Source organism: Metopolophium dirhodum, chromosome 4, assembly GCF_019925205.1.
Source record: "Metopolophium dirhodum isolate CAU chromosome 4, ASM1992520v1, whole genome shotgun sequence".
Lineage (NCBI taxonomy): Eukaryota > Metazoa > Arthropoda > Insecta > Hemiptera > Aphididae > Metopolophium > Metopolophium dirhodum.
The window spans coordinates 36607866-36678235 of NC_083563.1; the positions used below are offsets into that span (position 1 = coordinate 36607866).

General features: G+C 27.9%; 3 protein-coding genes, 1 long non-coding RNA gene and 2 pseudogenes across 4 annotated transcripts; 4 read left to right on the top strand and 2 right to left on the bottom strand.

Annotated features, from left to right (window-relative positions):
* Positions 1-7766: 7766 nt before the first annotated feature.
* LOC132943746 (RNA polymerase II subunit A C-terminal domain phosphatase SSU72-like) lies at positions 7767-18511 on the top strand (annotated as a pseudogene).
* Positions 18512-20512: 2001 nt separating this feature from the next.
* On the top strand, positions 20513-29875 carry LOC132943084 (E3 SUMO-protein ligase PIAS3-like). Its single transcript, XM_061011884.1, has 2 exons — positions 20513-20938; positions 27594-29875. Exons 1-2 carry the CDS (start codon positions 20912-20914, stop codon positions 29205-29207), a joined length of 1641 nt encoding a protein of 546 aa, XP_060867867.1. The 5' UTR covers positions 20513-20911; the 3' UTR covers positions 29208-29875.
* A 3162-nt stretch (positions 29876-33037) lies between these two features.
* Positions 33038-34098, top strand: LOC132943630 (uncharacterized; annotated as a pseudogene).
* An 867-nt stretch (positions 34099-34965) lies between these two features.
* LOC132943718 (serine palmitoyltransferase 2-like) lies at positions 34966-38163 on the bottom strand. The gene is made up of 9 exons (XM_061012778.1): positions 38104-38163; positions 37622-37783; positions 37386-37540; positions 36949-37313; positions 36531-36694; positions 36282-36443; positions 35930-36192; positions 35737-35866; positions 34966-35064 (listed from the first exon to the last, which is right to left on the bottom strand). Exons 1-9 carry the CDS (start codon positions 38161-38163, stop codon positions 34966-34968), a joined length of 1560 nt encoding a protein of 519 aa, XP_060868761.1.
* A 10646-nt stretch (positions 38164-48809) lies between these two features.
* LOC132943786 (uncharacterized) lies at positions 48810-52927 on the top strand. The gene is made up of 5 exons (XR_009664369.1): positions 48810-49371; positions 49529-49788; positions 50058-50171; positions 50912-51047; positions 52530-52927. It is a non-coding gene; the product is annotated as an uncharacterized LOC132943786 (long non-coding RNA).
* Positions 52928-65941: 13014 nt separating this feature from the next.
* Positions 65942-67608, bottom strand: LOC132942671 (serine/threonine-protein phosphatase 2A activator-like). The gene is made up of 2 exons (XM_061011266.1): positions 66947-67608; positions 65942-66653 (listed from the first exon to the last, which is right to left on the bottom strand). The coding sequence occupies exons 1-2, from the start codon at positions 67606-67608 to the stop codon at positions 65942-65944; spliced, it is 1374 nt and encodes a 457-aa protein (XP_060867249.1).
* Positions 67609-70370: the final 2762 nt, after the last annotated feature.

Below are 70370 nucleotides of genomic sequence, written 5' to 3' on the forward strand. Positions count from 1 at the left end.
GTGGCCGATGCGTATATTTTATCAGCACATACGTACAACAGTCATATCACTTGTATAATATTTTTATTTTACCGTCATACACACACAGGCATATAACACCACCGCCATATATTATTGTATAAGTTATAATATCGGAAAATTAAGAACTATTAACAATATCTCTCATTTCAGCAGATACTTTATGCGGTTTATTACCTAAATTTAGAAATATACAATAATTAACGGCACATCTGTAGTACCTATCTTACCAACATCTTTATCAATTTAACAATTAAAAATTTTCATATTATTAGTCATTTTCCATACAGGCTCATGCTACAATGTGCATACATGTGGGAACATACATACATTCCTGTTATTGTATGTTTATATACACAATACTATCAGGCTAACCTATCCTGAATAATATTACAGATACTTATATTTTTAATCAATCATACATACATTGAAATATTGTATGAGATTACATTAGACTAAAATCATAGCTTATATATACATACATGGATTATAGGTATATACGAGAAAAAATAAATCTCTTTAACTGTTATTATTGTTATTATTATTCGTCATGTGTAGTGAGAATTATAATATATATATATATATATATATATATATAACAATAAGTAAAAAAAAAAATAATACTAAAAACTATTATCAACCCATCACTTAGTTCTATAGTTACCTACATGGATACGCGATACCTAGTATGATATTATGAAAACCCACATTAAATCATATATACATATTCGATATTACAAACGCCTAAACATATTTTATAGTTAACATAACTATATATACATATAAACATTCATATATATATATAGGTACACATCAATAAGTCATCTACATAATATAGGCATACACATATATTACTTACATAGTATGCACACACTTGTATACCTATATCCTTACATATTTGATATTCTTATATATTTAAACAGTATTCATACATACATACATACATACATAGACTCGATTATTTCAAATAATAATTCACATAAAATATTTTCGGTATATAATTTATTCAATACCTGGATTCTTTAACATATATTAATTATTATATATTTACATTAGATAGGTACATGAAATATATCACAACGTCGCCGTGGATACTGATGTAACGATATCCAATATACAACAATTAAATGCAATATAGTACCTGATCATATATTATAATTTACTCATTTTTTCGTTAAATACGTAGGTAGAATTTATGCAGAAACCTAAAAATATACTCAACAATGTGAATACACATTAAAATGTACTGATTTTGATAAAAAAAAAAAAAAAAAAAAAAAAACATTGCTGTCTGTGTGTAAATACAGAAATCTTGCTAAAATAAGTAAAAATATCAAAATTTCAATAAAGCATATTATGGAAACATCACAATATTTTAGTAAAAAATGGGCAAAAATATCATAATTTCATTAAATAATATGTAATATTATAAAAAATATCATACCCATGTCTAGTTTATTACCATCAAAGGCATATATACAGTTTAGTTATTAAATGTATCTAAATGCATGACCATCACTATAACGAGTCATTATTACAAGTCTCAACATCCGAAACATATCGTTGCACTATAATATAATAGTTAATACATACATACATGCACACACATACACACGTACATACATTTGCATACATATTTACTTAAACAGCATTCGTGCATACATATAGACGCGATTGATTATTTCAAATAATAATTTATATAAAATACTTTCGATATATACCTATTTTATTTAATACCTGAATTCTTAAACATATATATTAATTATTATATATTTACAGTAGATACATGAAATATATCACAACGTCGCTGTGCATACTAATACTACAATTAAATGTAATATAATACCTACAAAATCATATTTAAATTCCATGGTATTCGATAATGAGAAAGATAATATTATATTATAGTTATTTTCATCACATATTAGCAAAAACAAAATAAAATGTACCTACGTCAAGCTGTGATAATCTTTCACTTATGATATCATATAGTAAACCATATATATTTCAATTATTTTTAACGCATATCTTACACAGATGGCCCAGCAAAATAATAGGAGTTAATTATTATTTATACAGTTATATCTATACTACATGGATGCTTATCACTGATACTTTTCATGTATTAGGTATTCTATATGCTTACTTTGTAAAATAATCATGGAATCGCTTGTATATTACCTTCACAAGCTTGGAAATATATATATATATATATTTTTTTCTAGTGAAAATTGATAAAAATACCTTAATTTCTCCCAAATTATTATATTAGGTATATTAATGTCGATAAAATCTTATACAAATATAATTTCTATGTCAAGGACATGTCTAAAATATCGAAAATCTCAATAATTACATATAACTATAGTCTGCAAATCATTCCATCAATCATATCGCATTAGATATATTTCAAGTTTTATGACTCATTCATTATATTATGTTAAAACATGTAAACATTTCATAAATTCAATAAAAATGTGTTCAATTATCATAATCTCACTGTAAAAATAGGTATATATAACTAATACATTACCTTTAAAAACCGGTATTTTCATAGATACTTTTGCTAAAAGTTATTATTTTTATTTAAACATCATAAAAACTGTATTCATAGAGCCTCACTCGTCAGCTATATAATATAATATACCTATACTCTCATTACAATCTTCACTGATTTTCATCATTATACCTGTCTTGAAATACACAAATCTATAACACGTCGATCAAGACCACTATATTTTTATGATTTTCCATCAATGTAACATAGAAATCATATATTTGTCTCCAATTATCGCTAAATACATGAGGGTATTTATGCTGAAACCATACCCGTTCATCTATTTACTTCACAAATAATGTAAAACACACGTATATTACCATCACAAGTTAGGATATATCTTGCCATCTCTAGTAGATATTAAATAATTAGTCATAGTTTGGTTTTATATAGGTATAAAATAATAATAATATAATATTATATTTTTATATTCGATCGTACGTATACATACTGATCATAAATATAAACATATTTATACTCCAACACATATAGACACTATTCAGATCTTGATAAAACTATCTGAATAAGACGATACGTATATATTAAAAATCTCGCAAAAATGTATAATTTCAACAGTCTACAATGCTGATATAAATATAGTTTTTATTGTATTTGACTTTACTCTAAATAATTGATAGGTACACATATTTGTATAATAATATCATATTTTCAATGAAAATATATACAAACTTCATATTCGTATTAAAAAATCATATTAGATGCATCCACATGAGAAATATTATATTTCTGTAGTTCTCATAAACATCAGCATATTTATACCTCAAATATAAACTATTTTCATACTAAATCCATATACAAATATCGTAATTTTATTAAAAACACATATTATAATTATTATCATTATCATCATAAACCGTTATACATAATATGATGATTTCATACGTTAACTGTTTAACTCAAGATACATTAAAGATCATCCAATTCATAATTAACATTCGTACGGTTCGAATTCAGAAATCACAATCACTCGCATACGTGCACGACTATATTTCCCCCTCCACCCCTCCACTAGGTTAGGTTAGTTTCCTGTAGGTTAGACTAAAAAAAAAAAAACAAAAAAAATACAAAAATTAAATTAAAGGTCATGATCCATTATGACTCTTTACTTCATCCTACACTCTGTGAAGGATGAAGTAATCTTTAATCGTATTAAAGGTCAAGATCCATTATGACTCATTACTTCATCGTTCACAGAGTGTAGATGAAGTAATCTTTAATTTAATTTTTGTATTTTTTTTTGTTTTTTTTTTTTTAGTCTAACCTACAGGAAACTAACCTAACCTAGTGGAGGGGTGGAGGGGGAAATATAGTCGTGCACGTATGCGAGTGATTGTGATTTCTGAATTCGAACCGTACGAATGTTAATTATGAATTGGATGATCTTTAATGTATCTTGAGTTAAACAGTTAACGTATGAAATCATCATATTATGTATAACGGTTTATGATGATAATGATAATAATTATAATATGTGTTTTTAATAAAATTACGATATTTGTATATGGATTTAGTATGAAAATAGTTTATATTTGAGGTATAAATATGCTGATGTTTATGAGAACTACAGAAATATAATATTTCTCATGTGGATGCATCTAATATGATTTTTTAATACGAATATGAAGTTTGTATATATTTTCATTGAAAATATGATATTATTATACAAATATGTGTACCTATCAATTATTTAGAGTAAAGTCAAATACAATAAAAACTATATTTATATCAGCATTGTAGACTGTTGAAATTATACATTTTTGCGAGATTTTTAATATATACGTATCGTCTTATTCAGATAGTTTTATCAAGATCTGAATAGTGTCTATATGTGTTGGAGTATAAATATGTTTATATTTATGATCAGTATGTATACGTACGATCGAATATAAAAATATAATATTATATTATTATTATTTTATACCTATATAAAACCAAACTATGACTAATTATTTAATATCTACTAGAGATGGCAAGATATATCCTAACTTGTGATGGTAATATACGTGTGTTTTACATTATTTGTGAAGTAAATAGATGAACGGGTATGGTTTCAGCATAAATACCCTCATGTATTTAGCGATAATTGGAGACAAATATATGATTTCTATGTTACATTGATGGAAAATCATAAAAATATAGTGGTCTTGATCGACGTGTTATAGATTTGTGTATTTCAAGACAGGTATAATGATGAAAATCAGTGAAGATTGTAATGAGAGTATAGGTATATTATATTATATAGCTGACGAGTGAGGCTCTATGAATACAGTTTTTATGATGTTTAAATAAAAATAATAACTTTTAGCAAAAGTATCTATGAAAATACCGGTTTTTAAAGGTAATGTATTAGTTATATATACCTATTTTTACAGTGAGATTATGATAATTGAACACATTTTTATTGAATTTATGAAATGTTTACATGTTTTAACATAATATAATGAATGAGTCATAAAACTTGAAATATATCTAATGCGATATGATTGATGGAATGATTTGCAGACTATAGTTATATGTAATTATTGAGATTTTCGATATTTTAGACATGTCCTTGACATAGAAATTATATTTGTATAAGATTTTATCGACATTAATATACCTAATATAATAATTTGGGAGAAATTAAGGTATTTTTATCAATTTTCACTAGAAAAAAATATATATATATATATTTCCAAGCTTGTGAAGGTAATATACAAGCGATTCCATGATTATTTTACAAAGTAAGCATATAGAATACCTAATACATGAAAAGTATCAGTGATAAGCATCCATGTAGTATAGATATAACTGTATAAATAATAATTAACTCCTATTATTTTGCTGGGCCATCTGTGTAAGATATGCGTTAAAAATAATTGAAATATATATGGTTTACTATATGATATCATAAGTGAAAGATTATCACAGCTTGACGTAGGTACATTTTATTTTGTTTTTGCTAATATGTGATGAAAATAACTATAATATAATATTATCTTTCTCATTATCGAATACCATGGAATTTAAATATGATTTTGCAGGTATTATATTACATTTAATTGTAGTATTAGTATGCACAGCGACGTTGTGATATATTTCATGTATCTACTGTAAATATATAATAATTAATATATGTTTAAGAATTCAGGTATTAAATAAAATAGGTATATATCGAAAGTATTTTATATAAATTATTATTTGAAATAATCAATCGCGTCTATATGTATGCACGAATGCTGTTTAAGTAAATATGTATGCAAATGTATGTACGTGTGTATGTGTGTGCATGTATGTATGTATTAACTATTATATTATAGTGCAACGATATGTTTCGGATGTTGAGACTTGTAATAATGACTCGTTATAGTGATGGTCATGCATTTAGATACATTTAATAACTAAACTGTATATATGCCTTTGATGGTAATAAACTAGACATGGGTATGATATTTTTTATAATATTACATATTATTTAATGAAATTATGATATTTTTGCCCATTTTTTACTAAAATAATGTGATGTTTCCATAATATGCTTTATTGAAATTTTGATATTTTTACTTATTTTAGCAAGATTTCTGTATTTACACACAGACAGCAATGTTTTTTTTTTTTTTTTTTTTATCAAAATCAGTACATTTTAATGTGTATTCACATTGTTGAGTATATTTTTAGGTTTCTGCATAAATTCTACCTACGTATTTAACGAAAAAATGAGTAAATTATAATATATGATCAGGTACTATATTGCATTTAATTGTTGTATATTGGATATCGTTACATCAGTATCCACGGCGACGTTGTGATATATTTCATGTACCTATCTAATGTAAATATATAATAATTAATATATGTTAAAGAATCCAGGTATTGAATAAATTATATACCGAAAATATTTTATGTGAATTATTATTTGAAATAATCGAGTCTATGTATGTATGTATGTATGTATGAATACTGTTTAAATATATAAGAATATCAAATATGTAAGGATATAGGTATACAAGTGTGTGCATACTATGTAAGTAATATATGTGTATGCCTATATTATGTAGATGACTTATTGATGTGTACCTATATATATGAATGTTTATATATATATATAGTTATGTTAACTATAAAATATGTTTAGGCGTTTGTAATATCGAATATGTATATATGATTTAATGTGGGTTTTCATAATATCATACTAGGTATCGCGTATCCATGTAGGTAACTATAGAACTAAGTGATGGGTTGATAATAGTTTTTAGTATTATTTTTATTTTTACTTATTGTTATATATATATATATTATAATTCTCACTACACATGACGAATAATAATAACAATAATAACAGTTAAAGAGATTTATTTTTTCTCGTATATACCTATAATCCATGTATGTATATATAAGCTATGATTTTAGTCTAATGTAATCTCATACAATATTTCAATGTATGTATGATTGATTAAAAATATAAGTATCTGTAATATTATTCAGGATAGGTTAGCCTGATAGTATTGTGTATATAAACATACAATAACAAGAATGTATGTATGTTCCCACATGTATGCACATTGTAGCATGAGCCTGTATGGAAAATGACTAATAATATGAAAATTTTTAATTGTTAAATTGATAAAGATGTTGGTAAGATAGGTACTACAGATGTGCCGTTAATTATTGTATATTTCTAAATTTAGGTAATAAACCGCATAAAGTATCTGCTGAAATGAGAGATATTGTTAATAGTTCTTAATTTTCCGATATTATAACTTATACAATAATATATGGCGGTGGTGTTATATGCCTGTGTGTATGACGGTAAAATAAAAATATTATACAAGTGATATGACTGTTGTACGTATGTGCTGATAAAATATACGCATCGGCCACTTGAGTGATATGTAAGTTGTTGATGTGCAAGCACACATGCGTTTTCTCATATGTAAGCGTGAAAAAATATGTTTTTGAGAGTGTTTCGTTGGTGGTGACTGTGACTGGTAATGTTGTGTGTTTTTCCCGTGTACATGCATGAATTAATATATATATATATATATGTCGGTCAGGTTATTGATAATATGTAAGTTGTTGTATGCGCGTTCGTGTATGTGTTTTCTCATGCACAGGTATGAAAAATATAGAACACGAGATCAGAGGATCAAGGGATCAAGAATACTGAATAAGTGATAGGTAATGATTAAGGATTAGTGATCAAGAGGGGTATATATTGTGTAATAATAATATGGTAGGTGTGATACATAATGTAAAAAATAAATATTACACAAGTGATAATGGCTTTTACATGTATGTTTTTCTCATTCGTTCTTAAAATATATCAATATTGTTGATTAACAATAGTTAAGGTTTTATTAGCAAACAAACATGTAGATGCATGACTAGTCTTGATGAATGTTGTTTTTCTCAGATGTATTACATAACAATTGATCAAGACGTTGTTTGATACATAATGTATCCGTTGGTTCGAAAGTATAAAGGAGATATGAAAATTAATATACCGTTGGATATATAATATGGATGAGGCATCATATACGTTTTTATATATTATTACCTAGAAGATGACGAAATACCGAGAAATATATGTTACTCAGATAATGATACAATTTTATAATCCATTTAATGGATAAGTAAGAACCTTGTAAATATTTATTGTAAACCTTAATATTATTTTAATAATTGAAAATACTTTTTATATATCGTGTCTTTTTGTTTCATATAAACTATTTAATTTCCTATAAATATTAGAATAATCTACGTCTCACATTGCGTAGGTGCTGGTGCAGGGTGTTTGGCGAATGTTGATTGAGACGGCTGTGGTGTAACCTTATGTAGCATTATTACCAATAAATAAAAAAACTTTGTATCATGATCGGGGGGACGAGCAGTTAAATATAATATATTCAGGGAGAATCGTAGGATCCTATAGATATAAATAGGTTAGGGGCAGATATGTAAATATCAGAATCTTAAATAATATATTTAAATTACTAGGATTCCATTTCAGTTATAATTATGGTTTATTGTCTACTAAGCACTGACAAATAATAATAATACTCGCAAATATAATATTCCTAAGCTATATTCTATTATAATATGTGACTGTATCGTAGTCATACATAGTCGTAGTGTGTATTGAGATATGAGGTGTATAGTGAACTGCTTTACTAATCCATGGTGTGTGTTGGTCATAGCCCTTGCAATTATGTGTGTGTGTTTTAATATTAATGTATCGATCAGCAGTTAATCGTACATAAGGTAGAGTTCGTATTATATACATAAGTGTTATGAAACATATAAATATGTTATATTATTATATTTATAATTGTTACAACTTGTTTTTAAATATCACGGTTGTTTTTATTTTACACAAAAATTAAAATATTAAAATGAAAAGTAAGTATAAGCATATTTGTGTTTAATTCAAATATATTAGATTAAATGTTGTATTATTTCAAACATTAAAATAAATGTAGTAGGTATATAAACGGTGAAGTCGAAATAGGATACTATAATTTTTGCATTTAGTGACCAAACTATATACTCAAAGACGACGTCCAAGACCCTCAGAGTCGATATCGTCTATTCTCCTTAGTCAGTATACCTACTAGTTACACAAATTCATAATATTGTGTGTCATAAATATATAATTTTGTGTATGTTGTCGAGTAATCCTTTGAGCTGTATAAAATAGTTAGATCTATGTATTTTAATAGGAATTACAATTTTGTAGTCGTAATTGACGAGGGATGGCGGGGGTGAAAATACTTTCTAGGGTGGATGGATTGGAATGTTTAAATGCATCTACGTAATTGCGACTATGTTTTTTGTAAGTATGACTTTTGTGTCTTAATATATTGATATGTACCTAAGCTGTATAATATGTTTGGTTGTGTGTGTGTTTGTGATGTTGTATGTGTGAATATATGTACATAAAACTAAATATAAATGAATACTGCATATACATATATATTATAATATGTTTGGGTGTTTGTGATACCTGATGAATGTGTGTATGTATGTATATAATATGCGACTATGTAAGTATCTAAATATGTATGAACTATCCTATGGGTATATGAGTGTAAGTGTGTTGTGCTAGAGAAATGTGTGAATGAAACTCATCATCATCTGTAAACGATTAAACGATTGACCATATATACATATATATATATATTATAATTAATATTTCCGTATGTTGTCGGGGAGAGGAATGTGTGAATGCAAGCGAATGTACCTATATTCCGACGTGTATATTTTGAAAATAAATATTTTTACAAGTTTATGTCTGTGTGTGTTTGAGATTTATTCTCATGTATAACGAAGGACTGGGTGGCTTGTTTGTATACTATATGGAATACTGGAATCGTGTGTGTGTGTGTGTGTATGTGATGTGATGTGATATGAATGTATGTATCTATGCATGCATGCGTGTACCTATGTATGATAAGGTATATAATATATATGTTGAGCTTGTGTGTGTTGTAAATATTATTATATAAGTTCAGAATGAAAACTGATGAGTACTGTATAGTGTGTAATACCATATTATAGTTTGTATGTGTATGGTTATATCATATTTATATGAATAAATATACCTATGCGTTTTATTGATATGTAAGTAATAAGTATATAATATTATGGTATAATATTTGTATATAGGTATGTGTGATGTTGTAGGTACCTTATATTATATTATGAGCATAACGTATGTTCGTATATATGTATGTATGTATGTATGTATGTATGTGTATGTGGGTATGTATGTATGTATGTATGTATGTATGTATGTATGTATGTATGTATGTATGTATGTAAGTGTGTATGTATGCATGTATGTGTATGTGTGTTTGTATGTATGTATATATAAGTTCAGAATGAAAACTGAAGAGTACTGTATAATGTTTAATAGTATATTATAGTTTGTATGTGTATGGTTATATCATATTTATATGATGCGTTTTATTGATATGTAAGTAATAAGTGTATAAATTGTATAATAATATGTTCAGGGGTTTGTGATAATGATGTGTGTATAATTGTTTAGATATATGTAAATACCTATGTATATTATATGTAGACTATATTATAATATATTTGAATGTGTGTTTGTTTGAGAGGTATAACGTGTGTGTATGTATGTATGTATATATGTATGTATGTATGTATGTAAGTAGGTATTTATAGATGTGATAACTGATAACATAGGTATGATAACGCGGTGGCGGGCTCGCGCGCGTTCGCGGCGGCCCTTTGTAAGGTATAGTGGCTGTGGTGGTGGTGGGGGAAATTATACATCTCGTACGTATGCGAACGATTGTCGTAAACACCAGTTAAATGAGATAGAATATACCTTCTAATCATAAGCGAGTAAGTTGCGCAGTGGTGTGGTTGTGGTATGGGAAGCGACCTGTTCGAGTTCGAATCCCGGTTCGGTAAAAAAATTTTTAAATTATTTTCCGCGGCTAATTGATAGGGAAGAGTGGCGGGGGGAATATCGTATAAGTGCGTGATTGATGGTGGGGGGTATATGAAGAGCGGGGTAGCGGGGGGAATGTCGTGTACGTATGTGATATGGGTTGAGCAGAGGTGTATAATAGATGTATGTGGGATGTGCAAACGGGTTTCGCGGGATGTGCATCAGGTATAGGGCTGAGCCAGCAGGATGCGGTTCCAGAAATCTCTTTTTTATCCTACTATTAACGTCACATCTGTAGTACCTATTATACCAACATCTTTATCAATTTAACAATTAAAAATGTTCATATTATTAGTCATTTTCCATACAGGCTCATGCTACAATGCGCATATATGTGGGAACATACATACATTCTTGTTATTGTATGTTTATATACACAATACTATCAGGCTAACCTATCCTGAATAATATTACAGATACTTATATTTTTAAACAATCATACATACATTGAAATATTGTATGAGATTACATTAGGCTAAAATCATAGCTTATATATACATACATTGATTATAGGTATATACGAGAAAAAATAAATCTCTTTAACTGTTATTATTGTTAATATTATTCGTTCTAGTGTAGTGAGAGTTATTACATATATATATATATAACAATAAGTAAAAAAAAATAATACTAAGAACTATTATCGACCCATCACTTAGTTCTATAGTTACCTACATGAATACGCGATACCTAGTATGATATAATGAAAACCCACATTAAATCATATATACATATTCGATATTACAAACACCTAAATATATTTTATGGTTAACATAACTATATATACATATAAACATATATATAGGTACACATCAATAAGTCATCTACATATAGGCATACACATATATTACTCACATAGTAAGCACACACTTGTATACCTATATCCTTACATATTTTATATTCTTATATATTTAAACAGTATTCATGCACGCATACATATAGACTCGATTATTTCAAATAATAATTCACATAAAATATTTTCGGTATATAATTTATTCAATACCTGGATTCTTTAACATATATTAATTATTATATATTTACATTAGATAGGTACATGAAATATATCACAACGTCGCCGTGCATACTGATACAACGATATCCAATATACAACAATTAAATGCAATATAGTACCTGATCATATATTATAATTTACTCATTTTTTCGTTAAATACGTAGGTAGAGATTATGCAGGAACCTAAAAATATACTCAACAATGTGAATATACATTAAAATGTACTGATTTTGATAAAAAAAAAAAAAAAAACATAGCTGTCTGTGTGTAAATACAGAAATCTTGCTAAAATAAGTAAAAATATCAAAATTGGAATAAAGCATATTATGGAAACATCCCAATATTTTAGTAAAAAATGGGCAAAAATATCATAATTTCATTAAATAATATGTAATATTATAAAAAATATCATACCCATGTTTAATTACCATCAAAGGCATATACAGTTTGGTTATTAAATGTATCTAAATGCATGACCATCATTATTACAAGTCTAAACATCCGAAACATATCGTTGCACTATAATATAATAGTTAATACATACATACATACATACATACATACATATGCATACATTTGCATACATATAGACTCGATTGATTATTTCAAATAATAATTTATATAAAATACTTTCGATATATACCTATTTTATTTAATACCTGAATTCTTAAACATATATTAATTATTATATATTTACAGTAGATACATGAAATATATCACAACGTCGCTGTGCATACTAATACTACAATTAAATGCAATATAATACCTACAAAATCATATTTAAATTCCATGGTATTCGATAATAAGAAAGATAATATTATATAGTTATTTTCATCACATATTAGCAAAAACAAAATAAAATGTACCTACTCGCATACGTGCACGACTATATTCCCCCCTCCACCCCTCCACTAGGTTAGGTTAGTTTCCTGTAGGTTAGACTAAAAAAAAAAAAACAAAAAAAAAAAAAACATCCATTATGACTCTTTACTTCATCCTTCACAGAGTGTAGATGAAGTAATCTTTAATCGTATTAAAGGTCATGATCCATTATGACTCATTACTTTATCGTTCACAGAGTGTAGATGAAGTAATCTTTAATTTTATTTTTGTATTTTTTTTTGTTTTTTTTTTTTTTCGTTTTTTTTTTTTAGTCTAACCTACAGGAAACTAACCTAACCTAGTGGAGGGGTGGAGGGGGAAATATAGTCGTGAACGTATGCAAGTGATTGTGATTTCTGAATTCGAAACGTACGGATGTTAATTATGAATTGGATGATCTTTAATGTATCTTGAGTTAAACAGTTAACGTATGAAATCATCATGTGTAAGCATTTCGTGAGGGCGCTCGAGGGTGTAGCCTTGTTAAATTAAAGGTCATGATCCATTATGTTTTGATTATATGAATGATTACATAAGTTATGCCTTCAATAGTGGGTGATATTGAGTAGGTAAATTGAAGTATGAAATAAAGTTTGCGCACGCCTATGGTAATAATAATATTAATTTATATTATGTAGCTTTCAAATAATATAGATAATATACTACTGTCTACTGCAATAATACCGAAACAAATCATTCGTATTCATTTATATTTAATATAATATAACTTACCTATATCAATGCTATGGTACAATTTAAAATATATGGCAATTAATTAAATATTAATATGTTGCACATGACGAATCTAACCAGAAATCAGAATATTCCTGGATGAAATTTACAAACCAATGTTTTAAAAGTACATTGGCCGCAATTTACATAAAATATGACTGTGACTTTTTGTTAGGTACTTAGTTTACTGGTTACATATAATATATGACCGTGACTTTTTTTGGGGGACACAATTTACCAACTCCAGCTGTATAAAATTCGAAAACGATAAATTATTGATAAGATTATCGAACGTTTTTGCAATAATAGCCACTAAATCAAATATGTGAAAAAAAGCGTCTTTTACGTTGAACTTTTTTTCCTTTGATTTTCATAAGTTCATGCATAACAAGGAATGCTGCACTTGCAAATTGTAAACGATAACTCATAATTCACAAATAAAATAAATATAAAATAATAACTAAATTTGTAATATTTACGGAGAAAAAAACTATAAGAATTGAAAACTGACAATGTCCGTAAACAGCTCAAAAAGATTCAAATTATTTTCAAAATTGTATTGTTGAATATAAAATGATAAAGGTAAATAAACTTATGAATAATCTTGTATTACATTTTCAAATCTTAGAATTAAAAAGAAAAATTTTTATGAGTACTCATCTCAAAAATGTTTGCTAAATATCGTGATTTGAACTTTGAATGCTTATAAAAATAAAAACTGTGACTAAGGATTTTTAAGAATTTTCAAATGTCATTGTAACATTATAGTATGAGCTTTGTATTAAATTTTCAAGTTTTTAACTCAACAAATAAAGTTTTATTGACACTCTTAGAAAAAAAACTCTAATAAAATTGAAAACTGAAATATTCCTAAACACTTTAAAACAAATCAAAACATTTTGAAAATGTTATTGAGTATAGAAAATTCATATATAAACAACCATTGAAAATATCATGTATATACATTTATTTGTTTTAAAGTTATTTTTTTTTTTATTTAATTAATTTAAGCATATTTACAATCTATACAATTTGTACAATAAGTAAATTTGATAACATAGGTAATATTAATGACTTAACTTTTTGTATTGACGAGTTGCTATTTCGTTGACTGTTGGGATTTGGAGATCTTTATGTAATGCGTCGTTAGGTCATATACCATGGGGCTCCAGTTATTTGTCTAAGACATGTAGACTGGAAAGCTTTTATGGGTCTTATATTGGATGGTCTGGCTTGGCCCCCGATTTGTATACCATATGACCAGAGGGGGGTAATTATCGTCTTGTATATTAATATTTTGTTTTTTAAATTCTTTGAAGAAGACAATAATGGACGGAGGAGATGTAGACGTGTGTTTGATTGTTTATAAATATAATATATAAAATGTACTAATGCTATCAATTAAATAAAAAGAAATGTACCTATTTAGGTTTAAAAGCACAGCCACTACATGTTTGCAACATTCAGATGCACCAGCAGGGCAAGAGCACGCAAAGTAGAACATATCTAATTTTTTTGTCAAACCATTAACACCATCGCATATTTTGAGTTGACCATTAACTTCATGTGGCATATCAGAAAGCTGCGATGTTTAAAGCACCAAGCATTTTATACATGCACTCTATGAATTACAATAGCAAAAAAGCAATGAAGCAGATTTTATAATTATATTTCAAAACTTAAGTTTTCTGTAATAATGTTTCCACATAGTATTATTTGATTACTATTAAGGACACATTCGCCTTCTACTAAATTCCTGGAGTTTACAGTACACTTCACAAATACGAATATGTCTTGTAAACTTAATAACATATTGAAAATGTTTAATACTTTAATAGTTTATATACATTTTATTTGATTGGCTTTTGCGATATATTAAATTCTAATAGTAAAGTTAATAATAATAATAATAATTTTATCAATATTTATTTTATATAATATTATATTTATCATGGTATGAAATGTTTTTAATTAATTTCTATTTATGATTATAGAAAAAAAAGGTTTCAACGTTCGATCATTTAGAACTGGTGACAAGGTGAAGTTACCTGGAACAGCGCCGGACAAATCAAATATATATGATTTTGGATGTTCTTGTGATGACATTTATAGAATAAAGACACAACATAGTATCCTTTAAAATAAACCAATTTAATAGTATTTTTATTTTTTTTACTTTGTATTACTTTATTTAATAATATAGTAATGTTTACTGAGCTATAACTTAAAGTATTGCAGACTAGGGCTTCAAAACATTATTTATAACGTTCTAACAAAAATAATGAAAAACAATAAACGAAAAACGAAATTAATCTAATATCATTAATCATAATTAATGATTAAAAATAAATAATAAACGTATAATATGTAACATAAAAAAAAATGCAAATAATGTTATTCAAAATAACTTTTGTGCTTTTTTATTGAAAAAAAAAACTTAACATTACGATTGTTTTTAAAGCTTATAGTCTATATAAATATGAATCTTTTAAGTTATAACTATGAACAATCTAATGTTGGCAAACCTATGTTAACAGTAATTGATATTTTTGAAATACTGTATCCCTGTTTGATTTATAAAATATTAGTTTAATTCTGTAATTCAAATTTCAATAAGATACAGAACTGTGAGCATGTGGTTTGGTGTACCTACCTACTAAATATTTATATAACCTTAACATTATTATGCCATTTCAAGTTGTATTATTGTTATAAATATTATTTTTTTAATAATATCTATTATTTCATCTTTCATTTATGTCATGATATTTAAGCAATATTTGACACCTAAACTAACACTAACTTGCCATTTATAGCTACTTACTAAAAGACCCTAGGATGATTGAAAATAACCTATCCTGGACAACAAACTCTACTAATTTGATAGTTCTTCCATCAAAGTATGGTTATCTAATTACCTATATATACTGAAAATAACAATATAATTTAAAAACAAAAAAAATTATACATTAAACGTTCAACAAAAAACAAAAAATTAAAAAAATGTTTTAAAATATAATAATGATTAACGGAAAAAATCAAATAATGTTTGAAAGTACAATAACGATAAACATTAAAATTGTATAACATTTAAATATCCGAAAATGTAAAAACGATTTTAAATTTAAGCCATGGTGCAGACATTTTGATTTAGTTATTTATTTTATTTATTTGACATAGTGATTTTGATTCACAATAATTTGTAATAATTGAATTAATTTCCATAGACAATAATAAGTAATATTAGGAAAAAGTTTAACCAACATTTTGTAGAAATTCAAACTTGACCCTGTGAAATAGTTAAACCTTAAAACTTGTTATTAAATAATCTCCTTTAAATAATATTTTTTATTTATTTTTGCTTTTAAATTATAAATACAGTTAATACTTTATATTATAGGCCAGTAGTTCCCAAACTATTTAACTTAGCGGCGCATTTAATCTTTAAAATACATTTTCACGGCACACAAAGAAATAAATACATATTATTTTTTGACGATACAAATAGGCAAATGGCAGTCAATACCTAGTCATTCAACGTAAATTCAAAACATAAATAATCATAAGCATATTTACTTTACATACATAACTTTTTAACTTAAATTCATATCACTTACACAAGCTACACTTAATAAAACATAAATTACAAGGCACACTTAAAGAATTTCACGGCACTGTGGTTGGGAATCCCTGCAGTATAGGCTATAGTATAAAATTTATAAATTTATGAACTTAAGAAAAAAATTGAAGAAGTTGCTCTGCTGTATAGTAGGTTTTGTTGTTTTATGTGAACCTAGTCATTTTTTAGGCAACTGTAATGTATTTGTTAAAATTTAAATTTGAATTAAATAATAAATCATTGCGTACTATAAACAAAAATTATTTTAATTCAAAATATTTATGATGTTGTTGAATGAAAATGTTTATTAACTGAACTGATTGTTCTTTCGTTGTCAATATTATGAAATAGATTTTTAATATTTATAATTTAAATACAATTAACTTTAAAAGTTTGAGCACAATTTAAAGTTCAAGCCATAAACTAGATTCTTTTAGAAATATACTTAATAAATTTTAAAAAAAATGTTTACTATTAATACCCATTGTACTTCAGTTTAAACTTTAAATCTTCATTTAATAATGTTTTTTTTATCGTAATACATATAAAAAATAATTATTTATAAATTATTTGAATTTACTTTTTAAAATAATATTATATATAATTTATATGTTTATCATTGTGATATATATAATTTATTAAATATATTATTATTTTGTCAACAAATTCCTAATTGTTCTTGTCATTATTTTCTTAACACAATTTTGTATTTAGTTATACCTAAAATGGTTTGTTAAATATTCTGGATAGAAATATAGCGAATTAAACAGCATCCAGAAATACTTCAACAATGCATTGAACAATTCACTGTAGTCATTACGTGTGAAGTGAGAGTACATGATCAAGTACTTGAGTGTATGTTAAAATTGGCAATTGTATCATTATTATAAAAATTAAAATCATATTTATATGTTTAGATTTTGAAACTATTCAAAGTTTTGGCAATAAGCTAGTTCATGTCATCAACATAAACATTCAAGACAATCATGAAGAAATAACGATTGGAGCATTTTTAATTTGCAAATTTGTTACTTTGGTAAGACTTTTTTTTTGATATAGTTTATATAATATCTATTGAATATTTATGTAAATTTATTTCCATTTTAGTTGTCCAGAAGTGAAGATCTTGACAATAATATTGATCAATTAGTTGTCAAATATGAAGAAAAATGTCAAAGTCCACTACTCACCTGTGTACTTTTCTATTAAATATTAGGTGATTAAATAAAATTTAAATTGTGAATATTATTTATAATTCTTTCCCTAAGTAATGGCAATAATAAGCAATATTTGAATCGATAGTAATATAGTATATTATGCCATATTGTGCAAATACGATTTATATCATAAATTATAATGTATACTGTACTTTCTTTTATCGAAAAAACAATTACCCCGATCCTATTGAACCGCATAATTTTATATTTTTTAAATAAATTTATATTTAAATAATTTTTATTGGTTTTATTTTTGAATGGAATGTTAAATGTTTTGGTCTTACAAATATGTCTGATTTTAGATTCTGAGCGGAGCGAGGGATCTTTTGGTTTTTCAATAGTGTTTTTACAAATTTCACTTTTACTTACCTATACAAAATAAGGTTAACATAATTAAAACAGATATATATTTATTTATAAATAAATAAAAGTAATAATTTGTAGCCTTTTTTATTAATATTAAATATAAATAATTATCATATGAAAATAAAAATGAACACACCATACATTGACCTGCTATTAGAAACTTTGAAAAAAATAGAACAGTAATATGCTAATAATATGTAGGTACTGTTCTCATTTCAAAAAATTCCTTTTTGTTGGCAAAATTATCTATTATATTTTCTATGTTAATAGTTTGTTTTCTTTCAATATTATTGTATAAAACTATACGTCTATCTTGTCTGTTTGTGTTACGTAAATATTTTTTTATAAGTTGAAGCTTTGAAAATTATTGCTCAGGTGAGGCATATATATTGTTAGTACCTACCGATAAATACATAGGGAAATATAGAATTCAACTCTTCCTTGACAATCTTGACAATAGTATATAGTATCAGCTATATCATGAATTGACATATTTTATAAACGGTTGGTTTGAAATTTGGAAGATAAATAGTTCTCGATTATAATAAGTTGACAAGTGAAGTCAGAACTGTAACCTCTTTATTATATTTAGTAATCGAGTCATAATTATGATGACCTAACAATCGACTCGTCAGCCGTTGATGTTAATATTTCAGGCGTTAATTTAATAATACATATCTAACTCTTAATTGTATTAGTGTCTACAATTATCATCAGTAACTGTTGTAGTAAGCCGGCGATCACTGTTTTCATATTTTTTTCTTTTATCTGCTCCGCTTAGAGTGGCATAATTTATTGTAGAGGGTGTCAGACGTCAGCCGTAGTAGCTCATCTAATATTATTTATTATTCCGGGCAACGGAGAAGTTGAGATAAATTTTTGAACACCACGCACCGAATATCAATCAATGAAAACTGTACAGTCATATAGAGACGTTGACGTTGAGTACATTTAACGGGCAACGGAGTGCGCGGGATCGGCTAGTCATTATAATACATTGTGAAGATCGCATTATATTGTTGTACCAACATAATATGCGTTTGTAGGTAATCTAAGTGGCGTGTGCTCGGGATCAAGTCGTATGCGTATACCCTATAAACAAAATATGGACGGTGCATTCCAGTCCGGCCTGCCGTCAATGCACGGGAATCGCGTATAAGAGAAAGGAAGGAGAAAGAACGAAGCGAGAAAAGAGAGAAAGAGAACACAGAGGGGTGCAGTCGTCGACGCGTGAAACTAATGCTACATTTCCCCCGCGTTCTCTCTTCTCTTACACACTACATCGTACCCCAGACCCCTGTCTCTCTAAGCGCCGTCCATTAGTTTATAGGTCTACTATGGTCTTATTACGCTTGGGTTTATGTTTGGGTTACGTCTGGGGCATGATTGCGTATAGGCCCACCCATTGTACACATTATTATCAATTGCTAACTTCACACTCGTAACACCGTCCAGCAGCAGCTGCAGCTGACGCAAAGTTTATAGAAATATTATTATTATTATTATTATTATTATTATTATATAAGTGTTGTTGTAGTTGGTGGCAGTAACCGTGCTATACAAACCTTGCATTTAGCGGTCTTCTTATCATGGTTCGTTCGGCGTCCAGTAGTACCAGTACAATATTATATTTTATTCTCGCGACAAAGTAAAATCGACGCCGCCCATCGTCTCGTCCAATCCATAATATTATATAATATATTACATTATTATCTTTAACCGTGATCCAGAGTGTACGATTACAAATTATTGACGGAACTCTGATCGTCCGATGCTCAGAATGTTGTCGTAGTGTAATATAATTTGGAAATTTTATATTTCGCGGCGCGCCATTACCGTTTGGTTTTATCGTGTGGATGGCAATACTATTATCACTGAGTACGGTTTCTATTGTGTACCGTCCGTTTTCGAATCGTTTACCTAACCTAAGTCGGGTTCGGACGAAAAACCACACGACGATTGTTTATTGAACCCGTTGTTTGAACGTGATATTTTCACTCAATTCAGGATCGTTGGCGAATCTAAAATGCCGAAATCGTGTTGCTATATGTTCGTAAGTATTACCCACCCGTATTATATTATTGCGATAACTAATAAGTAATAACGTCATGCTAAATCAACTGGGCATAGGTATTGGACTCAGTGGCGCTGAGGTTCATTACAAATCATGTGGCGGTATTATGCAAGTTTTATTTAGACGCCCACCACATAAATTTGTTTTGTAAACCCACATAATGTATACTATCTTCACCACATACTAATTGTATTTACTAATTATAGCTAGATTATAGACAAGCTAAAACTGTTGACCTCGGGGCTTGGTATTGCTTTTTTTAAAACATGTTTTGTTTTAGATTCGGGAGAGTTAAACCATTTATATAACTATATAAGTGTTACGTTCCAACTGACGTCGATATATACATCAACGTAGAAATGAATACTTTATGCACTTGGTTATGTTGTGTGTTTATTTTAACAAAGTACAAAATTACAATAATATAAACTATGGTGGAGAAGTGAGCGGTGTTACAACTCTAATGATATCTAAGACTATGAGTGGTGTTACGATCTGTCTCTAAGTGTCTTGGCTATCTCTAATCGTTAGCTAACCCATTCTGTAACCGTCTGATGAGCTCTTGCCACGGGCTCCTATATATATGATTGTGTCCTTTGGAGTGGGTAGTCGTAGTAGTGGCCAAAATTTTGTCATGAGACAGAGTTGGTTCTCGTACTTGGTATTCTAGTCAACTGGCCTCCTTCCTTACGAATATTGAGACTTTCCCGAGGAGAGACGTGTGACTACACTTTTATAGCTTAATTGTTTTATACTACGCTCTTGCAATGACCTCAGCACAAGCCTCAGCATGTTATAATATACTAATTGCCTTATTAATTATATCGCCAATACTACTAGAAACGTGTGCTACATTGTACATAGATAATAGGTACTTAACATAAGTGTAATGTATATATTTATCAATATTTATCCTTGAATCCAACAAATACCTTATTTGGACCATAAGCATAATACATATTTTAGATGTAATAATAAAATATAAATAAAAATTATTAAATTCTTATTAGAAATTAAATTAATGTTAAAGCTTTTGATAATAAAGTACTTTTTGTCAAAAATTATTGATAGCTCTTTCAGTGTTTGGTTCACAGTCTTCCTCACATGTAAATATCATTAAATTTCCCAACCCGTCTTCTGTCATTATACTCCTTAATTTGGTTTTAACAAGTTTCAACTTCGAGAACGATCGCTCGACACTGCAGCTAGACACCAGTATTGTAACAGCAATTTGTAGCAATGTATAAAGACTTGGAAATACACTTCTTAACTGAAGTACACAAAATAATGGAATTAATTTGTTCATACTTCCTGAGTTTACAATATAAGTTCCATCACTGGTAGATGCTTCATATTCATCGTCACTTTTATCTTGTTCAAAATCATCAAAAAACTCTTCAGATTCATCAGAACCCTGATTGGGAGTTTTATGAATATATTCTGGCAGTGTTACTGTATTTCCAAGTTCTAAATAGTTTTGACAAAAATCCATATTATAGTTTCTAATAAGTGCTTCACGTTCTAAAAATGCTTTAATTCTCCATACAACTCAATAACTTATTTAATAATAATAATAATAAGTTTATTTTGCCAATATAAATTTTCAGTGATAGTACAAAGTAAGAATAAATTATATTGACTCACTTTTAAAAAGTTAAAAGCGTGTGCTAAGAAATGAGTTTCTTATTACATTATAATATATAAACAAAATGACTTAAAAAAATTAATAGAAAATGAGAGAATAAAGTAAAAACAAAAAAAAAAAACTTACAAATCATAACTAAGTATAACATAATCAAACTGGTTAAGCTTAATATAAGATTTTAAAGAGTTAATATTATTGAAGTTAAAAAGATTTAAATTTAATTTCTGACACAACTAAGTACATTTGCAAATAGGACTCTGAGAGGTTACAGTCTTATAGTATTTAATAGAATTAAGATTAGAATAACATTTATTTCTAGTATTATAATTATGTTCTATGGTATTCAAACAATGTCTATATTTATAAACAAGTAAAAGCAAAGATTTATAATATAACATTGTTGAACATTAAAGTCAATGTATAACTGATTTGTTGGATATAGAAACGGCTTAGAGATAATAACTTTTATTAAGCTATTAATGGTTGTATTTAAAGGAGTTAAATAATAATTATAAGCACCAACCCAGAAAGGCAATCCATAATAAACTAAAGATTGAACTAAAGACATATAAATAATTCTCAATTGTTTAATATCTAAATTATATTTTAAACTTTTAAAGTTATAAAATAATGTCCTGATAGTATTTACAATTTATCTACATGATAATTCCATTTTAGTTTTTCATCAAATATTAACTATTATTCAACTATTAAATATTATTTATATCAACTATTAAATATTATTTAAAGTACTTAATAATACTAACAATTCATCAAAATGGCAATTAATACTACTTATATTCATAGCAAATATGGAAAATTGTTTATTGCCTAGATTTAAAGTATTTCAGTCACCAATATTTTGTGTTACAACTGAATTAACCTGATCAATATCAGATATACAAAATTGGATATCATTAATCATTAATTAATGTGGTTAAGTACAATATGACAATTATAATAGAAAAAAAAAACAGAATAAATTAATGTATTTTTGTGGCTATGTCACCTAGTTCTCTAATACGAATTACTTTAGATTGATCATCTTTACGTATTAAGATATCGCCATCATTTGTCCAAACATATTTATAATGATTTTATCTAGCAGCTTCTTTAGTTTTGTATAATAAATGTGTTCTAACCTTAGTTCCATGTTCATTTGTGTAAATTCGCACAGTGCTGGACCAATTAACATTTATTTGGTTGGCATAAAAAGAACGATTTCTTTTACATTTTGTGACGAGATTAGACTTCATATCTTTATTATTTAACCAAACAAGTATTTTTTAAAATTGATTATTTTTATTAGGAATTCTTACAGCTTTTTTTAACCTGAATATTGACATTAAGTTTGATGCCAATTTCCTCACTAATCTTACCACAATCTTCACCATTGGTAGTAGATATTCCAGATATTTCGACCATTTTTTCAAGCGATTTTTGTTCAATATCATCAATTTTTTGTTTTAATTGATTTACTTCGGTTGAGAAGATTTTATTAATATCAGATATTTTTTGGTTCCCTTCTCTTAATTCCTTCATTTCATTAAGTAATTTCGAAATGGTGATATTGAAGTCATCGAATTTATTACCCATAAAATTAATGGAATCAGCTAAACTTTGAAGTGTAATGTTATTCTTATTAGTTGGTATACCTGATTCACAATTCATTTTACAATCAGAGCAAACAAGTCTAGATTTGCTATTTTGCTGAAATGACAATTAATGATGCAGTTAAATGTGACTGATGTGAGAATACGTATAAAATCTATTAGCTCGTATCGAGTGTATTGTAATAATATAATATTATCACGATAATATTAGTTGTTTAATAATAAATTAAAAATAGATGTTTTTGTGTATTATGGTATATTTTATTATTTCTGTTGATAATAAAACTGGTTACACGCAAATCGATACAAACGAGTCTATATATTATTAAATTATATTGACACAATAATCGTAACAAGACCAAAATAAATCACACATATTCATAATTCTTCGGATACCTAATCTACGGATAAAAGTATAAAACTGGGGGGGGGAGCTACAATACCTTCAAAAATATTATTGTCTATGTTTTTTACAATGGGTCTATTTTTACTCTGTAAAGTCTAAGATTACCTCGAAGATTAATTAAAAATGCGTTTTGTCTATTTAGTTGGTTTAGCATGTTGCGCATGGGCCAGAGGGAGGAAACAATCCTAATGTTTAATAAATTAGACTGGTCTCTGTAGACTGTAGTAAGTGTACTCTCAAATGTGCTGTATATATCCCTGTGTGCACGTGTGCAACTTACTAGTTGTAACTTTTGAGTCTTAAGTATATTACACAGTATCCTTACTATTATATTTAAATACAAAATCGAAATTAAGCCTATAGGTACTACCACCCACTTAAAACATGTGTTGCAACCGCAACACATGGACATAGGATTCGGCACCACTAAGTATTGTACTTACATGGGCTACGGTAGATATTAAAGCAATTATCTTAAAAGTATTGTATAATAAACCCCTAGATATACCCCTAGATAATAAACTCTTTATTAATCATTGTTTAACTTGTATCCATAAATCTACCTATTACAATCAATTACACATCACAATATTCCATACCTTCATAAATAACATGTTATTTTTAAAATTGTAAATTCAATGTTAAGTTGTTAGGTACCTAAATAAATTAGTTATGAATAAAAGAATCATTATAACTAGGTGCCATGTTAAATGTTGATGCTGTTTTAATTATTATTATTATTAGTTTATTATGCAGTCACCTAGCAGAAATTTAAACATAGTTATACTGAACCTATAATAAAGCCAAATAATACATTATAGTAGAATCTCGTAATTCATACTTTGCTCGTCTGGACATGCTGTTAATCTGGATTGTAATTATTTATTTTGAATTGGTAATTATACTTATAATATAGATTACAAAATACATATGTATGCATTGTAAATAGATACATTTATATAATAACTAGCTGATCCCGTGCACTTTTTTGCCCGTTAAATGCATCAACTCTATATGACTCAAACTTTGTTCAATTCGTTATTTAGTATTCGGTGTATGGTGCTCAAAATTCATCTTAACTTTTCTGTTGCCCAGGATAAAAATTCTAATTCGCAGCAGTACATTATCAGGTAGGCAATCTACCTGCGGTAGATCGCGGACCCCGCCGTGCTGTTTGTACGTAAGTGTATAATTTAACTCTGAAGTATCAAAGTTATACCAAATTTGTCGCTTTTACTTAATTCCACCTTCGATGAATTAATATAATCAATTTATACAAAATCCTATCCTATCCTAACCATACTAAAATCCGATGAATAAAAAAAACAAATTTAACCCTTTGTAAATTAACCTATCTTCTTCCCAGAGGTCTAATCTACCCACAAACATTAATTTATATATATGTCTAACTATATAAATACAGAGACTATATACAGACTAAACTCTGGAACTACTTATCAGATCTTCTTGTATATTATATTATTCATATTATATTGACTTGTATATTGACAAAAAATAATAATACAAATCAACAAACATGCCCGATTAACCAATAGCAACCTAAAATTTTCTTTCATATACCTAAACCTTTTCTGTGAAATACTCTTTTATTTGAAAAAAAATCAAGAAGATCTGATAAGTAGTTCCAGAGTTCAGCCTGTACAGAGAATTTCATTTCACGTTTTTATAGTTTGATATTATATTATAATTTATATTTAAAAAGTAAAGCAAATGGTTTTTTTTTTTATTATTATTAAAAACCCATGGCAACCATTTATAAACAAAAATTTCCATCTGAAATCTCAAAATTCCCGTTTTAGCACTTCTCGGAGTTGATCCTCTCCTTTTTAAAATTAGCCTATCTTTTGAGTTCGGCCAAATTACACACATTGTAAAAATGTCATCAAGATCGGTCCAGGAGTTTCGGAGTTTATTCCGGACAAAGACGTGACACGGGATTTTTATATATAAGATAAATTTCTTCCTTGTCCTTAGTAAGGTGTTTATGAATAGCATAAGATATTCTGGTACTACTCTGTTATTGCCTCGCTGCAATCAACAAATAATAATTTTGGATGGCTAGAAATCGTACTATAATACTCAAGAAGTAGGTTATTATCATGGTCAAGTTAACCTTAAGTAAAACTTTTTGGACCCTACCTCTGGAGCTGACTCTCAAAACGTGGGGAAAATGTTAGATGTTTCCAAATGGAAGAAACAAACTACTTGGTGCTGCTAAAAATGTAGCAGCCAAAGCTTAATGAACAGGATACTTATTAGATCAAATTTTATCGGACATTTCAGAATTTTAGCCTACATGGTGATACCATAATAATTAATATACCGTAATCGTAAATTAAATAATTCAATTTTTTGATAGGTATTTAATTATAATTTTTTTTATAATTTTTTTGTAATTAATTAAAAACAAATATATTATAATATAAACGTTATATATTAGCGGTATTATGGCAGGGCGATAACAGATCATAACCAAAATTTTAGATAGTGGCACTTAGCCTTTTATCCGAGAAGAATATGCACAGTTGATTGTTTGTTTCGTTTAATCTAGACTTCCAGTTATCAAGGTGAGGCCTAGTCCCACCAAGTGCAGATTAGTATAGGCTAACTTGTTAACAAATTAATAGATGTCAATAATTTTTTCCAAGAATTTAACAAACTGAAAGAGTACATACCTATTTTAAATAAATAAACAAAAAATAATATACCTAAGTAGGTATATTCATGTATAAATGTTGCTATTATTTTTAGTGCTTATTACAAATGAGTATGACATTTATTATAAATAACTAAATAATAAGCAAGGTGTAGGTCTGTACAAATATACATGAAATGATGAAGTAATATTTTAAACTTGCATTACAAATTATTAATTTTTTTATCTCATCTTTAGTTGTATAAAGTTACTTACTTGTTAAACTATAATTTGTTTTTGTTTTTTGATTTTAGGCGGATATTGAATACATTCAACAGGTGATATATGATTTAAGACTAAATGAACTACAGCAAATTTTAGAAGCTGTTAAGCAGAACCAATTTGGTAGCATACAATGTTTACGCAAACGTGTTTTGAGCTTGTTAACTGATCCTGCACTAACAAATATAAATTTGAAACATAAAATCTTACAAGTCTATAACACTAGACCACAACGAAACCAACAACCTCAACAACGACCACAACTTTTACGAGAACCTCGAAACAACCTTCAAATTCATAGCCAATCTTACATACCACCAAGACCAAATCCTACACAACCTTTTGTTGAAATCGTGAGTCCAGATATAAGATTTGAACACTTACCATTCTTTAGAACAGTACAATCATTATTTAAACCTGTTTACTGCCAGACTAAAACTGATTCTGTCGACTTTACTGGGATATTTCATCTAACAGAAAATGTTAGACATAATATTGTTAATTCATGGAATACTGCTAGGCAAGAATATAAAATTCAAATTATTTTAAGATTACTACAAGTTGGACTTAATGAAAATGTTACTGAACGTTTACCTTACAATATCACAGTTTCTGTAAATGATCGTCAATGTAATTTACCTACATTAAACTTCCCAAATATAATGGGCATCGCTCCGTGGCATTGCAATATTCCTATAGATATTACTCAACAAACAGATTTAGGAAATTCTGCAAAGAACACATTAAAAATTACATGGACAAATGAACCACACAAATTTATGGCTGGTGTTTTTGTGGCCCGCAGATTGACTTGGAATGATCTGCTTGAAGAACTTAAAAAAAGACCCAAACGTTCCTCTGATAAAACTAAAGAACTCATTAAAAAATCTATGGAAAGTGAAGCTGATATGGGTGTAGAATCTGTGTTTGCTACTGTTAAGGATCCATTAACTAAATTAAGAATGAAACTTCCTGCTCGAGGTGTAGACTGTATACATTTACAGTGTTTCGATGCAATACAATTTTTACAGATGAATGAACAAAAGGAAAAATGGACATGCCCATTATGTAAAAAAAAAATGAAGTTTGAAAACATTGAAATTGATGAGTATTTTTTTAACATACTTAATAGTCCAGTTTTAAGCGAAGAATGTGAAAGTATTCTTTTATTTAAAGATGGGACATGGACTTATGGAAAAAATAATATAGGATTTTCAAACAATTCTAGAACGAATGATTGTGGATCTACAAACAACATAGAAGTATTTACATTATCAGATTCTGATGATGATAATGATGCAGATAATAGTACAAGTTACGTAGCCAATGTTGATAATGATGAGATTATTCCAAAATCAAAATGTTTTAAATATTCTCCATCAAAAGTAAAAGAATCTGAACATGGTATAGAAAATGAAGACCTAACAAATCCTTCTGAAAGTGACCTAAGTGACGAACGTATTAATGGTGATAGATCACGCCCATTAATAGAATCAACCTCTATGTTAAATAATGTTGACCTTCCAAACATTTCAAACCCAGGGTCCAATAACTGCGTAGCTGGTAGCTCTGGGAGTAGTAGAAATAATAGACATCAAGAAAAAGATAATTCAAGATCGGTTTTATGTGTTATAACATTAGATTAAACTAATGTATTTCAATTCTTACTGATTTTAAATTGTATACAATTTTTTATGTTTTTAACTCGTTTTTAAAAACGTAGTACAACTGGTAATGATTTGTATTTGATCAAAACTTATTAATTATAAATAATTAATACTCTTAATAATGTATATAATAACTACTATTAGATGCCTTATTTACCTTGATTTTAATACAGTTGTTATTGTTGTTAATAAATCATGTTTTCCTATGTATATTTATTTATGCATCATTTAAAATATAAGGGCATTATATTACAGCCTACTACTGAACATGATTGTGGCTGTGGATTGGTAGCTACTGATATTCTTTCTCATCAGAATATAATATGTTTAAATGTTCAACTATTGTTTTCAATAACATTAAAACCGTTCATAGTTATAAGTGCCTATAAAATAACTTAGGTTAAAATGATTTTATTATTAAAACAACATTTTTCTATTTTAATAAAACTCCAAAATCTGAAGTGTTCTTTAAATTCTAAATTGTATGATAACTTGTATTTACAGTATTTTTAATTTTTATATAATTATGTTGCATTCAGGGGCGTCATTTCAGATTTTGAAAGGGATGATTAAATTTGCCGACTTTTTATCATAATACTTTTTAAAAATTGTAAGGGGTTCAAAATTAGTAACATTAAGGATAGTAAAACATTAATTTGTTTACTTATCCGATATGTTACCTATCAATAAGTTTAATGGAATAATAATAAAAATACTTATAATTTAATTATTTGTATATTAATTATACTTAACAGCACTTAAATTAACTTATTTATGAAAACATAAAATTGTATCTTAAATATTAATGCATTAAACTATTAAAGGATATGTTTTATTATTTTTTTATTATTTTATTTATTATTATTTGATATGATTATCAAACATATCAACAGCTTCTTCCAAGTTAACATAACTTGCATACTCTCCTTAGGCAGTTGTACTTCTTAAGAATGATTTAACTCATTTCAAAGAAGAAAAAAAACGCTTATTGGTAGCTGTAGTGACAGGTAAAATGAATAAATTAGTCAACATTTTTAGTGTTTCAGTAAAAGCACTTGGAAGTTCCGACAGAGTTTTAAGTATAAGATAAATATCTGGTTTTTGTATATTCGTACTTTACTTACTTTCTTACGACCAATGAGTATCAACTAAACGTTCCAAGTGAACAATAACATCTAATTTTTTTTATTTTGAACTTCCACAAATAATTCATATTTTGTTTGCCCATTCATCAACAATTTGTATGCTACATACAAATTTCACAGAAGTGTTTCGCGTTTTAACAAATGTCATAAGCCAAAAAGCCAGTGTTTCCTAACATTTTAATAAACCGTGAATGTCTAAAAAAGGATAGTATCTGATTTCTGAGTACAAAATAGTAAATATATATTAAGTATTTACTAATTTTAGCATTTGATCATCGGACAGAGAATTGCCGACTTTTAGGACAATGAAAAAGATATAGTAGTTGGTAAGGTTATAAGGCCTACGGTAAAAGATCGGTTATTAATTGATCAAAGATATAGATATTAGTAGGTGTACCTATAACCGAGCTTAAAATATTATATAAACATTTGTTTGTAAACGAATTAAACTTAATTTTTTATTAGTATAAAGAAACACGGTTTAAAAATGTATATTATACTATTACACTAGTGGTAGGTAGTACTTAAATAGTAAAATATACTTTTTTTTATATTAAGTAGTGCATATATAGGTGTACTATAATATAGTCAGCAACATCAAAGCTCTAGACTGCTTTTTGATGGATTATAATATGTTTCTATACTATTGTAAACAAGATTAATAAGGAATAATAAAGAATTAAACAAAAAGTAGTGCAGTATTTTATTATGTATACTTTAATAGCTAATCAAAAAACAACTAACAACAAGCATAACATTTTTCAGAAACAGGACCGGCTCGAGTGAAAATAGTGAACTAGGCAAAATCAAATTTTTCCGCCCCTAACAATATAATATTATCAGTGTTTTTAAAATACCTCCCTCTTACTAAATTGCTGCTCAAGTGCCGCCCTAAGCATGGGCCTATGTCGTCTACCCCTTGAGCCGGTCCTGCGTATATGGTACAGTAGTTTAAATTTTACAAGAGAAGCATTCAAAATTTTAAAACATTTAAGTTTAATGGTACTTACCCATTTAGATCGTTTTCACCAAAAGTTGTACAAATGCGCAAAAACTACAATATGCGCTATTTGTTTTTCAATAATTACACGTTTTATACACCCATTTGGTTTACATAGACATCAATATGGTTTTACATATTATAAAATTTTGTTTATCTACTTATAAAATAATTTACTTCACATAACGTACGATTTGACCAGTATAATAATTAAATATTACATAAATAATCGGTATTATCATCCAATATAACTTATAAGTGGCAAAACTTAAAAATAGTACATGCATGGCGGATTTTGTAATTTTTCAAATACACATGAAGATCATATTTTTGAATACTTGAGATATTTTGTTGAACTTAAGGATAATACAAATCTTTGTTTTTTTCATATAGGGATCACTCTTTTTCATTTTTAATTATTCAGGAGATATTTCTTATGAGAATTTCGATGTATCTAAATCAAAATTCAGAAGAGTAGGTACTTTTTGAGTTTTATGACTGTGTAGGAACTACAGATAATATTTCTATGGTAATGGTTAAGCGATTTAAAATTATTAGTAATTACTGTTGATTTATCAATACAAATTATTTTTAAAAAGGTGGGTAAGTGGATGTCGCTCTGCTGTACAGTAGGTGAAAAGTGGGTCACTGTAATGGATGGTGTTAAATTTGAATTCAATGATATAATATCATTGTATAAGAAAAACGATTCTGAGCGAAAACGGTCAGTCAGCCTATGATATTACCAAGTAGATATATTTGATGATGTTATTGTGAATAAGGTAATTTATATATAACCTATTTACGTGAAGCCTTGTTTTAAATTTTAGATTCTAAGCTCATAAGTTTGTCTACCTTTATCAAAAAAAAAAATGTCTACAAGTAACTTAAATTAAATTTTTATGAGCGTCTGAAATTTTTATTTTTACAACTTTTGATATTCACTCGAATTTCTTTAGTTTTTTTTTTATATATATATCAATACATTTTATTTATTGGGTAAAAAAGCGTGGAATTCTAATATAAGGCTCCTAATATATCGTTCTAATAGCAGTTGAAAAATATGATTTACTGAGAAATTTTTACTTTTGACCCCCGAATGTACCAGCTAGATTCACTTTCCTATCAGAAAAGTTACTGTTGAAGAAAATCCAAGCACTTTTACTGTCCTAAAAGGTGATGACAGACACAAAAATAAAAAATTTAAAAAAAAACACATCATTATAAAATCAATACATTCATCGCTTCTCTCAGAATTTAAAATGATCAAAGTACAATAAATATTAAATGCTACATCTTATATTACATGTAGCTTATATTTTAGTAAAATCATTTTTAAGGATTATTATCCTTTGAATAATCAGTTTAATAACTCAGAAACTACTCATTAGAATTTCTATTTAGTTATATCAACATTTTCAGTAAAAAGGGGAGGGTCCTCATTTTAAAAACAGAAGTGTGTATTGTCACAGGGCACTCGCCTTAGGTAGTACAAAAATATTAGGAATTTAAAAATGATGGTCTTAAAGTATACTTAAAAATTCTAACAATCAGAATTTGAATAAGTGCACTCTGAAAGGAAAAAATGGGGGCGAGTATGCCTTAAAATCACCCTGTATATTATATGATAAGGATAGGTTATAGTAGAATAACTGAAAACAATTATGAAGTAAAATAGAAAAAGATAAATGGAAAGTTTGATGTACAAAATACACCAGCTTGTATAGTTAGTGGCTATGAACATATTACACGTGTATACTAATTAATTGAAAATTTTTAGGTTTTTATCTGAATATTTCATTTACAAGCATAAGAAAATCTATAGTAAACATTCAAATAAGTGGGTGAAATTTTTAAATCAGTGTAACGATCATTTTTACCTATATTTTATAGTTTAAATATTCACTCAAAATTATTTTTTTAAAGAATTATAAATTTAAATTATTGAATGATGTAAAATGTTTTGAATAAATAAATATGAATTTTACAATAGTAAAACTATTAAAAATACCTATAGTAGATTTTTACAATTTAATAAAAATGTTCATGTTTGTGCATAGAGTCTTAAATTAAAAGATATCAAATTTATACTAAAGCGAACGATCTTATATATACAAAAAAAAATGTTCGTTTTTCAGAAGCTGAAGTCTTGCGTTTAGTTGATTATATGGTTAAATTTTAAATTATATTATAATGAAAAATATCAATATTTATCAGTAATATAAAATTGGTTTAGCTGAATGAACCATCAATATTTATGTTGGTTGAATATTTCATTGACGTGATCCCATTCACTGCTACGGATAGTTTGCATTCTACATGCTTATTGCTAACAGATTTTGTTTATATTCATCAACAAGAGCTTTATGATCGGCTACAGTATCAAAAACAGGTTATAGAATCTATACTTACAGGGGAAAGTAAATAAAAATATTAAGCTTTACAACAGTATTATAAACTATTACAATATTTAATGTTGCAGTACAAAATATAAATGATAGATACTCTTGCTATTATTAGGTTGGAACTAATAGACACAGAGTTTGACAAAATAACTACAGCAGCAGCAGTTGTTGTTACAGCTTTTTTCATATTGAATTCAACTGATAAAACAAATGAAGAGTTATGTTTGTATCTATCTAATGTATGTGAAAAATCATTTGACTATCTGTTAACAATTTCAACTATTCTAATTTCTATCATAAATTCAATTTGCATTCAATGATAATTTAAGTATATTTATTCAATTTTTTTGTAATAAGTATCTAAATCATAACAAAAACTAAACTTTTAATTGCCTAATTTCATAAATGAATGGCTTGTACTTTTTTTTTTATAAAAACTAATATTTTGAATTCTTGACATTTTGTAATTTGTTTGATTATACAATACAAAAAATAGTAAAAAGAATATTATTTTTATTTTGTAAAAATTAATATTTTGAATTTTTTACAATTTGTAATTTGTTTGATTACAATGTTACATAATATACAGGTAGGACAGGTAGATAGTATATGTTAATATTATATCAAAAAAATATTTTTTAGGTATATCTTATAGTTTTATATTAAATTATTAATTACCATATATTAATTATACTTTTTATGCTTGAATAATTTAAAGACCATTTAGAAAACTACTAAATAAATATGCAAGTGGTCCAATGTTTATACTTAAATAGTGTAATTTTAATTTGTTATTATAGTGACATCAGACTTCTGATATAAATTAAAATTGATTTGTCATGTAAAAAATTATCATGAAAAAATGTTTTCATTAAAATAATTAAAGCCGTGGTCACACGATGATAGAAAAATGCTTTTGTAGATTTAATGATAGTAATTATCGTAGAGTTCATACAGTGACAGTACACTGTGCAAAAGCAACTATATCGAGCAATTCTATCGCGGTTTACTTTCATTGTGAATCTGCAGCTTAATATAATTATTATCATGGTCACACAAGTCTTGTTCTCTGAGTATTATTATAGTTTATTTATTAATTGTATTAAATGTGAATTTTCAAAAATTAAATGTACACAATACAAAATTATTTAACTTATGAAACAAAAATAAAAACAGTGGTATTCAAATTAATATGGGTTCTCGTATAGTATTTCTTCGTTGGAAATCGTTTTTTTAGAATAACACAAACCCAGTTTATTTATTATTTTTTCCGTGGCAACCAGAACCTACAAATATAAATAAGTATAATTTAATAATAAATATATAATACCTACATATTATATTAAATGTTAATTAGTAAATAGAGTGCAAATAAAATGTTTCATATTGTATTAAATTATACAAGTTATTAATATTATTTTAAGTACTTTTACACACTTTTTACAGTATTAACTAATAACAATTAATTTAATTAATACATGTATTTATAACCAATATTGTCAATTTATTAAAAACTTGGTTTGGCATTAAATTAAATTATTAATTTGTAGTTTTTAATGGCATGAATCATTTTTTAGAAATATTTTTAGGAATCAAAAATAATATATAAAAATAAAGAAGTAAATATAACAATTATTGAAATAAAAAATAAAATTAGAATTCTTGTTTTAGGTATTATCTGAACTTGAAGACATAATCCTTTATTTTTGTTGTAAAAATTTCAACAAACTTAAATAAATAAAATAAAAGAAGATTTCAAAAAGATACCAAAAATACAAATATAACTGTAATATGGTCTAAAGATGAAAAATGTATCAAAATAAATATTCACACAAAATATGCAAGTAATTTCTATCAAACTGCAAAAAGTACCTACTAACTATGAAAAAAAATGTAATTGAATAAAAATTTGCCCTATTAAAGTATCCATAAATATCACACATAATACATATACTTACTTCATCAAGTTGTTCCTTTGACAAAGCAGCTGACATACAAAAACGAATTCTTCCTTCAAGTAATGGAGTAGCTGGAAAACCAACACCAACCGTAGCTATATTAAATTTATTGAACTCTCTAACTGTTGCACTGAAAGAAATAAGAATAATAGGACAGTTCTTTATAAAAAATATTAATATTATAGGTACTTACCCAACTTTAGATATCATATACACCAACATAGGAATAACAGGAGAGTTGTCATTGCCATATACTACACAACCCAAGGCCTTAAGTTTCCTTCTGAAATATTTGACATTACTTGCTAGTTGGATAATTCGTTTTCTACCCTCTTCTCCGTGTTTTCTTCCCATTATCATCGACATAGATGTTATGATTGCTTGAGCTACAGGAGGTGCCATAGATGTGGCGTAACATGAAGCATGACTATTTACTCTTAAATAGTCAATTAAATCCTTTAATAGCCAACAGGACAATAATTAAAAGTTAATTTGAACATAAAACATTGTTATATTTTTTAATGAAAATTATATTTTATATATACTTTGCTGCCAGCTATATACCCTCCAGCTGAACCAAATGATTTACTAAATGTGCCCATTAATATATCAACATCTTTTGCACTGCAGTTATAATAATCGAATATACCTCGGCCATTTGGTCCTAAGGCTCCAATACTATGAGCTTCATCAACATATAAATACACCTAAAATGTTTTGTTTCTTCTAATTATTGCAAATAACAATGTAATATTATAATATGGTTATCCATAATCAAGATAATTGATAAATACTTTGTATTTTTTTTTAATAGCAATTATATCTGGAAGGTTTGTAATTGATCCTTCCATGCTAAAAATGCCTTCAGTTACAATAAATATTTTTTCCCAAGGTTTTTGGGTTTTCGGTCGACCAGAAACAATATTTTGTCGTATTAACTGTTCTAAATGTATTATATCTAAAAAATAGGTAAATTATAATATGGTTATTGGCTATAAATAGATTTTAAGAAGATTTAAATAAAGTATAAATCTTGAAATGTATAAAGATTTTGTCATGTTTTGTATTTTAAAACTTAGAACTGTTAAAGTCATGCTTAAATAGAAACCAAATCAAAATATACGTTTTGATCTAATATATTAAATAAAATATTTTGATATTTAAATTAGGTACTTAAATTATTTGTTTTATAAATATTTAATAAACCATTACCATTATGCTTATATACTACAGATGTGGCTCCTGACAGTCGTATCCCCAAAATAATAGACGCATGATTATATTCATCACTTAGTACTAAGCATTCAGAATTTATGATGGAAGGTAAATTCAGAGAATTAGTGGCAAATCCCATACCAAATACTATAGCATCCTCAACACCTAAGAATGCAGCTGTTAGTTGTTCGAGCTCTAAATGAATATTGTTGGTTCCAAGTTCCTGACGTGAACTACTGACTGCCCAACCATATTTCTTTATTATGTCTTTCGTATCATCTGCACACGGACCTTCACTTTGAGCAAACCCTAAATAATTATATGAACCTAAATTGAGAAGAGTAGATTTTGAGTCCAGAAGCCTGCAATATGTTTAAATTTGTATTATTTAAATTAAACAATAATAGTCATAAATAATAATAAAATATTCTTACTCAAATGACCAACGACTGTCATGAGTTACCCTATTTATGATATCAATCTTAGCACCTGGTACACCACAAACTACTCGATTAAAACAGTCTTTAACACGCCGAAATACATACCTCAAATATATGCTATCAAATTTATTGTACAGTGGTGGATATCCCTAAATGTATTATAGATTAGTAATGAGTCTAATGATCAATCACTAATGACTATAAAATATGTAAATTCATTAATTTTATACCTTGCGATTTTTTTCAGTAGCTACTTTGGGAGTAAAAACGATATGATTTATCAATCCAATAAAAATCAAAAAATAAAATCCCAAACACGCCATAACTGATGTATATAAAGGCCTTTTTTCATATGATTCTTCCACATTATCAAGAATATCATGAGTTATTTTCTGAAATAAAAAAATAATTATACTACTAAAAATAGTGGATTACATATTATTATAAAATAATGAGTTATAATAGCTAAAAACGTATACATTTTAATTTTTTCAAAAACATTCAATATAATTGAATATATATATCATTATAAATTCTCACAAATCAAATAATTTGGGCTGTTTTACAATTTAATTTTTCTTGAAACTTGTAAGTTTTACAAGTACGCTTTTACGCTTTCCTAATTTATTTAAATTATTGTATTTTAAAAGGTTAAAACCAGAGTTAAAATAATTTTAAAATTATACACAAACTTAACAAAGACTTGTATTACCTTTTCTATCGATCCTTTTAACTTCGGGTCATCTAAGTATGATTTATTTACTGAGGCCATTATGTTTTACCGCTGAACTTTAATCTAATAGTTTTTGAAATTTATCTAAAAAAAAAAAATTATTAAAAATTTAATATAAGTTCGTAGTCAGTACACACTATATATATACTAGTACACTACAAATTATTTTGTATACTATAATATAGATTTATAGATTCTTATCCTTACCGTCTTAAATAATTTTTATATGAAGTGTTTATAATTTTAGTTTAACCTGTGCTTCCAACAATCAAAAATTTGGCCGCAAATAGTTATCAAAAACAGATATGCCAAACAGGCCATCGTCAGTCTGACCGTTTAGGCAACCTTAGATCAAATACAATGGATGGAGCCATTGCCTGTAGATTACATACAACATCAATGATGTACGTGTTAGCGACGAGTCGCCGCCATTCGCGGGCCGCTACTGCGCATGCGCCCTTAAATAGTCGCAACCAAGCGCATATGCAGATCAGGTATCGTAGTTTTTCCTTCCCAACACTGGTCTATAAAGGTGGCTTACATGTTTTCGTCCAAAATCGACCTTTTGGTTTTCGCCCAAATGACCTTTTTTACCCGAACACAAAAAAGAGTGATTTGGTTTTCGCCCAAAGAAATATTATTCATAGTAAACGAAAAATTACTTTGGTTACCACTATATTTTTTTTTATTGAAAATGTGTATATGTCTACCTACATAATATTTAATAAACATAAGTTAATAAATTTATAAAATCTTAAAAAAAATAACATAATAATAAAAATCAAATTATTCATTGAAGTTATGGCAGATATAGATTAGTCATACTAATCTATGTAAATAATATATATAAAAACACAAAAAAGCGATTTTAAATGATTTATTTAAGTGTAAAACATATAAAAAAAATAGTATAATATTAAAAATCCAATTATTTGTCAAAGTTAGGGCACATAGATTTTATAAATTCATAACGTGTGAGCCGACTAGATTTGTATTTCGTAATTTCTTATATTCTTATATCTTTCGAAATTTTCAAAAAATGTACAATGTTAATTTTACATCAATTTGTCAAAATGAACATCTTGTTTTGATCATCAATCATAACACAAATTACATTGGGTAATGGAATTATGTTTAAAAATGGTCTATGTACACAGTTTAACTGTAATAAGAAATAATTTCAGTTAGTATTAATACAAATTACGAGTATAGCTAAACATATCATTTTATATGCTCTAATCAGATAGGTACTCAATAGTCATAAAAGGTGAGGTATACTGAATGATACCAAAAATATTTTTTTTATACATGCTAAATAGTCCAGTCAAATTAGAGGAATAAATGGGTTCAGCTTGGAAAAATTCCCATCTAGCTCAATTTTGGTAAACACCTTTATGACATCGTTTAAACATCATGTAAAAAGTCGTCATCGATACCATGCGCGCATTGACGCATTAAAGATAATTCGATGTCAAAGGTCACGAAATTGATCTTTATTTGAATATATCGCTTTTAATAAGTTGTGCAAAAAAAAAAAGTCCTGGATAAAAATTGTAGAGGAAGTAATTATATACAAAAATATCATATGACATTTTCACCTAAAAGTTATTGTTTTTGCATTATAAGGCCAACAAAGTGTACACTTTTAATTAAATACGATTTTTTCGATAAAAACAAGTACCTAGCCTTTTCATTGATATCTCGCTTTATACTAGTTGTACAAAATAATGTCTCAAACAAAAATTGTAGAAGACAAAATTATCTACAAGATGGTTAGGTATTTATATTATATATACCTACATATCAATATATATATCCAATCACACAAATTTTTACGTAAACCATACAAAATTACGATAATATATTATATTAGATATATATGTTACGTGCAAAGTGGAATACCGGGCAATGTAAACCACAATATTTTTTATCAACCTACAAATGTTATTTTTTATTTTCATTATAAATTATAAATGTATTATTACTTATTTATAATAATTTATAGTGTTGTTCTTTTTATAATTTAAAAAAATTTTTTTAATTTTTATCTATTTATAATATTTTTTAAAAAACAATGATTATTAATTTTATTATCATATTACGAATATTTTAAAACAATTATAATAATAATAATTGATATACAATATTGATGGAATGAAAAAAAAAATTAACCAATATCATCATTATGCGATTTTTAAAATAAATTAAATGCAATGCAATTTTACAATAAACTATGAAATTTTTGAACACGGTGTACGAGTAAACCTATTAACTATAAACTTATTTTTGTTACCTATCATACTGCCTATTTAAGAATCATAGTTATTCCATATGGATATGCCCATATCGGATGATAAAAGTAGTAGCTATCTTAATAAAATCAGTTAAATTTGTTAATTTGTTTTGTTATTCCATCAAAATATTCTTAATATTATGATATAATATGAAATGAATTAATAAACATTGTTTTTTTTTAAAAAAAAAAGGTGGGTAAGTGGATGTCGCTCTGTTGTACAGTAGATTACAAGTGGGTCACTGTAATGGATGGTGTTAAATTTGAATTCAATGATATAATATCATTGTATAAGTAAAACGATTCTGAGCGAAAACGGTCAGTCAGCCTATGATATTACCAAGTATATTTGATGATATAATTGTGAAAAAAATAATTTATGTATAACCTATTTTTGTTTTAAATTTTCAATCCTTAGCTATAAAAGTTGAACATTTTATAAATTTTCAACTACAAAATAATTATTAAATTTTAAATTTGATAAATTTTGTCAACATTTGAACTTTAAATGCTTAAAAAAAAAAATTGTGACTATGTATTTTTAATATTTTTCAACTGCTATTGTAACATTGTATCAGGAGCCTTTATAATTATTTTATACATTTTATCGTGTATTAAAAATGCTAATACAAACATTCAGTAAAATTTTCATGTATCTACAGTTATTCATTTTTGAATAACAATAAAATAAGAAAATCGTTACATGAGAAATACGAGTGAATATCAAATGTTGTAAAAATATGAATTTCAAATGCTCATAAAAATTTAATTTGATTTTCTTATAGAGATTTTTTTTTTTTGATAAAGGTAGACCAACTTTTGAATAATTTTGTATTAAAATTTCTAATCTTAGATTAAAAAAAAAAGAAATTTTTATGAATTCTCAACTCAAAATAATTTGCTAATTTTCGTGATTTTTCCGTATTTTGTCAAGATTTGAACTTTAAATGCTTATTATATAAAAAAAACTGTGACTAAGGATTTTTAATGTTTTTCAAATGTCATTGTAACAATATAGAGGTGTCTTGTATTAAATTTTCAATCGTTTTTAGCGAAAAAATAAAGTTTTATTGACATTCATAGAAAAAAAAAAGGTGGATAAGTGGATGTCGCTCTGCTGTACAGTAGGTTACAAGAGGGTCACTGTATTGGATGGTGTTAAATTTGAATTCAATTATATAATATCATTGTATAAGAAAAACGATTCAGAGCGAAAACGGTCAGTCAGCTTATGATATTACCAATTATATTTGATGATATTATTGTGAATAAAGTAATTTATATATAACCTATTTACGTGGAGCCTTGATTTAAATTTTCAATCCTTAGCCATAAAAGTTAAACATTTTATACATTTTTAACTACAAAATAATTATTAAATTTTAAATTTGATAAATGTTGTCAAAATTTGAAATTTAAATGCTTATAAAAAAAATTGTGCCTATGTATTTTAATATTTTAAACTGCTATTAGAACGGTATATCAGGATCTTTATATTAAATTTTCATGGTTTATTTACCCAACAAATAAAATTTTATTGATATATATAAAAAAAAACTAAAAAAATTGAAAACTGACAATGTCCGTAAACAGCTCTCAAAGAGTCAAAATATTTTCAAAGTTTTATGGTGTATAGAGAATGCTAATATAAACATTTAGTGAAATTTTCAAGTATCTACAGTCATTCGTTTTTTAATTACAATAACATAAGAAAATTGTTACATGAGAAATCGAGTGAATATCAAATGTTGTAAAAATATAAATTTCAGACGCTCATAAAAATTTAATTTAAGTTTCTGGTAGACATTTTTTTTTTGATAAAGGTAGACAAACTTATGGACAATCTTGTATTAAATTTTCAAATCTAAGATTTAAAAAAAAATTTTTTATGAATTCTCAACTCAAAATAATTTGCTAATTTTTGTGATTTTTCCGTATTTTGTCAAAATTTGAACTTTAAATGCTTATAAATGAAAACTGTGATTAAGGATTTTTAATTTTTTTTCATCAAACAATTACCTAGGAGCCTCCCATTAAATTTTCAAGCTTTTTTACTCAACAGATAAAATTTTATTGATATTTATAGAAAAAAAAACTAAAAAAATTGAAAACTGACAATGTCCGTAAACAGCTCAAAAAGAGTCAAAATATTTTCAAAATGTTATGGTGTATAGGAAATGCAATTATAAACATTCAGTCAAAATTTCATGTCCCTACGGTCATATTTTGTTTTAGAGTTACACCAAAAACCAAAATCGATTTTCTCAAAAACAGATTTTGCGTAAAAATTCCCGTTTTTCCTTAATTTTTTTTTGTTTTTCACGTCACTTTTGAAAACTACTGGGAAATTTTTACTTCTACCCAAAGTACCAATTAGATTCACTTTCCTATCAGAAAAGTTACTGTTGAAGAAAATCCAAGCACTTTTACTGTCCTAAAAGGTGATGACAGACACAAAAATAAAAAAAAAAAACACACATCAATGTAAAATCAATGCATTCATCGCTTCGCTCAGAATCTAATAATATTTAAAACAATATTATGAATTAAATGCAAACAATATCTATTACGTTTAATCGTATGCCATCGTACATTCGTACCTCACGATTCGACATATACCTTTTCATTTACACGATTTCGCACAAAACTAATTTGCGACGTTGCCGATTGTATTATAAAAATGATTTTAAACATAAAATATTAGATATTAATATTACATAATATAAGTCATTTAAGATTATAACGTTATTTTGGTTTTCCCAAAATACCAGCTTATCTGAATAGTCTACAGTGTATTACATATATGTTTTATCTGGACTCATCAGTTACCTGTTCAATACCCGTTCGTACGTATATAATATTGATATCGCATTTTTGTGTTTTAAATATTGCTATTTTAATTATTATTCAATTTTTATCACAAGTTGGTCCTCGATATCAAGGAAAAAAAATTGTAATCAACTACTAATATTCACTAATTTGACTATTTTTCTATAACAATTTTTTTTAATTATCAATTGTTTTATTTAATATTATTATTATAATTATTTTTCCTCATAACTGGCAACGTAGCAACAATTTTGATGTGGAATCGTGCTAAATTTGGGTTAAATAAATAAAATCTTATGTATAACGAAAATGTGAGGAATTGGGTAGGTAATAAGGTATATTGTGCGGAATCGTATGCCGTATAAGTAGGCGTGGCGGCTAAATTGAATTTAAGATATAATGGGTCATGTAGTTTGGAGTGTAGACTTCACATGAGCCACGAGGGCAAAGTGCAATAGCATATAGGTTTCAGCTCGAGTTACTAACAAAATGTTATGGTGTATAGGAAATGCAATTATAAACATTCAGTCAAAATTTCATGTCCCTACGGTCATTTGTATTAGAGTTACACCAAAAACCAAAATCAATTTTCTCGAAAACAGATTTTGCGTAAAACTTCCCGTTTTTCCTTAATTGTTCTTTTGTTTTTCACGTCGCTTTTGAAAACTACTGGGAAATTTTTACTTTTGACCCCCCAAAGTACCAACTAGATTCACTTTCCTATCAGAAAAGTTACTGTTGAAGAAAATCCAAGCACTTTTCTGTCCTAAAAGGTGATGACAAACACAAAAATAAAAAAAAAAATTTAAAAAAAAACACACATCATTGTAAAATCAATACCTACATTCATCGCTTCGCTCAGAATCTAAAACTAATAAAATTGGAATCTTAAAATGTCCCTAAACCGTTCAAGACAAATCAAAATATTTTGAAAATTTTATCGTGTATAGAAAATGCAAATGTAAGCAACCAGTGAAAATTTCATGTATCTACGGTTATTTGTTTTAAAGTTACACCAAAAACCAAAGTCGATTTTGTGAAAAATCGATTTTGCGTAAGAATTCCTGTTTTTCTATAAATTGTATGTTATTTTTCACGGCGCTTTTGACAATTATTGGGAATTTTAACCTCTCCAATGCACCAACAATATTTACTTTCCCATCGAACCAGATACTGAAGTTGGAAATCTAATAATTATTTCGACTACTCATCGTGTACACGGACACAAAAAATAAATAAATAAAAAAAATACACATTATTGTAAAATCAATACATTTATCGTTCCACTTAGAATCTAAAATGATTTGGGAAGCAACTGCGATTCGGTGTTTTCAATTTTGGTTTGCTGCGAACCTCCGGCGCGCCGTCTTATTATTATAACTACAGGTCGATTTATGGCGACGGATATTTAGCGATTCTGATTACTATATTATTACTTACTTTTTTCGACGGAATTCGTCGATAACTCAATCGGATATACCGCCACCGTTAGTTTCAGGAGTATGGAGGCATAGATAACAATGTTAATAGTCCGTGTGTGGAGGTACCGACGCTCGCCACAGGAGTATTGATAACGTTATCAACTTGCGTATGTTTATTAACTGCTTATTGATTGTGTTGTTTTTTTTGCAGTTTAAGTGTTTCGTCGGTGTTGTTGTAATAGAATTTAAACAAACCATTATAATTTATAACAATCACTGCAGACCACACAAAATGTACCGAGTTCGTGACCGTGTCTTTCAGCTATGTCGTGAAGACGACAATGACGAAGACGATACCCCCGTTTTCGTTAGATGGATACGGGAAATGGCAGAAGAGTTTGACAATCTGGACGACCGCGATTTTACAACGAGGTACAGATACACCAAATCAACGGTTTTGTCGAATATGGAGAAGATGGAGGAAAGCCTTGAGTATGAAACAAACAGGTCGGTAAAATTCTTGTCAGCATGTACCTACGCGTAACAACATGTAGGTACAAGTTATTAAGAGTATTTAATATTTTACGAATCACTAGAGGTTTAGCTACAATGAGATTTCAACAAAAGTACGAAGCAATATTATATTATTGAAGAGTATAATTGTAACTTGCCTGTAAGGCTCCTAAAGCATGACCATTTTGTTTCTTTTCTACAGTAATTGATGGATATCACTGATCAATCAGCTACTGTGCTGTTTTCGGTTATAAGCAAACCGGATGTTTCCAAACCACTGCTGGAGATCTGTGTGGCTTCAGTTCCTCTACAGTAAATAGGATTGTGCTCAAAGTAAGCTGTGCTATTGCTTCACTACGTAGTTAATATATTTATTTTCCTGTAACACCAGAGGAGATAAGACTGACCCAGTTACATTTTTCCCGAAAAGCCAAGTTTCCAAAATTCGTTGGTGCCATTGACTGTACTTATGTCAAGTTGTGGCAATCACCAGGTAAACCATTAACACTTATCTCTAATTAGTAATTTCTCTACTAGTACCAATTGGTACACAAGTAGACACATTCAGTGGCACGTCAAACTCAAATATTATTGTCGTAGGCAAACACATTTTTTCCAACACCCATCTCACCTACACATCATTTATGCTTAAAAAAATCACATTATTTTAACTACATTCATAATTAATAGTGCTGCACCTTAAAAACCGTATTTTTAGAGACGATCAATGTTGACATTTTTAATTTTTTGTTTTTAAAAACACTATCTCTATAACACCCTTTATCAATGTTTTAAAAATCTTAAATTTCAAGTTTTTGGCAAATCCAAAATATATATTTCATGTAACTTGTTACAAGAAACCAACTAATATCAATAGTTTATACTTTATAGTCCAAAATCTTACCGTTTCTACGAAAACAACTAGTAAGCGACATTTTCATAATTTTTTATTGTTATTTGCGTTTTTTCAAGCTCTTATGGTGAAAGGAACATATTTCCTCTGATGTTAAATGTATCTTAGTGGTATTCTGCAGTGAGATCAGTTCATTTTCTATTAAATTTTCTCATTATCTTTCTATTCAAAAACTATTAAAAGTACTACTGTACTTGTCAGTGGCATGGCAAAGTGAAATATTTTATCGGGCAATTAATTTTTTGAATAACCTACGACCCCTTAATTCTTACGCAGTACCCACTACCCATGACCCATATGCCATACTATATACAACAAAAAAGTACCTATCAATTTATTTTGAATGCTATAATTGAAGTATTAATTACTATGTAGTCCACCGTACACTTAGTAATTAATATTAAGTTCATGTAAAAGTAACTAAAAAATAAATTTAATACTTATCATAAACAACTTTGTAAACTTAATATATTAGTTTCTAACTGTAATAGTTATACAAAAATAACAATATAAAAAAATGAAAATATTTACATGAATTATGAATAGTATTTATATAAAATTGCTTTTTTTTATTATTAGATATAACAAATATTTTTTAAACATCAAAGCTTTTTTTAATATAGTTGATTTGTTTGCTAACGTATCGATAACTTCTTGAATATTAATTTTGTCGGAAAGATCTTTTTCACAAAATAGAAGCAGTAAACCTTCCAATCTACCTTGACCAATAGTTGAACGTAAACGGGTCTTAACGAGTAAAACTTTTGAAAAGGAACGTTCACTGGAAACTGAAGTAGCTGGTATTGTGCATAGTGAATGTAAGCAATATATAAGTTAGGAAATGCTGAGGCTAACTTAAATGAGTTCAAAAGTTCAAATATTTGTGTGGGAGATACCATTTTTTTTTTGAACTGTTATGTACTATGTCTTCGTCATCCATTTCGCTATTTATTATAGAATCATCTTCGTCATTTGTGTTCTCACTAGTTATGACATCTTCATCATGTAACTGTTCTGGACATTTACCTTATTGTAATTTCTGAAAACTCATAGCAAAATTTCTATATTCCATTCCAATTGAATTTTTATCTATTTCAGGAATCCAAGTTTTAAGGGAATCAAAGGTATCTTTTGGCACTACATCTCCATTGCTTACTTTCATTAATCTCTTGTATGATAAAAATGATAAATCTTTCATAATATTTCTAGCATCTTTAAACCGTACTGTTAAAGAAACTTTAATTTTGTCGATACATAAAAAATAAACATTTGTTCTAAAGTAGTCCACTGGACTTTGTGATTTCATCAGAATTATTCTCATCGTCCATTCTTTTTCGTTTCCTTTGCCTAATTTTAGGAAATTCAATTTCATCAAGTTCATTTTTCACTGAAAACTCTTGATTCTTGTAAAATAGTATCAACTGACTCTTGTGTCCTCAATTTTGATAATCTTTGATCAGCAATATCGACCATTGTTAATGCTTGAATGTAATCATTTGATAGGGTTTGTAAACTTTCAGTAGAAAAAGAGCAAGAAGGTATGTCATCTAGCACATTCTGTAAGGCTTCAATAGTATCTAATGCTATGGTATCCTTGCCTGATATATTGAAATTGAATATGAAGAAATAATTAATATATTTTAATAAATAATCATACAAATATTTAGATTTTAAATAAATATGTTTGGATAATGTAGTTGAGTATATAAAAATTAATAGGTAGGTAAACATAATTGATATTTGATACATATTATTATAAAATGTTATTACTATTATTATATTGTAAGTTGTAACAATGTAATATAATATATAAACATATTATACAAGATACAACCATAAAACATTAAATACAAAAATAAATACTGATGAAAGATTTTTCGGTCAGTGCTGGTTTTTTTTGTCAAATTATCTTTAGATCCACTAACGATAAAAATTGTTGAACAGAAACATTTGATACACAATTCTTTCTCTTCTTGCATGAACGCAAATGTAAATCACGATTATGTTTGTTCATTAATAAAATATTTTTACCACAGTGACATACACCTCTTTCAGATATACTTAATAAATATAATAGACAGTTATTATGAAAAAAAATTTTTAGTTATGTACTATTTACTATTTAGTTTTCACTGCTATAATTTTAGACTATGCCACTATGTTTACAACAAAACTTTAGTAGGTAAAATACTACAGTCTACGTCGTCTACGAGACTACGACGGTCGATAATGAGGACAATAGTACAATACAATCATTATCATCGTTCATTGGTAACGAACAGCTGAAACCTGAATATTTCCGAGTTTATCATTCTAAAAATAGATTATATCGCAATAATATAATATTCTCAAAATGCCTATGCCGGATGCCCTCATAGTCACTAGCATAATACTATAATTTCTTATTTTAATTTATTGTTTATTCGTAGAATGTACACTGTAGTATAATGTGTAATTAATAATATGTAGGTATACTATTAGATAGCTTTTCTTAGCATAATTATAACTATCGAAGTTATTATTCTTATTAAATAACAAATTAATTCAGATGATGTAGTCAGGTAGTCTTGTATAATAATATTTCTTACTAAATCCAGTACCCACCCCTTAAAAATGTTCGGGCATCTGCCCTTCAAAATCACGGTCAACACACCACTGGTACTTGTTATAATAAGATGTTTTATAAATTAATGATTTTTCTGGATTTCAGGTGGAGATACCGCTGAGTGATTTCGGAATAGGAAGTTATTCCTTGAATATTCAGGTGATATGCAACGCTAATCTGAAGATCATGGTTATTGTAGCGTGATATGATGGAAGTACTCATGACTCCAAAATATTTTGAGAGTCTAAAAGAAGAGCTTTGTTTTAGCAAGGAGTATATACGGGGATGCAGTACTATCTGCTAGTTATATGATGACTCCTCTTCAATATTGCCTAACACCAGCAGAATAGCTGTACAATGAGTCAAATTAGAACCAGAAATGTCATTGAAAGGTTTTTTGGCGTTTGGTTACGTCGTTTTCCTGTGATGACTTCGGGTTTAAGAGTGAAACTAATGCAAGTTTTCCCTATAGTTACTGCAACATTAGGGTTAAATAACATTGCCTTAAGATCTGGAGGAAAAGTCTCCAGTGGCTTTGAAATAACACTATCAGTTCTATGGGAAGAATTACTAGCCTAGGACGATATCCTATTTAATTATATTCAAACCAAAGGGTAACGCAGCTAAATAGTGGGCGACATCATGTGGGTCAAATTCATCTGAGTTGTGTGAAGTACGTATTATATTAAACTTAAAAGCGCTTAATCATAATTTATTAACATAATTAAGTCATGTTAAATCTTTTGTTGGTTTCTTCAGAACATAGAAATTAAATATAAATATTATAATATAGTTAAATTGTATTTTATATCATATGCATATTTCAATAGATCCATTTTAAAGAAGGACAATTCGAACAAAATCATCTGGATGGTGTAAAAAACTCAAACCAACATTATTCGATATATCAAAACCACCTCGCTTGTTGGAAACCGAAAGGAAGAGCTATGTCGAAACTGTATTTTATCTTAAAGTGGTTTGTCGGAAAAATAATGCATCGGAAAGTATTTTGTCAGAATTGTATTTTGTCTCCACCGAAAGAAAATCTTAGTATATGGTATATATCATTATTAAAACAAATTTATTATAGGTAAAAAATATGCTTAGTTACCTAAATTATATATAAAAAATTATTATTAATACTATTAATAGTAATTTTAAACCATTTTATCTATTCAATTTATTTATAAGGTACCTACATTCTTTAATCTTATTTATTATAAGTAAATATACGCAGTTATTCAAATTTAAAATAAATATAATTGTATGTATCTGTAACTATACATTTTAATAGCTGATAATAATTTTTTTTAACCCTAATAATTCTAAATAATATACTAAATTAAACGTTGATAACAGGTAATTGAGTCCAAAGATTCTGAATTGGCTCATTTTCACTCAATATTGCTACAATAAAAGCAAGAAATGTTTTTAATCTAACAAGAAAACAATAATTTGAAAAGAAGACTTCAGGTATGAACAGTGTTGGGTAAGTTACTTTTTAAAAGTAACTAAGTTACGTTACTAGTTACAAAATAAAATAGGTAACTAGATTACTTGTTAGTTACTCAAGTACAAAAGTAATGCGCAATGTTACATTTTTTACTCAAAAGTAACTAGCTAGTTACAATGACATTATTCTTATGTTATTAGCAGTAATCCGTACACGACCGTCTGTCTGTATGTCGATGTACATATTTTATCAGATATGATCTAAAAATAAATAAAATAATAAACTAGATTAGTTGCTGTCTTATGGACTGTAATCGATGATTATAACTAGTTAAGTTAAAAATAATATTAAGACAAAATCGTTTATTTATATAATTATATTAGATTATACTGGGAACATGTTGTAATTACATAAAACCTACTTAAATTATTAATATAATTCAATTTTCAGATGTGGATACGAGGGAAAGGGCTGTCGTGAAGTAGCACCACAATATATCCCTCCTCCCAAAAAAAAAAAATAAATTTATAATGTAACCCATTCTTCTGCTAAGTTACTTCTAAATAATGAACGTAGTTACCCTTGTATTATCCAAATATAATAATAATGAAGTTACTTAACGTTACTGAAAAGTGTAACTATGTTACAGTTAGGGGTAACGCACGTTACGTTACTACCCAACACTGAGTATGAACACAACTAAATGTACGGACTTGTAGTTTGGTATCATTGAATTTAATTTCAATTTTATGTTTTGCAGGTAGATAATAACCAGTGTTACAATATAACAGGCAATCATTTTTCAAAACTATTGAAGGAAAAATATAAATTGTTATCATTACAATAAGAAAAGAAATTATTGGAAACAAAATTACAAACGGTCCATGAAGCTTTGGGTGAGATTATGTACAATTGAAAAACAATGACAGTTTTGTAAAGTATTTGAGTAAAAAAAATAGATATAGTTACATATAAATAATGTATGTAAGTACTACATTTTTATTGGATGTATTTTTTATATATTATTGTTAACAGCTTTTATTTTTTATTTTTTTGTAAATTAATTGATATATTTAGGCTTAATTTGGATTCACATGTATAAAATAATAATTACTAATTTTTCAAATTTATTTTACTTTTGTGATTTTATACCTTTACTATTTTATAAATTTAAAATTTGTTTCTTTTTAGTTACAATATAAAAAAACATTTTATTAATGCAACAAAAATTCTTACTATTTACAATATCACATATAATTTTATTTTAAACTAGTTTATTTATTATTAATTTATCATATCAATTTCATAATAATAATTATAAAATAATAACAGTGTCTTACTATAAAACAATAGAAATTAACAGTTTTAATAAATACAAATAACTAAACAAATATTATATAAAGTATATTAAGCAAATATAACTAGTGAACGAAAATTTGCTATGTCGTACGTGTGTAATAAGGAGACAACACATACAAGTACTTACTGTAAGTAAGATTTAATTATGTATTTAAGCCCAGAATTTAAATTAACACTTCTTTACCAATAATTCTCACATTTTACATGTAGCTTATTAAAATTACATAAACCAACATGCATCAGTATTTAAAATAAATATTTTAACTATAATTTATAAGACTTACTATTGGATCCAGTAACGAAAATTGCTCACTCAGAAGCTAATTCTCACTGATAGTTACATTACTTTCTATCAATTAAAATACAAAAAAAATTAAAATTAAATTAAACATAACTTAAAATTAAACTTACTTTAGCCTGTGACAACCTTTATTCAGTCAAAGAAACATTTTTTTTTTTAACATTATCACTGCTACAATTGCCTATGGTCTGTAAAATAAATAAAAACTTCAAAATTATAGCATTTAAATTAATTAATTATATAAAATAGATTAAAATTACTACTATTTTTAATAATAATATATTTGTATACATAAATTATGTAACAAAGCATATTTTTCCTTATAATAAATTAGTTTTAATAATGAATAATGATATACCTTATACAAAGATTTTCTTTCGGTTTCCAACAAGCGAGGTGGATTTAGTATAGCAAATAATGTTGGGATAGCATTTGGTTTGGGGTTTTGACACCATCCAGACAATGTTGTTTGGATTGTCCTTCTTCAAAATGGATCTATTGGAATATGCATAAGATATAAAATTATATTTTACTTTTTTATGATATTTATATCTAATGTCTATGTTCTGAAGAAACAGAAAAAAAATATTAACATGACTAAATAGTATTAATAAGTTATGATTAAGCACTCTTAAGTTTAGTTTAATACTCATTTCATAATTTGTAGGCTGCCATTTGTCAGGGCAACAAGTTTTTAACCATGTTTTTCTTCTTTTAGGGTCTCTTGGAAACCGAAAAAGACGAAAACCTTTGCTACGTGTATTTGAACATTTTACAGCTGTACAACCGCCCATTTCTTGGAGAATTTTATAGTTCAATTCACATGATATTTAAAAATATATATATATTTTAGAGTTAAGACCATATGTCCATAATATCCATTATTCACTATTCAGTTTTAATGCAAAAGTTAAAATAAAAACGTATTCGCAAAAATAAGCAATTTCCGTTTATGACGTTCAGCTGAATCTGTTATCTGTATGTATTAATTGTTGCAAAATGGCGGACGATTATACCCACATTAATAGTGCCTTACAAATTTTTGATCTGGATAAATTTAATAGTTGATATCTACCTTTTTTATATTTTAACTCAACACTAAAGAATAATGTACATTTGAATATCCCATTGCATTTTACATTTTGAATCAAAGTTAATAAATTACAATGTATGATGAAAAATCTTTCTATGTAAATAAAAATTTAAAATAATTAAGTTATTTTACAATATGATAAACAACTAATAGAATAATAAAATCAGAAAATGTATGTTAACAACTTTGTATGTAAATTGTAAATTTATATTTAACAATAAAAATACTCTTATGTTACTTAGCATGTGTAAGTGTATAATTATGTTATGTAATAGTCTTTCAAAATATACATTTTTTAAACCAAAAAACAAATCTTACAGTAAAGTTCATCATAGATTTATATCTATTACAGTATAATTATTATCGTAAAGAAATCACTCAGCTGAACGTTTAATAAAACCATACAGCTTGTGCATAATAAGAATGATTTTCTTTTTTAAGACTTAAAGTATCATCTGAGTGTCGAATACTAATATTTAATTTGGGTAATAGATCTCTAATACTTACACTTTTACTTTTAAAAGAGCATTTTATTTCTATTAATTTTATTGGCACATTTTCATTATTTACTATCACTCGGGTGTATAACCCAACCAAGTGGTTTTTGAATTAATTACTAAACAACATTCCTCAATTTTTTGATTTAAGCAGCTAGCATATAAATCTCTAGCAGTATTTTCGTACTCAATTCCATGTTTAATAAATTTGTTTGTGAACGACTTTGGCCATAAATATTTATTGGCAGCATCCGTTGAAAGTTTAGAATAATAAAAATCCTTACAGCAATTTCCCATGTCCATAACTTTGTAGTTTTTCAAGATGTCCATTAATGGATGTGAAGATAATATTAAATTAATAGATTGTACATTCTTATTTTGGTTTAAATAGGTGAATTAGTTGGTAAATGTCGGCCAAATGTATGGAAAGCCAATGCTGACGTTGCTTCACAAGAAATAAACCCCAACCTTCAAAATTGAAAAGACGAAATTTTTTGTTTTCACTTAAATGTACAATTATTTAGTATTATAAATAAGAGTAAACTTATAAATACTTAATTTAATCTATAAAAATATTAAAAAAAACTTGTGGGGCTATGGATAAAACTGGGATGGGGGCTAATTCTCCCCCCAAGTTCCCTCTAATTGTGCCTATGTTTATAGTCAATAAGTACAATGTAACTAGGTTAAACTATTGATGATATATATAGGATGTGAAGACAGAAAAGAGGTTCAGGTGTTTTTGACTCGAAAACCATTGAACAATGTTGTTAATAAAAGTCTAAAACAACATTAACTAATCGGTTATTTGTGTACTTCTGAATTTATCTACAATAAAGATTAATAAACACAATTATGGTTTAAAATTATAACTAATAAAGGTTAACCATAATTACTCTCTCTCCATCAATATCAACGTTCATTTCGCTAGTGTTTATATAACAACAGTCAAACTTATCCACAGGTAATGGTTTGTACTGATTTAATGTCGGCTGCCTTAATTTTAACCATAGAAATTTTATATCAGCTGATTCAAAAGCAGCAATTGGAGCTCTAAAATTATAATTAAAGCACAATTATTAAATAGATTTTTAATCAAATTGAATGTTATAAAAATCATTTAAATAATTATTTACCTGTTCAATACAGACAGCACATGCTAGTATCGTAGCTCTTATAAGTGAATCATTAAAGGCCCATCAAGGGGCCTCGCTACAGCTATTGTTTGAGGGGCAACATTTAGGCAATTTTGTATGTCGTCCTAACCATCCGTGATATTAAAATATGCATAGTTGTAAATGATTATTAGTGTGAGCAGTGACGTAATTACGGTGGTGCATGATGGTGAACTTGCACCACCTGCTGGTATTATGTAGCAGGTGCAAAGAATAAAGATATGAATTTTTACATACCTATTAAAAAACAATACTATTTCATTGATTTGTCAAATTTTGTATAAAAGATCATTACTGAACAAAAAATAAAATAACCTTATCTATATAATAACTTAATTATTAATAATCCCTAAATATGTTAAAAATATACAGATTTTGATATTTCTATATATATAATTGTATATAAAACAATACCTAGTGCACGTGAGAAAAACGATTTGCTTTATATACATTGCTCGACTTGAGGATGGACGAAGGAGAACGGAGTACCCCTACTAATTTTTCAGAAATTTTAGCGTACCTACACCTACTATTATTTTTAAGGGTAACGCATTTCTAACGCAACCTAACCATCACAATTTAATAACCATGGATCTATAAATTAGTTACTATAAACTAATATAATTACTAAACTATTAATTAATTACTTTGATTATCCTTTTGAGTTTGATATTATTTATTATAATAATATAATAGGTTCCCACTTCAGTAATTACCTACGTCTTATATTAAAGGGATCGGTGGCAGACAGTTTTTAAGGAGTACAAATTAGGCAATTTTCAAAATGCACGCATGCGGGTCTTGTAAATGTGTGCGTAGTAAGTGATCATTAGTGTGTGTGACTGTGTGCAAAAGAAATAGCGGAGGGTTCTCGCACATGCATGTACAAGTCACCCTCGGCTCATTTGTACGTTTTTTGTTCCTACCAATCAATCTAATAATGTGATCATTTATGATTTATAATTTAAATTCCGAATAATCAATATTTGAAATTCCGAAATTTTGAAATATTCAAACTAAATGTATAGTAGTTGGGGGTGTTAAATTTAGAAAATTGGACTGACTGATCTTAAGTTGACATAGTAACAAGTTTAAATCAGTTTTAAAAATTATTATTGCAAAAGGTACTTAGGTCGATCAGTATAATGGAATAAAGATTGGTATGTTTTGGCAAAAATAACTGTCCGCCACCGATCCCCTTAACTTAACTTCTTTTAGATTCTGAGCGAAGCGATGAATGTATTGATTCTACAATGATGTGTGTTTTTTTTTTTATTTTTTATTTTTTTATTTATTTTTTTTTTTTGTGTCTGTCATCACCTTTTAGGACAGTAAAAGTGCTTGGATTTTCTTCAATAGTAACTTTTCTGATAGGAAAGTGAATCTAGTTGGTACTTTGGGGGGTCAAAAGTAAAAATTTCCCAGTAGTTTTCACAAGCGACGTGAAAAACAAAAGAAAAATTAAGGAAAAACGGGAATTTTTACGCAAAATCTGTTTTCGAGAAAATCGATTTTGGTTTTTGGTGTAACTCTAAAACAAATGACCGTAGGGACATGAAATTTTGACTGAATGTTTATATTAGCATTTTCTATACACCATAAAATTTACAAAATATTTTGACTCTTTTTGAGCTGTTTACGGCCATTGTCAGTTTTCAATTTTTTTAGTTTTTTTTTCTATAAATATCAATAAAATTTAATCTGTTGATTAAAAAAGCTTGAAAATTTAATAGAAGGCTCCTAGGTTATTGTTTCAAAGGCAGATGAAAAAAATTAAAAATCCTTAGTCACAGTTTTTAATTATAAGAATTTAAAGTTCATATATTGACAAAATACGAAAAAATCATGAAAATTAGCAAATTATTTTGAGTTGAGAATTTATAAAAATCTTTCTTTTTAAATCTAAGATTTGAAAATGTAATATAAGATTACTCATAAGTTTGTCTACCTTTATCCAAAAAAAAATGTCTAGAAGAAACTTAAATTAAATTTTTATGAGCGTCTGAAATTTATATTTTTACAACATTTGATATTCACTCGATTTCTCATGTAACAATTTTCTTATTTTATTGTAATTAAAAAACGAATGACTGTAGATACTTGAAAATTTCACTGAATGTTCATATTAGCATTTTCTATACACCATAAAATGTTGAAAATATTTTGACTCTTTTTGAGCTGTTTACGGACATTGTCAGTTTTCAATTTTTTTAGTTTTTTTTTCTATAAATATCAATAAATTTTTATTTGTTGGGTAAAAAAGCGTGAAAATTTAATTTAAGGCTCCTGATATATCGTTCTAATAGCAGTTGAAAAATATTAAAAATACATAGGCACAATTTTTTTTTATAAGCATTTGAAGTTCAAATTTTGACAACATTTATCAAATTTATAGTTTATTAATTATTTTGTAGTTAAAAATTTATAAATTTTGGGATTAAGGATTGAAAATTTAAAACAAGGCTCCACGTAAATAGGTTATATATAAATTACTTTATTCACAATAATATCATCAAATATACTTGGTAAAATCATAGGCTGACTGACCGTTTTCGCTCAGAATCGTTTTTCTTATACAATGATATTATATCATTGAATTCAAATTTAACACCATCCATTACAGTGACCCACTTGTAACCTACCGTACAGCAGAGCGACATCCACTTATACACCTTTTTTTCAATTGATTATTTATAAATATTTTTTTCTGATTTAAAGAGGGGTAATAGAGGAGGTATGGGGATATAGCCCTCACGGATCAATAACATTTAACAAGTGATGGAGTCACTCTTTTTTAAAAGTAAACGGAGTCCCTCTACTTTATATTTTCAAAACAAGCACTGTAATTAAATATGTCTTAATTTGTCTTTATTGGACCAATAACAGTGTTGCACCTGCTGAAATTTAAATGGAGTCACGCCAATGAGTGTGATTGAAATTCAATTTGGGTTATCGTAGGTGCGTGCAAATGCCAATAACCCGATAACAATATATCATTCACTATACGAATTTTACGACAACTTACTTATTGTTTTGACCAACATTAAAGCTAGCTTACGTTGTCTGATTTTAGTTCAGAAAAAATATTTGAATTCAGCAGAAAAATGTCTGTAGATCGTACGAAACCCTTTCCGTTTTTAATACGAATTTTAATTTTGTTTATGATTTGAAAAAACTGATATTTTCAAGTAAATCAACTTTAAAACAAAGTTACAGTTCACAATAATATAAGATTTTATTTTTACAAAGCGTTCGGTACGATCTGTAGACAATTTTCTGCAGAGCTTAAATTTTTTTTCAGAATCAAAATCGGACAACTTAAACTGACTTTTTTCCCCCTATGAGCTTCGATTTACTGAGAGTACACTGTGTTTGAAATTAGGATATCAAACAAAAGGGAAAATACACAGTTAAAGATCGGCAAACTGAAGGCCAATGCGCCAAGGTCATAGTATCAATGACGCCTAGGCCAATTGTAGATAAAAAATTTATAAATATTATGTACCTGTCACCCCTCAAATGGCGCCCCTGAACTATCTAGCCCAGGCGGATATTTCGACAGTTGACAGTCGAAGTCTAGTGTCAGTGTCGCCATGTTAACGGGCCTAACATATAAAGAGTCCAAATTTCTTATCCATTACTATTGTGATTTGTGGCGAATGGCGGCCCGCCATCACATCATTTTATCCTTGACGGCACCTGCACTGTATAGTGTAAGGCGTCGGCCACTCCGCTCTCTGCCGCCGTCATGCGACCGTGTGCGTCGTCCTACCATTACAGGTCGACCACTCTTTTGTTCCGACGACTCTCCGACTCCCGTCACAATCATTTGAGTCAATACAAGTCCATTACACCTGACCAAAATGGCTCCTAAACGAAATAAACAATCAAAGATTTTCAAGCAGCGGCAAAACGAATTGAGACGAGTACGTACCTATACTGCAGTTTATAATATACCTAGTGTACCTACAAGGACGAGCGAACTGTTATCGTTGTCTCACCGTTACATGATAAATTACGTTTTAAAACACAATAATTAATTGATCATTGTGTAGTTAGAAATTGTGTCTAATTTGCTCTAATGTACTTCTTATTTATTTTAACCGTTTTTCCGTCCTCATTTTATAGAAATCGAATCCGTACAGAGACAGCCAGACGATACACCTACACCAACAGATCAATAGGAAATACAATATGAACCTCAAGGATAGCATTCAGGGCATGGTAAATCAGATCCTTAGTAACGAAGATTATGACCAACCTACAGTGGCCCCAAACTCAACATCGGACACGATGGTTGGAACATCGACACACTTACATTTCAACTCAAACGCAATGGAGGAATTTTTCCAAATTGACTCACCAGGAAACGTTTTGGACAATGTGATTCCCAGTAAAGACTCGAGTGCCAGCATGGATAACGATGCAAGACCCAGTAAAATTGATTTAGTCAACCAAAAGACGTCCTCTTAAAGTATCTTATTATCTATATTTCAGTTAAGCTAGTTTCTTAAAAATGTTTATGACCAAATAAATCAAAATTATAAACCTTTTATAATAGTAGTTTTATTTTGTTTGTACATACAGTCTATGAAGATATTTTTTTAAATATCTAGATAAAGATAAAAGATACATAATAATTTAATTATCTAGATAAAGATAAAAAAACCAACATTTATTATCCAGATAAAAAAAAGATACATTTTTTTTTAATATGTACCTATCTACCTATTTATTGCAAACCTAAGGTGAATAAAGTATATTAGATAATTCATAATATTACGTAGCACATCTTAATTTCATACCAGTTGTAAATTATGTAAATTTATAAGTCAATTAAATGAATTTCAAAAAATATGTTTTTTAAATTGAATAAAGGGCAATTTTCAAAACACCATAAAATTTGATTTCAAAAAACAAAACTTCAAAATTATTTCGACTTGAAATTTTCTTTATACCTACATATATTATGTTTTTTAATAATTCATTATTGTTTTACCTAATGAACACAATTAAAATAAATTAAATTAAAAATACATATCAATTTTGTATTGTTTCTTTTCAATAGAAATAAATAATAATAATGATATTTACATAAATATTTAAATAATTTATACAAATATTTAGTATTTAAAAATCCGGTAACAATATTTAATAACTAATAAGGGATAGGAAATTATTAAATAAATACATAGGAGGCTAGAGCCGCATTAATAAAATATAGATGTAATCATGTAGATGTTATTGCAATGCTAAAATGAGTATTGTGGGTATTTTACTTTACACTAGGTAATATTATTATTATACTTATTATTAATAATTAATCAATAATAATATTATTTATTTGGTGATCGTTTCAAATTTTAATTGCAGAATGCGGGTATTCTGTTGACGGTTAACGAATACGAGGCTGATACGTAGACACGTTGTTAACCCAAAGCGTTTATTAGTTTATTACTAAGAACATTTAAAAAATGAACTTGGTATATCTAATAATTTAAGAATGAAAAATATATAATATTGGTATATTTATAAATTATAAATTATAATACTAATACATATTATAAGTAATAGTTAAAATAATAATTTTTACCTATTATGTTTAAATATAAATTTACTATTTTGTAATCAGAAAATATAAAATATCAATTAACATTTATTATAATTTACAATAGAAATATTTAAAAATTAAATTTTATCTAGATGTTTTAATTATTCATCTTAGATAATAGCTTAGATAACATGTTTCCCATTTATCTGTATAAAATAGGTAAAAGATAAAAATATACACAGTGGCGGACTGAACTTCAATTTTAAATGACGCATTTTCATAATTAAGTACTTACCACCACCACCACCATCCTATTTTTACTTATAACAAAGTTATGATGTAAATAAAATGTGATCAAAAGAGCCAAGAGGTCAGAATTTAACATGTCATTTTGCGCCACAGTCACGGGGTGGCACCAGCCCCTTTGAAAAGTTAACGCAACTGCGTCAAAATTGAGCGATTCGGCTCGCCACTGAATAAACCTATCACATGATAAAACACAACACTGTGTATAAGTCAGTTTTACGACAGCGCGTCAGGGATCTCGGGTTCTACAAATGGGGTGCACGTTTAATGGTGCTCGCTATGGCATTGATTTAAGGAGAATCATTTAAGCAATTTCTAATATCGTCGTCGACACCTGAGATCTATGTGTTAGTTGTAAATGATTATTAGTGTGTGTGGCGTCCATGCGGGTCAATTGTATAATAGGCACGGAGGGCTCTTGCACACACTCGCACGAACATGTCAGTATGTAATATTGTGGTCATGAAAAAATATTTATTTTTCATTCAAACATAATATTATGTTTAATAATAACAATAAATCGTAACGATTACCTCGATTTGTATTCTGACAAATTCTGACAATGTGTTTAATTTAATATCCAAGATAATGGATGAATATTTTTTTGCCTTTTTACTTATAAAAGTCTTATTGTTTTTTTCGATTTGAAAAGTATTAATTTTCATATAGATGATTATTCATTAATGAAGAACGCACCAATAATAACGTCAGTGGACGTAGAAAGATAATTCTCTATGTACAAAAATATTTTAAGTCCAAACCGTCGAAGTTTTTCACAGAAAAATGTATGTAAATATATAATGTTAGATAATTTTTTTTTTTTAATAAACTTGCAAAATTTGACATACATTTTTGCCTTTTTACATTGTATTGCTTTGTTTATTGTTTATATTGGCTTCAAATCCGAGCCCTAGTTATTATTTATTATAATATAGCAACATTTTTAACATATATTTACAGTAGGTAACTTATTAAAATATATATATTATGTATTATATAATATGTATTTTATTATACAAAATAATAACTATTGACAATAGTAAAGAATTTATAAAACTAAACTAATGAATATTGAATAGAGCAAGGATTTTTATGCACTAAAAAGTGTCAAAATATGCCATATAATACGTAGTAGAAATATGAAACAAATAGGCACTGAGAATTTTTTTTTAAAAATAAAATGACTTGTTCATTTCTCGTGAGCACTATAGACAAAAAAATATTTTAAGATTTTAAAATTAATGTCAATGGACAATGCAAGGTACATCAATCCACCCTGGGACAATAGTTATCCATTATGACAGTTTAAAGATAAAACTGATAAACCTACAACTTACACCTTCTAATATCTTTTTTAAACGCCTAAAACTAAGACCTTTTTTGTATAAACACTATAAATACTGAATAGTGAATACATTAATACTGTTAATATTGTTAGTAATTACTTGTAAATTACACAATAATAATGTCTGGGACTTAAGGCTCTAAATAAAATGATTTTATGCCTTAAAAATTCCGAATAATAAACAAAAAAATGCATTTTTTTATTTTAAAACAATTTCGTTATAAATTCTAATATAATTTTGGTATACCTACATAAATTCCTACCTTTTACCAAATGATAGCAAACAAGTTTTACAGACAGAACTGATCACAGAACAATTATTTCCATATACAAAGGTAGAAACGTGATTATTTTTATTTATAGAAGTTTAGATCATATTATATTTATTTTATTTACCTGTACCTTCATAGTTATACCTAGTTTGTTCAATTTATGTCAAAATCGTGCAAAATCAAGCAAAAATATTAATAATAATACACATTTTTACTAACTTAAGACGCTCGGTGTCAATGTAATTTTGTACTCAAAAATACGATCTACGGGAATAATCGTCCTGTTTTGTAGAATCAACTAAATTTGATAATTTTTTTTAACCAATAGAGGGTAATATTCTACGGTTCGTATCGAAGTCCGCTTTTCAATGTTTTAATCTCAAACATTACAATGTTGTCAGTGTATCAGGACATTAAATTGAATCTACTATAGACATTTTAACAGAAAAAAAGAAATATAAACTTTATATTATTATGAATAATACATTTAATTTAATTGTTTACTTAATTGTCTTTGAAAACTATTATAAGTCATTTACCTCATTTAATTTATAATAATAAATTAATATAATGTTATATATTATGATCTATGAAATTTAACGAACAGGGGGTTGGTAAATACATTGTATACACAATTTACTTGTATTTATTTTTTTATTCATATACATGAAAAAGCGTATAAAATGGCACAGAATGTAGGAACCTATGAGAAATGCAATTGTGAAAACTAAGAACACTATTACATTAAATACTTCTGAAATTATCTGTCCAACATATCAGACAAACGGGAAACCAATAAGTAATTTTCCTCTGTGTGTTAATAATTGATCAGACACTCATTTGTAATGATATTAGTAATGATGTTTTGTCAATATTTGAACTTTAGATGCTTATAAAAAAAAATTGTGACTATGGATTTTTAATTTTTTTCATCTGTCTTTAAAACAATATAATAGGAGCATTCTATTAAATTTTTAAGTGTTTTTAACCAACAAATAAAATTTTAAATATAAAATATACGGTTTTTAATTTTGTTAAGCATTATACGTTTTGAACATTATTTATGGATCACGAGTATAAATCATACTTTATGAATTATGAGGTATTATTGTAAAGGACAAAGGTATCATATAGACAACTTACAAACAGACAATATAGTGAATACTTTTTTAATATGCTATCTACCATAAATATTTTTCTCTACCATAATTCTATATTTCTATGTTGGGTTAATATGCTATCTACAAATGAAAATAGTCGCTTTTTTCACCAAACGAGTGGTAGTTTCTGGTAGAGTACTGAATAATGGTGGGTGTGGGGGGCATAGCCCCCCACGTTTTTTTTGCAATGATTAAGGTGTGTACCCATAACTTTTTTTAGGACTACAACACTGCTCAGAGGTGTCAAGGGAGCTTACTCCTTAGCACCATGAATTTACATGCTAGCTCCCCTAATCTCGTAATCATCTTAAGATATCTTTTCAACATCGTGGGGTGAATTGTCCTTAAAAATGAAACTATTTAAAATAAATATGTCGAGAAATAAGTGTCCTCTACAATAAAATTACATATTTCTAGTATAATACTGTAAAATCATAGTGAAACTTCCAATTAAGAAAATGTACTGTTCAAACAAATATTTTTAAGAATTAAATGTATTTAATTCTATTTTATGAAATTCTCCACAGTACAAATTTTTTTTTGTTGCTCATGTGACCACGATATTTTGTATTTTAACTTATAAGTATCACTGTACATAGGTACTACATATATAACTTAAAAAAAACCTAATTTGATTTGCTTACATTTTTGTAATTATAGCTGTAAATTTAATGCAGTAAGAAACCTTAAAAAAAATGATTAAAAAATCTCATTAATTTCACTTTAAAATGCACTATGCCTACGTAATATATCCTAAAAAATGAATTTAAAATTCAAAATATATAATGTATAAATCAGTGGTGCCATTTGAGTTTTTTTTAAAAGGGGTGCAAAAATTTAAGAAGGCCAATTTTTATTTATCATTGAACCACTTTTTCTCCATAATAGTAAATACATAGGACCTATATCTTTTGTGTGTAAGACGCCCATACATACCTATAAATTGTATAATTGTATTATACCTACTAACGAAAAATATAGCATTGTCTGGAAAGTTGGAAACAGCTTTGGTTATGCATATCAATATAATCCATATATATATATAATTATACAAATAAAAATAAAAAAAAAAATATAAAAAAAATATGCATTACATAGTTTACCTCCATACATAATAATATATTATACCTACATTTATATTTGATATGCATCATAGTATTCATAATAAATAATATATTTTAATTTTACGCATAGGTCATCGCCCATCGGCACAATTGTACATTTTAAGCCAGGTAATTAGAAAAAAATAGGAGTGCCAAGGTACGTTCTGCACGCTCCACAATCATAACATTATGAGGAATGTCTTATTACATTTTCAAGTTTCTTGACCGACATTTTGTATCGAAAATAGTTTAATTAACTAATAAAACACAAAATGTTTTTATGTCTATAAATAGCTATAATTTAAAAAATGTTGTTACACAGTTTGGAAAATAATTGTATTAAATAAAGTGCGGTATTTTTGTTAAGTATTTTTCAATACAAAATATGATTTGATATGATATGAAACAAAATATGAATTAGATTGAAGATAAAAAATGAAAAATGTTACATTTTTTAATTTTTAAGTACATAATATTATTTATTTTTTTACTATATATTGACCAAATGAAACATAAAAGTGGCCTTCCTGAAAAAAAATTTAAATGACAATAGCAAGTTTATTTGTATTGTAATTTATATTACCACACAACTTTTTTGCACTTTTCATGAGGTGTACTTACACAACTTCATGAAATAGCTGTTCATTGAATAATAAGTATAATATTATACATTAAGGCCACCATACACATTTTCACAGTGGTGCGATATAAATTGTTGATAGATAGGTACACACTATTTTGTCATTAATGATTAATGTAATTCATTGATTTTTATGATTATAGTAGGAAATTGGCGATTGTATTTATATTTATAGGTTATTAATAGGGTACCTTATTGCATACTTTATGGCAAATACCAATAATTCGTGGCAACTTCACGACTACACATCTACACCAAACAATGAATGCCACTAATCCGTGGATTTATCTCGTCTTAAACTCCGTTGAAGTGCAGATAGTTAACAAAGTCATTAGGTCGGGTTTGACCAAATATAGGTCTAAAAATTATATCCAATCATAATAACTGTTCGATTGTCTCTCACCAATTATAGCAATCCTATTATTTAACTAAAAAAAAATGTTTTTTTGATGAGCCAACAAATCCACGTGTGAACCTCTGTTTAAGATTTGAAAATCATTTTTTTTGAAATATTGTTTCTTAGTGCATCCCTATAATATATTCATGGTAGTACGAAGGTACCCTGAGAATTTTCAATTTCATGCTAACATAGTTTTAGCTGTATATTGTTTTTAAATCAGTCAGTAGGACTCCTAAGGACTAACCTAACCCATAATGTGTTTAATTTTTTTGATTTTCTATGGTAGGTACCTACTTTTAATTTGGTATTGTTAATCGAATATTGAAAATGTATAATTTAATTTCTTTTCGCTGTCATATTTCAACAACCTGTCGTAGTTAATTTAAGTAGGTAGTTATTATTAAAATACTATAGTACGTGCAGAGCGATGTCGACCCAAACCACAAAAATCAAAAATGTATTGCGTTTTATTTGAAAATATGTCACAGAATTATATTTTATTCCAATGCCAAACTGGTCCAACCCTCAAAAATAATTAATTTTCCATTTGTTGTAAAATTGCCATTTGTTTTCATCGGCCACCCAATATTATAATAGAAATCCTTCGTCCTCGAATGTTTCAACGTCTCCTGTTCCCCCTTCCACCATTTCTCCATCTTCAATTTCTCCGTATTCGATAATTCTTTTTTCGTCGTCTTCGTCTTCGTCGTTGTCGTCATCGTCGTCGTCGTCGTAGGACAAAACGTCCGTCACCGTCGGGCTCACGGCCGTATCCGACGGTGGCATTGCAGGTACAATATCGTAAAACGACATACCTGGTGGACGAACGTTTTGAGCGAACTTAAACAGTTCACAAAAGGCCAATTGGCGAACGACCTCGAACCGGCCCAGCACGTCCCGCTGGAATGCGGCCATCAGGCACCCGTTCACCCGGTCCCACCTAGGCAGGGCTGTCAAGTTCCACAGCTGGTACGAGTGGTACCACAGCGGCACATCATTTCCTGCCCTGCGGTACACAGCGTCCATGCACTTGGCGAATACGTACTCATCCCGGTGGCGTCGGCACGCGTCCGCGTCCGACATGACCGCCGTCGGTGACGACGACAGCGACGGTCTGCTATCGGGTGCAGAGCCGTCACCGTCGCCGTCGCCGCAGCTTCCCGCGAGCTGCGCACTGCCCCACAGGAACCCGACGAACTGGTAACCACTCAGGCACCAGTTACCCAAGTTACCGCCGTACTCGCTGCTCGACGGGTACAACTGATAGGATCGTATCACGTAGTCCACGAGGTCCAAGTACCTGCCAAACGACCGAAATGTATGACGCTGCCGACTTCAGCTGAATAACGTTTTCCTCGATCACTTTTCACTTCATTCAAATGAGTTTTTATTTTTTTTTATCGGACAGTGACAAACACGATCGACTCAACCGACCATTATTTAAGATTTATTTGTGTTAGGTACATTGCTAGCCTATTGCAGAGGAATTATTCTGATTTTTAAAAAATACCAATCAGAATAGGTACAGGCACTTATATTTACTATATTTAGGGATTTTCATCGGAATCAAAATTATTAATCGTTATTATTCACTTGTCAAAGATTACGGTCACCACGAACGGTTCGTCTGCCCACGTCAAGTGGTGTAGCTTGAACAGCGACACCAGGAAAGCGCAGAACGATAGTTCGTGAGCTGGTCCGTAGGCCATCGTGACCGGGTCGCCGAAACTTCGTTCTAGGTACGCTGGAAGCATGACGTCCCGGTATTCGGCACGGCCACGACCGCCGTACGTCCGGTCAAGTAGGCAACGGCCGTCGGCCCGCAGCTGGCTGTGGAAATGACAGAAACGCTCTGCAGCCGCCTCCGGGAGGTCGTCTTGACCAGCGGGCTCGCACTGTTTTATCGCCCACTTGCCGACCGTCCGCAACACCGCCATCGCCCTGTCCACGTTGTCGTCAACCGGACGCGGACGCGGGTGACGACGCCGCCTAGCAGTCGCCGCCGCCGGGTACCGCTTGGCCACATCGTTCATGTGCCGGACGAATACCGAAAGGTCAGCCCGCGCTTCGCTCCGCTCCCAGTCGAACATGTCCCGTGGTTCGCGCACCCGCTGGCCGACCACCTCTACCGGAAGACTGGCACCGGCTACCGGAACCGGAAACTCGACTGCGTCAGCGTAATCTTCGGCGTCCGCGTCGTCAGCGTAGTCTTCAGCGTCTTCGGTGTCGTCTGCATCGTCCTCGAAGGTTTGCATGACCGCGGGTTATTAGTTTTGTGTAAATAATAATAATAATATTCTACTAGTATAAGAGATTGTAAAACGAAAATCAGAGATTAAATAAAAAGCTCGACCTAAGTTTGACTATTATAATACTATTCTACAATCACTAGGTATTTTTTTTTATTTACAGTACCTAATATTACACGGCAGTTGTTATAATAACCTGTTTTATATACAGGGTGATTCATTAAGTGTAAAACACTCATTATCTCAAAAATTATTAATGTTTTTGAAAATATTTTTTTACATAGTTTCAAGTTGTTAAAAAACAACGTTTATGTTAAAAAATCATATTAATACTATTCTACAACCACTAGGTATTGTTTTTATTTACAGTACCTAATATTACACGGCAGTTGTTATAATAACCTGTTTTATTTGTTTTTATTATAGTTGTATTATAGTTAAATTATTTATTTTAAAACTCCAATAATAATGAGTGTTCTGTATCAGACTTATGTAATAATATTATAGAACTAGGATATTTCGATAGGTATATACAGGGTGATTTATTAAGCGTAAAACACTTATTATCTCATAAAGTATTAATGTTTTTGAAAATATTTTTTTACATAGTTTCAAGTTGTTAAAAAAACAATGTTTTTATTAAAAAATCATATTTTTAAATATTTTTTATCCTTATATTTTTTTTAAGTTTTTTACTTTTTTGAATGACAACATAGAGTTTTAATTTCATTTTCCAAAGCAGAATATTTTTCTAAGTATTTTGATACATAAAAATTGAATTTAGGACAAGTAGTTTATGAGTTTAAAGTTAAAATACTTGTCATCTACTCCGTTTGTCTAAACTTTAAATACTTATAACTTATAAACTACTCGTTCTAAATTCGATTTTATGTATCAAAATACTTAGCAAAATATTCTGCTTTGAATCGAGTGTTAAATTTTGTTAAAATAACCAAACAGCATATTGTATTACAATATTTACAACTATAGTTTGTTGTGAATTTGAAATGCGGTTTCATCATCGTTGTTAATTTATTAGTACTTGTGTACTTCAATACAATTGTATGCAATTAATAGTCGGAGCCAAGGCGTTTTTAGTACATGCAAAAGCATGTGCTTCGGGAAAAACTCTCACGCCCTGTAAAATAGTATGATGTTGTTAGTTCGTTTTTATTAATAAAGAAGAGAAAATTGATTAATGTACAATATTTGCATATTTAAAGCACTATTTAAAGTATAATGAAAATTTGGGGTTCGATATGACCGGTATACTTGTACAGTTGAATGGCAAACCAAGGAAACAATCAAAACCAAATTTGTATATTTTTCTATTATGTCATATTTTACTAAACACAAAAGTTCAAATTTTCTAATTACCATTACGAATTTAATTCAATAATTCAACGTGAGTACGTGACCAAGTGCCTTGGTTAGATAATATACTCGTACTTATATCGTTAAATTAATAAATAATATGTAAATAAATGAAATACATACCACATAAAGCAAAACAATTGTAAAAAAGTATAATAAAATATATAAAAAATTTTTTTTTACAGGCGAGGCCCTTTTTAATATTTAATATTAATATTTTAATATGTATTGAGAGTAAATTATAAAAGTAATTAAGTATATATAAAAATTGAATAGAAAAACAGTTAAAACTAAAATATATGACGGTCCACATTGTACCTTAATGCATATTAGCGAAACTTTGCTGTTTAACAGTCCTTCAACAATGAATCGAATACCAGCGGTGTTTGTCTTCAATCAACCAACGAAAAAGGCCAAGCAGATTTTCTACTGGTGAGTAAATATAGGTAGTAATCACGAGGTGGGAAGGAAGTTTTTAATACACAACTAGCAAAACGTAAAAACTTATTCTGAATTCATTCAACTTGCCTTACGTCACTAGCAGTATTAGGACCCCCAACGATAGATCCATATCAAAAAATGGGACGGACAAGGCGCAATTATTTTATATATATAAAATTGAAAAGGTCTATCGTTATTGAAGAGACATACATGCAGACCAACAAAACAGTAACTACATTTACCCAACACGGAAAAACTACATCCTAAACATAGTAGAATAACATAATAACATAATTAAAAAAAGTGGGTAAGTGGGTGTCGCTCTGCTGTACATTGGGTCATTGTGATGGTGTTATATTGAAATTTATTGATATAATATTATTGTACAAGGAAAACGATTCTGAGCGTTAGCCTATGATATTACTTAGTATATTTTGATGATATTATTGTGAATAAATTAATTTGTATATAACCTATTTACGTGGAAACTTGTTTTAAATTTTAGCTATAAAACTTGAACATTTTATAAATTTTTAACTACAAGATCATTTTTTTAATTTTAAATTTAAAATGTTATCAAAAATCGAACTTTGCTTATAAAAAAATGCTTATAAATATGCTTATAAAAAAAAATTGTGCCTATGTATTTTTAATATTTTTTAACTAATGTTGTTACAATATATTAGAAACCTTGTATTCATTTCTTTCGCTTTTTGACCTAATAAATAAAATTTGATTGACATTAATAGAAAAAAAAACTAAACAATTTAAAATTTAAAATGTTTTTAAACAGCTCGAAAACAGTCAAAATATTTTGAAAATTTTACTAACCATCGGAATTGATAAATTAAATATATGATATAAATTTCAAGTGCCTACAGTTACCTATTGGTTTTTAAATAACAACAAAATAAGAAAATCGCTACTTGAAAAATTGAGTGAATATCCAATGT

What these genes read in the sequence shown, in the direction of transcription:
- LOC132943718 (XM_061012778.1), bottom strand. Translation starts at nt 38,163, where the DNA reads ATGGCCTCAGTAAATAAATCATACTTAGATGACCCGAAGTTAAAAGGA. An exon ending in TAAAAGGATCGATAGAAAAG is followed by an intron (nt 37,784 to 38,103) that starts GTAATACAAGTC and finishes TTTTTATTTCAG; the next exon opens with AAAATAACTCATGATATTCT. An exon ending in CTATTAAAAAAAAATACAAA is followed by an intron (nt 36,444 to 36,530) that starts GTATTTATCAAT and finishes AAAACATTTTAG; the next exon opens with GTGTATTTATATGTTGATGA.
- LOC132943084 (XM_061011884.1), top strand. Translation starts at nt 20,912, where the DNA reads ATGCCGAAATCGTGTTGCTATATGTTC. An exon ending in AATCGTGTTGCTATATGTTC is followed by an intron (nt 20,939 to 27,593) that starts GTAAGTATTACC and finishes TTTTGATTTTAG; the next exon opens with GCGGATATTGAATACATTCA.
- LOC132942671 (XM_061011266.1), bottom strand. Translation starts at nt 67,608, where the DNA reads ATGCAAACCTTCGAGGACGATGCAGACGACACCGAAGACGCTGAAGAC. An exon ending in GTGACCGTAATCTTTGACAA is followed by an intron (nt 66,654 to 66,946) that starts GTGAATAATAAC and finishes GTCGTTTGGCAG; the next exon opens with GTACTTGGACCTCGTGGACT.